We start from the raw sequence: 55,238 nt of genomic DNA, 5'->3' as shown, positions 1-55,238 counted from the left end.
ATGTTTGAGAATCAGTTCTTGGGATTGATTTGAAATGTTCAAATTAACACAGACGAAATTCAATTATTATATGATATAATTGGTGTGATGTATGAGATACATCAAGTGGAGGATTAATGTAAATATGATTTACATAAATACCATAAAATGGAAAAAATTAACTATGGTTTGTATGTTTCATGAGATGAAATATTAAAACTATAGGTTATAAATATAATGTGTAAGTTGGTTATCATATTTACTTATAAAATATTAACTATCTCCTCTCGAATCCATTAAGCTACTAAGGGGACCTTATGGACTTGTAGCTTGAAGCTCAAACGGTACGTGAATAACTGACTAAACTCTTTAGCCACGAGATCCACCATCCGTTAACTGCCAGACACTCCACTAAAGACCGATAGCTGCACTCTCCCCACTACAAATATATTTTTGTGTCCATATCAATAAATCAACAGTGCGATAACCCTTCACAGATCGCTCGTAAGTACAGTAGGGCCAATTTACCGTTTTGCCCCTGTAGTTACATCTAACACCTTAAGTACCACTGATTTCTCTAGTGAACATAAACCATAATCCTATTATGACTGAGTCCTCTCTTCCAAAGAGAGGATGTGGCCACTATGTTCAAGACCCGGAATCAGTCCTTAAGGGAGCAATCTATCTATTTACCCCTGCTTTGGGGAAGGAATGAATTTCATCTTGTGTAACTGAGTTCCCAACTCCCCAATCAGACAAATCCCCAAAAAGGTAGGCTTGTTTAGTTTCCAATATGGTCACTGTCACTCATGCTAATCAAATGACTGCCCTCAAAGGCAGTAGTTCCCAAAACACTAAGGATTAAGGTCATGTCACCTATGGTCATTTAAGTGAGATGTAAGTCTCAAGTATCAACGACGTTATATAAAGAGACGAATCATCTCGTGGTCTGATCTTATACAAACTCTTTGTATAGGACACCCTTGCTCGCATGTCTCCACATGAATGGTTAGAATCAGACCATCTGTAGTTGTTCACAACACTTACAAAGCCGGTCGTATCCCTAGTGTCATCAGGATAAGGTATCCCTCATTTATCGTTATACTATAGACTTTTTTTAGGTTATTACTTAAGGCATGATCCACTTATATATCTCATATACATGCTTAAGTTTACATACAATAACCATAAATATTTGTTTATTGGATACGAGTAAATGCAAAATAAAACAACTCTTATTTTATTCATAACAATGTGTACAAAGTTTACAAACTATAAGACTCCGGGAGAATTAGAACACCAATCCCAACATTGTCAACCTCTTTCCGATACTAATATATCTGATTCAAAGGGGAAGAACTTGCATCAGTATCTCAACTTCAATTCAAACATGGGCTTGATTTACACTCTATGTTCTGAGTAGAGCTTGCAGCCTCCCCATCGTCCCGGAGTGGACGTTATGGCAAAAAACAAGAAGAAAACAAAAGGACAAATTTGTCCAATAGTAACAAATGCTGTCTCCACAGGTTGACATCGATCCCACTAGTAGTAAGCAATCCACCAAAAGCAGCGTTCGACGTCACACTAGACGTCCGACTTGAAATTCCCCAACTTCAGGGGCACCTTCTCACCCCTTACTCACCTCTCCAACATCTATAAAAAAAGCCCACAGCTCATGCCCTTTTTGGTCTGATTCGATAGGGGTCTTCCCGAGTCGGAGCCCCCTTACTTAAAAGCTTAAAAGGGCTTCTGCCCTAACTAATCCACCATCCTCGTGGACGCTATGTTATCCAAACTCCCAACATCAATGATTATCTTTGCTTTGGCCAATTCCGACATAGATTCGGAATACTGCCTTCCGTCTTCTCCTCCTTTTTTAGATAACATCTTCAATACGAGTGGTCACTTCAATCAAAGAGTCATAAGTGATCCGTCTTAAGGCTGAGTGGCGGCCTCGACCCAAGTGGAAGTGCGATGTGTCTGAAAACTTGGGATCACTCCGAAAAAAGTGATTTTTTTGAAGATGTATTGGTAAGCCATCCAGTAGTCATTCGTAGGCCAGCTAGGGAATGGTTTACCACATATATAAAATAAGTCGGGCTTCATCCCCTGGTGTTATAAGGTTATCTGACTCAATCTATCTGGCAATAAAATAAAGAAGGTGCTTCTATGCTTTTGAATATTACTGGTTTCTTTATTATATGCTTCCCTTGAGGACTACTATCATATTCTTTCCCAAAAAGGGAAGATAATGGTAGTTGACTCGACCTTGTTCAAATTTGATTTTTTTCTAGGATGATACTCTAGAAACCACAATTTCCATATACTAGTCTCGGGTTTCGGATGGAAACCCACGAGTTAGATTTTCAATACCCATGTTTCCCGAAGCGACACTTTGTACTCCTATTGTACGGTATGAAGCAATTGAAAAATGTAAGCCCTTGTTTGGTTTGTATAGGTTGGGCTTACATTTTCTTGCTTTTTTTTTTTTTTTTTTTTTTTTTTTTTTTTGTTAAACACGATATACCCTCTTTTGAGATATCCCAATTTTAGCGTTCGTTAGCAAAAATAGAGATAGGATTTATTACAACATTTATGTGAAAAAGAAGCCACTATAAAGGGAAGAAGCATATCCTCACCTTCACTTACGAAAGCGCTACGCTCCTGCTTACGAAAGGATCCGATTTGAACAAGTTTCAAATTCAAACATCAAATTCGATCAAAAGTGTACTACACGAGAATCCATTATTTATATGATTCCTTGATAAAAATAAATCACAAAAAATGGTATGTTGCTGCCATTTTGAAATTATTAAAGATCACCAATATAATTGTTAAAACCCAATGCTTCAATGCAAGGATAAAGGATCCCCGAACAAGTAAAAATCTTTTTCAATTGTCTTGGAGAAGTCCATTTTTGTCATGATCGATCCATGTCCTACCTGAGAGCTTTCTAAGGTGAAGGACTTTTATTGCATGAACCAGCCAATCCAGCCGTTTTCTTGCTTCCATCCGCCTATCTGATGAACAGACCTTCAGCTTCAATCAAATAGGCCATAGATATAGATCGAGATTCACTCATAAGACAAGCGATTACCAACATGGATAAGGTTTGCAGCACTGCAACCAACCTTTATACCAGTCGAAGAGATAGATCCTCTGGACACTGAAGTTCGAGTCACCCCTGATGACTCATAAGAGATAGAGTGGGGGTTGGTAGTCGTCAATAACCCAGATGGAGATAGAGAGATTGAACTTCAAGCGTTACTCTTTCTTCTATGTAATGAGTGGATACTAGTTCGAATTCCTCGATCTTGTTTCAATTATAGTTCTTCGGTTGAGTTCGATCTTTTATTCAAATGCATCCCATTCCAGGGTAGCTATCTGCTTGGCATGCATGGGCTGGGGGCCATTCTTCATTCCCATCATTTATGTTATATATACATACACACATGTATATACATTGAAACTCATCCTAAATATCCTTAAACCTCCTAAAATGGTCATATTTTGGCAATTTCCCATTTCTTGAAGATCCGGACTTCGAATTTTCGGCTATATGTTTTTCAAGTTATATTTTGTCCCAAAAGTGAAAAGCTGAGTGAAGCGGGCGGGAACTTGAGCTTGTACTTCTCTGAACATGGCGGCAACGACGGAAGCAGCCTCCCCAAAGAAGGAGGAGCTCGACGGAATGACAACATACGACGACGACGACGAACACGAATCAAAGGAGAGGGTAATCCAGAAGTACTTCCTTCAAGAATGGAAGCTCGTTAAGTCCATTCTCGATGACATTGTTTCCAATGGATGCGTCTACGATATCTCATCCGTTCACAAGATCCGATCCATTGTAATCATTTTCCGGAACTTTATTTCCATTCTGTGTCAGGGTCGTATATCGCATTTGCGGATTGATAACTTCTAGTGAATTGGTGGTTGTTTAGCTTCTAGCTCTGGTCTATTTAACGTTTAATTTGTCAAGTGAAGCGCGTATTTGATTGAGATGTAACTAATTAGTTCGTGAGCAATTGCTTTTAAGTTCAAGTTTTGACCCGTTTGTGGAGATTATGAGATCCGTTAAAAGGAAAATGAAATCATTGGTTTATTTGGGTTATTTCAAATTTTGGGTAATCTGGACTCAACACCAGCTGCAAGCTAGTCACAGTGAGTTGGATAGGATTTCCTGTAGAGATGTATACTGGGCTTGTGGCAAGTAAACTGTTGAAAATATGAGTGTTTTCTTTTTGAAGTGTTTCCTTCATTACATTTGGAAATTGAAACTAGTCTCAGCTTTTTTGTGTAATGCATATTTCTTGATATCCTGAAAATTATCTTGTTATACAGATGGACAAGTATCAAGAACAGGGCCAGTTGGTAGAGCCCTATTTGGAGATCATAGTCTCTCCTTTGATGTCTCTTGTTTGTTCAAAAGCAACTGCACTTGGTGTAGATTCTGACGAGTTACTTGAAGTAATAAAGCCAATATGCATCATTATCTATACTCTAGTTACGGTCTGTGGATACAAGGCTGTCATCAGGTTCTTCCCACATCAGGTTTCTGATTTGGAACTTGCAGTGTCTCTCTTGGAGAGATGTCAAAATACAAACTCAGTGACCTCATCACGACAAGAGAGTACTGGTGAGATGGAGGCTCAATGTGTGATACTTTTGTGGCTTTCAATACTTGTGTTGGTTCCCTTTGATATTTCCACGGTTGATTCAAGCTTATCCAACACCAACGATTTAGCTAAATTTGAGCCGGCTCCATTAGTGTTAAGAATAATAAGCTTTTGCAAGGATTACCTTTCAAGTGCGGGGCCTATGCGAACAATGGCTGGATTGTTGCTTGCGAGGCTCTTAACACGTCCAGATATGCCTAAGGCCTTTATCAGGTTTAATATATTTCTGAAATTATGATATTTAATTTTGAATGTGAATCATGTTATTCAGTTTGAATAACTTTGTTACAGGTGGATAGTATCACATTCGACATGGAAGTTGCCTTGTACATGTTGAGTTTATTGTCGAATCAAACAAAATTCATTGTTTCTCTTCCTGAAGTTATAGTAGTGCTTATACTACAACTTGTTTATTCATTTTTTAATCTAAGATAACCTGAAAATTGGGTGCCAGTTTTATTTTATTTTTATCTACTTATTGGTTTCTTGTTATTTCAGATATAAATAACGAGTTTAACCAAGATGAACTTTTTAATGTCTTGTATAAGGCCAGGGCTTAGATACATAAATTTGCGTTAGTTTTCATATGAGTGTATTTGCTGAATCGTTTCACATTTGTTTTGTTCAAACTCAAAGCTACAGTGTGCTAACTAAACTTTTTTGCCGACACCAGCTTTACTGAATGGACACACGAGGCCTTATCTGCTACAACAAATGATATCATGAACCACTTTCGGTTGCTTGGCGCTACAGGAGCGCTAGCTTCCATTTTCAAGGTTTTCATTTCTTTTGTTTCAAGTCCATTTACCGAGAATATTCATTTTATTAACAGACAAGGATTATATAATCAAGTAGATAAGATTTTTTTGTTTACTTTTTATGTTTTATTCTTATATTTTATATTTTTTGGTTGAAGAACTAAAATCATAGGGCTGAACTTAACTGATTAGTGATAGTACATGCTAATTTAGCTGCTAATTTTTTTTTGTCCTTCTCGAAGTAGATTTTTAATTTGGACTTAAATTATAATTCTGAGATTTATTTATTTATTATTAATTTTTTTTTTTAAAAAATGTTGTTGAGGTTTATTTTAAGTTTCTCAAATTTTTTTTTATTTATGTTGTTGGGATTTGTTATTTGTTTCGTAATTTCTCTTTGCGTTTTTTTATAAAGAGAGAATACTTGATCCTCCTAGTTCCATTATTCTTTTAATGCAATCCCATGTTTCTTTTTTTATATAAAATGTGCTACTCCCCTATCTATGAACTGACTTCGTATGGTTAGGTCAAGAATTCTTGAGATAGCCTTAACAATCATGCAAAGAGAATCAATGATAATGTAGCTTTGTTTCGCTTGCACTCTGATATGAAAGCTAGCTATTGATCTCATTGTCTAAATTGTTTGGATTGTAAAATATCACAATTATCTTAAATTATATAGCTAAGGATTTAAGTCACTTATGTTTTATTTATCAAAGACAGACTGGTGATAGAAAACTTTTGCTTGATGTCGTACCTCAAGTTTGGAATGACACCTCAATGTTGATAAAGTCCAACACTGCTGTTCGGAGTCCATTACTTCGTAAATATTTGCTGAAATTAACCCAGCGAATTGGGCTTACTTGCTTGCCTCATCGTGCAGCTTCATGGCATTATGTGGTCAGTAATGAAACTCTTTTTACTTCAGTTTCTATTCTGCAAGACAATATAATAAATATTTCTCAGTGGGTGTCACTAACTAGTTCTTTTTGTAATTACGATTTTGTTGGATTACAGTCCTTTTTTGTAGTTAGTTCTCGGACTCTTATTTCTTGTTGGGCTTTCTTTGTTGTATTCCCTTTTTATTCTTTCATTTTTCTTAATCAAAGCTCAGTTTCTTTTTCTCTTTTTCTTTTTATAAAAAAAGAGGCTATATGAAGAAATATCTTTCATATATATATATATATATATATATATATGTATATATACAGTTCTTCCATGTCTGCTATTTTAGAAATGAAATACTTCACACACCTTTTTTTGGAAAATGTGTTATAATTTACGAGCTTCATGTTTTGCCTTTTCCCTTTTTTTGGGGGATGGTGAAATTTTGTTGTGGGGGAAGAATGATAGAATGGATGACAAAGTTCTCTTTTCCTTAGGTTTGATAATTCCTTTTCTAACCTGGGTGAGGGTTTTTGGTCTCTTTTAGTTGCTGGCCTGGTTAATAGGGATAAAAACCAAGTGGTTGGGGTCGATTGTGTTATTTTAAATAAGCAAGTAGGCATCACGGGTAGGTTGTGAGGTTGCTAGGTTAACCTTTATGTATTTAGGTTTACTTCTGGGAGTCAACTCTTGATCTTGTTCTTTTTTAGAGGAATGATAGAAGATATCGGCAACAAGAACCTCCTCTAAATCCCAATAGTTTCTCTCCCACTGAGAAAAAAAGTGAAGAAGAAATGTCTCTTAACCTTGGGAAAAACTTGATCACTACACACTCATCCTTGCAGTCCTGAGAAGTGACACACACTCCTCCCGATAAGTGTTATTCAGGATCACTTTAACTTGGATTATGTTCAGGCCGTTACATGTTTTTCTGTTTTACATTTTACCATCTGATTCTTAACTTCTTTGTAGTCTTGACTTGAGTCACATCGCTTTCTTTGTTTGGAGGTTCTTAAATTGTTTGTTTGATCACTGTTTCTACAATTTGAAGTACTTTAACAAGTTCCTTATGTTATATGACCCAGAGTAGAACCAGCTCCCTTGGTGACAATATTTCTGCTACTATGTCCGTAGGAACACAAAAATGCAGTCCTATTAATGCTGCTGAGCTGTCTTACGTCTGTCAAAGCTCCATCAGCTTGGAAGATGAAGACATGGAAGTTCCTGAAATTATAGAAGAGATTATTGAGATGTTGCTCACTGGATTGAAAGATACGGTATGTCAAAATGCTGAGATCTTGATAGCATGATTTTATTCAAGTAGCTAACTGATGGAAACTTGGATTGCTTGCTAGATCCTCTTGCGTTTCATTTATTCATAACTTATTTAAGTGTACCACATACCTTGGGTCCTTATCTTTGGGAACAATATTAAGTTAGCTTTAAATCTCTTCGTTTTTTCCCACCTTGGGAATTAATTGACTCAAACCATTTCTAATGCAACTCAAAACAATTCATATACGGTTCTGTAAGGTTATTGATTTGTTAGGGCTTTGGTTTGCTTTGATTTTATTGCAGAGTTGGACTTTTATATATATGAATGAACCCCTAAACTTGGAGGTTTGATGATGAGTGATAAAATAAAAGTAGAAAAAGGGAAAAACACCAGACTAATTTACGTGGAAAACCCTAGGCTAGGGAGAAAAAACCACGATCAAACCTTATTATTAAGTTACACTGAAATACAGAAAGACTGCTCAAATAAATAGACAGATAGGAAACCCTAGGCTCATAAGTAAATTACAAATAAACCCCTAGGGAAAACCAACCCTTTTTTCAACACTCCCCCTCAAGTTGGGGCGTAAATATCGATCAGACCCAACTTGTTGACACAGTAATCAAAACTTTGTCTTAACAACCCCTTTGTAAGGACATCTGCAATCTTCTGATTTGAAGGGATGTGGGGAATACATATGCTCCCATTGTCCAGTCTTTCTTTAATGAAATGTCTGTTAATCTCGACGTGTTTGGTCCTATCGTGCTGAACCGGATTGTTGGCAATACTTATTGCTGCTTTATTGTCGCAAAACAACTTCATTGGAAGCTCACTGTCTTGTCGAAGATCTGTTTATACTTTCTTCAACCAGATCTCTTCACATATCCCCAAACACATGGCCCTGTACTCGGCTTCTGCACTACTATTGGCAACCACTCCCTGTTTCTTACTTCTCCAAGTGACCAGATTGCCCCAGACAAACGTACAATATCCAGACATAGACTTTCTATCAACAGCAGATCCAGCCCAATCCGAATCTGTATATGCTTCTATACCACGTTTACTAGACTTCCTGAATAGAAGATCTTTACTAGGAGTGCCCTTTAAATACCGTAAGATGCGTTCAACGGCTGTCATATGTTCTTCATAGGGAGCTTGCATGAACTGACTAACAACACTCACGGCATATGATATATCAGGTCTCGTGTGAGATAAATATATCAACTTCCCGACTAATCGCTGATATCTTTCTTTGCTAATAGGGGTTCCATTATTAACATTATTCAATTTGACATTATACTCTGCAGGGATGCCTACAGATTTACACCCAGTCATTCCTGTTTCTTTGAGGAGATCTAGAGTATACTTTCGTTGTGAGACAAATATACCCTCTTTCGATCGAGCCACCTCCATCGCAAGAAAGTATCGCAATTTTCCCAGATCTTTAATTTCAAATTCTTCAACCATCTTTGTTTTAAGTCTCATAATTTCATCAGTATCATCACCAGTCAGAACAATGTCATCTACATACACAATAAGTACTGAAGTCTTTCCTGAACTCGACCTTTTTGTAAACAACGTGTGGTCTGAGTGCCCTTGATCATACCCCTGAGCTTTAACAAACGTGGTGAATCTGTCAAACCAGGCTCTTGGCGACTGTTTCAACCCATACAGAGACTTCTTCAATCTACAAACCCGATGGTTAAACTGGTGTTCGAAGCTGGGCGGAGGGCTTTATATAGACTTCTTCTTCGAGTTCTCCATTAAGAAACGCATTCTTCACATCCAACTGGTGCAAAGGCCAATCTTTATTAACAGCAACAGATAATAGTACCCGGATCGTATTGAGTTTGGCTACAGGAGAGAATGTCTCAGAGTAATCAATAACAAAGGTTTGGGTAAAGCCTTTGGCTACCAGTCTCGCCTCATATTTGTCAATCGAGCCATCGGATTTGTACTTGACAGTAAATACCCATTTACATCCAACCGTCTTGTGCCCCTCAGGAAGAGCAACCTGTTCCATGTTCCATTTTTCTCTAGGGCTCTTATTTCTTCCATAACTGCAGCCCTCCACTCGGGAGTTTCCATGGCAATTTGTTTATTACTTGGAATCATTACTGTATCTAGACTGGTAGTAAGAGCCTTGAACTCAGGAGATAGGTTACTATATGTCATGTAACTATGCATAGGAAACTTTATACATGACCTAGTCCCTTTTCTCAAGGCAATTGGAAGATCAAGAGATGCATCACGGTTTTCCTCTTCTCCACGTTCCTTACTGCAGCTAGCCATCTGATCTATGGATCTTTTGTCAGAAGGATTTCCCACACAATCACCTTCCCTTCCACTATTCTCGTTTGTTAGAGTTATTTCTTCAGTGTTGTCTTTTCCATCAGTTTCTCCATCCTCCTCAGTTCCCTCTATTTTCTCATTATCTGCATCAATCTTTATATCTCTGTCCATTCTATAATTATTAGTCTCAACACAATCATCAATATCACAAACAGGGATATTCATACCTGGAACTGAGACCGAGTCAGACTCATGAACTGGAGCTGGAGAGGCGAAAGGCGGCACTGTTTCCTTCCTGAGATTCTTCCTGTAGTAAGTTATTCAAGGGACTTGATTAGTGGAAAGAACGGGACTAGGAAGAACAGGGCTAGGATGTTCAGGTTTAGCCGACATCTCTAGGGGAATGGAGTACGTGGACCAGTTAGTCTCTTCACTAGGACACTCCCCCTGAAGAGGACTAACAGGGAAAAACGGTTGATCCTCGAGAAAAGTGACGTCCATAGACACAAAGTACTTCCGAGACGAGGGATGATAACGCTTGTACCCACGTTGATGGAGAGGGTACCCAACAAAGACACATTTCTGGGCACGAGGAGTGAATTTCATACGATTGGGACCATGGGTATGGACCTGTCTCTTATACACATCTAGATGTGTATAAGAGACAGCTGTAAGGATGACATATTAATATTATGAAATAAATGCGGAAAAAGGTACTTCATATATTGAAAACTGGGATGTCCCAGACGGTAATGCCATAACATAAAATCAGTTTCAACAACAGAGAAATTCAAAGAAATAAAACTAGTCCTATAACCATCCTTAAAGGAAGTTTCATCAGTCAGGAAATAGAGCCCCCTATCGTGCCGGGTAATACCAATCGTCGTCCCCGAGCCCAGATCTTGAAACAAAACAATGTCGGGTGAGAAAACAGTCTGACAGTTCAGGTCTCTTGTAATTTTACTGATAGATAATAAGCTGTCTCTTATACACATCTAGATGTGTATAAGAGACAGGTCCCAGACGGTAATGCCATAACATAAAATCAGTTTCAACAACAGAGAAATTCAAAGAAATAAAACTAGTCCTATAACCATCCGTAAAGGAAGTTTCATCAGTCAGGAAATAGAGCCCCCTATCGTGCCGGGCAGTACCAATCGTCGATATCAATTTCTGTCTTTATCATCTTTAAGTTTGACCATATCTTGGAATTTTAGGGGCCTCAAGGATAAATCCTAGCATTCAACACTAAAACACTTTTTAACAAATTCAGCATTAAGATATTCTGACTTACACCTTTTATCGGCCGGAATGAACCTTGTATAAATATGTATGCAAATTATTGAGACGTCCTTCCTCACATTAAAAAGCTTGGTTACAGTGCTGTCCAGATCATGGTTCTACAAGAGTATTCTCTATATGCAAGCTTTGGGTACCATGTCACTAATTTTTGCTCCTAGTGGACGCTATGGATCCCCTAAAGATCTTAAATCGTTGATTGATAGAACTTATGTGCTCGAGTTGCTTGTTCCCATGGTTATTGCTTGTTCATAGTCACACGTCAAGAATGTGTCAGATGGACTAACCATGTCCAGGGCTTGTTCTCGTGGATTTTGTTCTGTTTTGTTGCTGATGATCGATATGTTTCATGGGCTTTATCATGAGGTTGACATAATCGGTGAAGATGTTAGTGGTTTTATTTTGAATTTCTATCCAAGTCAGAGGAATTGGATTTGATTACAGTTTGCACATGGCATTGTTGTTTTATGTTTCAAGTTTCTCATGAAAAGCAATAAAGTTTAGAAATGGGTGATTTTGTTCATAGATACTCTTGCTACCAAAAGAAGGTTAGAGAAGTGCATTACATATGCTGAAAATCATGCAACGTCAGTTATGATAAATGTCGGCATTAAATTGATTTGATTACCTTTCATCACATTTAAAGTATTCAGAAGTCTTGGGGCATTTGTTTGATTATTGGGTTCGTTCTGAGATAATCTGGGGGAATTTTTTTATGGTCAATTGCAGACAAGGCCTTACTTTCAGAGATTTGGTTTGAGTGGAATAAGAGGGTATTTCACAACAATCCTACAGTTTGGTCAGATCGCTTAGATTTAGCCGTCTCTTAGGCTCAACATGGTGTTCCCAATCCAAAATCTTCACAAATTACTCCATATAGGATATTTGCTTAATTGAAATGCTTTCATTTCTTCAATCTATTTAGGATATTTGTCACCTAAGTCATATTTATCGTTTTGTATTTGAAATTTCTAGAAACTTGTATCTCTTCTTCTTAGTAGAATTTCCTTTAGAGATGTGATGAGGGCGTTATGGTTGTGTCAACCTAGTTGAGATATCCTAGTGCGTCTGTTGATCCCCTCGTCCTATGATTCTTTTTACTTTCTATGTTTCGTTGTAATTTGAGCATTAGCCTCTTTTCATTTCATCAATGAAAAGTTTTGTTTCTGTTTCAAAAAAAAAAAAAAAAATCTGGTAATTAGGAAGGCATAAAACTTCAGATGTGAAAGACATAAGGAATGGCGAATGAACATGATCTACATACCACAACTGCTATTCTATTGAGATCTGACTCTCAACTTATTTTTGGAGGCTTTGAGGACTAGCCTTTTAGGTGTTTATCATGTCACTGATGGGTAATTCATATTCATTAGAATTCCTTGCAGTTTTCTCTTTTCTGCCAGTCTGCATCATGGTTTAATATCTAGCTTTTACATTATACCATTAATGTTATTAATGTGGCATGTTATCCCAGGACACTGTTGTTCGATGGTCAGCTGCAAAGGGCTTAGGTCGTGTAACTTCCCGTCTTACATCTACGCTTTCAGAAGAGGTTTTGTCATCCATATTGGAACTATTTTCCCCAGGGGAGGTATTTGTATATGCATTATTTCTTGAAACCGCCTCCCCCTGCCCCATCCCCTCTCACAAAGAAACAAAATTATATTGAGGTTTTGTTAAAATTTCTGGTGCGAAATGTGTTAGTTATGTTCTGACTAATTTATAGATATTGAGTTGGCATGGTTGTGACATGTTGTAATTTCTCAGGGTGATGGTTCATGGCATGGAGGTTGCTTGGCAGTAGCGGAGTTGGCTCGCAGAGGATTGCTCCTACCTTGTAGTCTTCCTCAAGTTGTACCTATTGTTGTGAAGGTTGCATTTATTATTATTCACCAATTTTTGTATTGTTATCATTTTCTTTTGGGTTAAGAAACGAAGATCTTTCACTAAGAGGAAGAGAAGGTACAAAAGAGGCGTGGCAAGGCATTTGATAGGAACCAGAAAACTTGAATTGTATTGAAAAAAAAGTACAATAACTCTTCAAATAATTCTAAGGTCCTCCTTTGTGAGCTCACTCATCCCCTCTATTTATGACCAATTCCTTGGCTAATTTTTAGTATGCCTTTAGACTATCCTAATATTAATCCTATCATATGACTTCATCTTTTTGAGTCAAGGTGGGGGAGATATTTTCCCCTCCAAATCCATCAAATTTGAGGGGTTTTGAAATCTTGATGCTGGAGAGAATGTCGAGTTTGTGACTGAGGTGGAATTTGACAACTGTTCCAAAAATTGTTGATGTGTTCAAGTCGGTATTTGAGGATGAGGTGGTGGTGGTTATGACAGTGGAGGACGATGTGGATATGGAGGTAGAATGGAGGAGAGGTGGTGGTGAAGAGGAAGATACGGTGTTTGAGATGATACGGGTTTATGGCATGTCGGTGGGCTGGTGGCTATGGTGGGGGATGCCATTGGCAGTTATGTTGGCGACAAAGGTGGTTTTGTTTCAGAATCAAGATCTTGGGAGCTGAAGCAATTTTATGAATTATTTCCCTGCGATTTTTTTTTTATTACTGATGAAGATTTAAACTTCTTGACAGGCATTACATTATGATATTCGAAGAGGTCCACATAGTGTTGGTTCTCATGTTCGTGATGCTGCTGCGTATGTTTGTTGGGCATTTGGCCGTGCCTATCATCACACAGACATGAAAGAAATTTTGAAACAACTTGCTCCCCATCTCCTAACAGTTGCTTGTTATGATCGTGAGGTGTTAAGCTCTAAACTTATTTAAATTTTGACCACTACCTAACTATGGAATTATTGTTTCTATTCACAGATATTATTGTTTCTGTTTTATCTTCTAATTGCCGAAGTTTTAAAATGTGATGCGTAGGTTAACTGTAGAAGAGCAGCTGCAGCAGCTTTTCAGGAAAATGTTGGAAGACAAGGGAATTATCCACATGGGATTGATATAGTGAACACTGCTGACTATTTTTCACTTGCGTCTCGAGTAACTTCATATGTAAAAGTTGCTGTGTGTATAGCGCAATACGAGGGGTATCTTCTTCCATTCATTGATGAACTGCTGTGCAACAAAATATGTCATTGGGTATTCCTTAACTTTTCCAACATACTTTTTCTTTTTTCTTTTTAATGAAATTTCAGTCTCTTATCCATCGGGAAAAAAAGAGTTGACATTTTTGTTAATTTTAGGTTGAAGTGGTTTCTGTTGCATCTTTCATTTTAATGTGAATCTACCATCATATTATAGATGTTTCTCTTCGTAAATTTTTTGGGACAGGTCACGTGCCTCATGCAGATTATGTTTTTCGTGGACTTTTGGTACATTATGATCCTTATATTTGTTGTAGCTTTGGCACACGACAATATATTGATTTCTGACTTTCTGTTATGTTATGGTAGTTTGAATCTATGAAGGCCGTGTTTGTTTCATGGAAGTTGTGCTTGAGTTTTGAGATGGATAAATATTATACATGCTTGTTATGTGGGTTTTGAAGTTTGAAAACCTAGGTATTAGTTGTAGGGGGATAAAAATTTTCCTTCGATCTTTTTTGTCCTTCTAAAATCTGGGCTATTTATTTATTTATTTTCTCATAGGATATTTTAGTAGGAGAGTTAAAAAGTGGACATGAGAGAGTAAAAAAATCTAATTTGATGGCCTTGATTTGATATGTGTAGTGAGTGTGTATATATTATTTTATTTGGAGAAAGAAAGTTAAGAAACAAGTATGGGATATTTGGTGGATTTGATATGTTTGTAATCTAATTAAATTAAAAAAATCACATTTTATATGTTTATTTTACCTTCATCCCAAATAAACAATTGTAAATTTTTATTTATAATGGAATGAAAAAAAAAAGTGAGATCGATATGTTGCAACCTCCAAAAAAAAATCTATATGTTGCTTTTAAATTGTTTTAATATAAGTTTAATGTGTATTGATAAAAGCTGAAAAGTAAAGAAACTAGAAAGTATAGATAAAAGAGGACTACAAAATAGATAGAAAATTTGTAGTTAAATCTTTTGTTTCTAAATGTGATTGAAATATAATACTTTTATTTGTATAGAATGCATATATTATAATACTTTTACTTTTTTCGCCAACTTTTCTAGCCATATTTAATTTTGGGCTAGTTTATAATATACGCATATTATCTAAAATCTCCGAACAAAACCTACAAAAACAAACACAAGCATTTAATTTTTAAATAATAATTATCCTGTATATCCAAACAAAAACATTTAAAATCTCGATATTTAATATCCATATCCATGAAACAATATCCACAATCCAAACAAGTTGTAAAAGAACATAACATCAAAAAAGTATTTAATTTTTTTTTAAATGGCATTGTTCAAGAATTGTTCTAGGCATTACACGATTGGTGTTGATTAATATATAATGTGTTTGTGCAAATTTTGAAGATAATCTTCTTTTGGCAGTGGGGAACGAAGATTGAATTAAGACAACAATCACAAGTAGTTCAAAGCTAAGAAGCACATATACAGATACAAGACGACATGGACATGGCGGCACACCATATTTTGAAAATCTAGGACATGACACGACAAGGACACATTTATTAAAATATAAATTTTTAAAAGTTCATTTTTTGTACCAAAAAATAACTTGTGTATTTTTTGAGATGAGTTGATGAGTTGACACGTGTTGGACACATATGTGTCTTTCACACTCAGAAATGAGTTGATGAGTTGACACGTGTTGGACACACATGTACCAAAAGTTCAAAGTAAATGAGTTAATGCATTTATATACTTAAAAGACTTAGCTTGATGTATTTCACACTCAGATGTTATTATCATACATGTGTCTTTTTAATCTACTCAACAAATGTTATATGCATGTTTACACATTTGTCGCACCAACAAATGTTCGAACGTGTCCAACAAGCATCAGAGTGTCCAAGTGTTTGACACGTGTTGGACATGGACATGCTAGCCAAACTAAAGTGTCCGTACTTTTTAGGTTCAAAGTTGATGAATTTAGAAATTTTTTGAGATGATTAACTACATTTTGGCCGTTCTTTCCCTAGTTAAAATACTTCTCATTCTTGATTTTTTTGATGTTTTAAACAGAATATCTTTGTCTTTTCTACAGTCAATGGTTTGAAGTTTGGACTGTATTTGTCTCTACACAATTTATTTTATTGGCAACTCATGGTTAATTTAAATTTTCAGGTTATTGGCACTTATAAGTTTCAGAATTGAGGGATCTTTCCCACCCTGTTCAACCAGTGTGGTTGTTAATCATCAAATATAGAATTTAATTGTCAAATTGTGCTTGAAATTGTTACTCATAAAATGAGAAGTTGAATCTCTTAAGCAGCAAACATTGTGATGTGTTCTCAGTTTTGTTGGGTTGTTTTAATGGCTTATTACTCATGGTTTGCATGTTTCAGGATAAAGGCTTGCGAGAACTTGCTGCAGATGCCCTTTCTGCCCTTGTAAAATATGATCCTGAATATTTTGAAAGCTATGTTGTAGAGAAGTTAATTCCTTGCACCCTCTCATCTGATTTGTGCATGCGACATGGTGCAACCTTGGCAGTGGGTGAAGTTGTTTTATCTTTACATCAATGCAGGCATATTCTTTCCTCTGGTTTGTATAACTCCTTCCAAACCAAATCTTTCACGTTAAAGCTATTTACCTCGACTCAAATGCATAGCTTTATGTTTAGGCCACTCAATCCACTCTTCCCCCTAACTTTTGTTTACAGATATACAAAAACGTGTGGCTGGCATTGTTCCTGCTATTGAAAAGGCACGGCTATATCGTGGAAAGGGTGGAGAGATAATGCGTGCAGCTGTCTCTCGTTTCATCGAGTGTATTTCTTTATCTAATTTGCCATTGCTGGAAAAGACAAAGCGAATGTTGCTTGATGCCCTTAATGAGAATTTGAGACATCCTAATTCTCACATTCAGGTGATTGGTTTATAATCTGTGAAATGCTTGCTTGTTTCTCATTCAAATTTATTTGATAGTTTATTGAATAGTTTGTTTGATTATGGTCTGCAGAATGCTGCTGTTAAAGCTTTGAAACCATTTGTGTCAGCATATCTAGTTGCTGCAGACACAGGCAAATCTGGCAATATAACCACAAAATACTTGGAACAGTTGAATGATCCCAACGTGGCTGTAAGAAGAGGCTCTGCTCTAGCGTTAAGCGTTTTGCCTTATGAATTATTGGCCAACAGGTGGAAAGATGTGCTTCTGAAACTTTCTTGCGCATGTGCAATTGAGGTGCTGTGATAAAAGCTATATTTTCATCTAAAAAATGGGATAGAGAAATATTTCCCCTTTTTTTGGACAAAAAGTAATTTCCTTCTATAAACGTTGTGCATCTTTGCAGGATAACCCTGATGACAGGGATGCTGAAGCACGAGTGAATGCTGTCAGAGGACTTGTTTCAGTATGTGAAACATTAGTTCAGGGAAAAGAATGCTCAAACGAGGATGGCATACCATTGTTATTTCTAATCAAGGATGAAGTAATGACAAGTTTATTTAAAGCTCTTGATGACTACTCTGTTGATAACAGAGGTGATGTTGGTTCTTGGGTTCGTGAGGCTGCTATGAATGGCCTTGAGAAATGTACATATATTCTTTGTGCGAGGGGTCCTAATGGCTTCTCTAAAACATTAAATGGAGTTGGTTTTGAACCAGAGTCTCTACATTGTGAGAAGGCTGCGAAAGACCAAACTACTTCCTTCTTTGATTCAACGATGGCCACTAGTTTAGTGGGAGGGCTTTGTAAACAAGCTGTAGAGAAGCTGGACAAGTTAAGAGAAGTGGCAGCAACCGTTCTTCAACGGATATTATACAACAAGATTATCCATGTTCCACATATACCTTTCCGAGAAATCTTAGAAAAAATTGTTCCTGATGATCCACATATGAAGTGGGGGGTGAGTTCTGATAACATGTTCCAGAAGATCTATGTTCTTTTTTATCATCAAGGGTGAGAAATTGTTGCTTATCTGCACAATCAACTTCCATGTAGGTACCTGCAGTATCATATCCACGTTTTGTACGGCTGCTGCAATTTGATTGTTATAGTAAAACTGTAATGTCTGGGTTGGTTATCTCTATTGGTGGTATGCAAGATTCATTGAGCAAGGCATCAATGTCTTCTTTGATGGAATATCTTGAAGGAGATGCAATTGGAGACCAGGATGAAAGTTCTAGGAAGGGTATGCTATTTACAGATCTTCTTTGGATCCTTCAAAGGTATAAGAGATGTGACAGAGTTATTGTACCAACTTTCAAGGTAATTTACTATGACAATCCTGCTTAAGAACTTCACTAAATTACTGATTTGCCATCATGGAGGTTATTCTGCTTTGTAGTTGAGTTCAGTTAAGTAAATTATTATTATTATTATTATTATTTGTGAAGAATTTAAACTTTCGATAGGAATATGATATAATACAAAAGGTAATGCTAATGGAAGGGAGGATATTTCGTCTTAAACCGAGGGGAAAGAGAATAATGCAATCAATCGTAGCTGCATATGAGATTTCAAGAAAACTGAGTGTCCTTTTAATTTATTATTATTATCATCATCATACTTTTTTTTTTTAATAAAAGATTATAATAAGAGTCGCATCAGAAGAAAAGAATGGTGATGATTAGTTATCCTCCGACCCTTGGTTTTAGATTAATTCAGATAATTACCGAAATAGCACATACAATTCTCTCCTTTTTTCTTCCTCTTGAACGTTCTGTAAACAAGGTCCCTTAATAAGAGGTGACCATGAAAAGATTCTGAATGCAGAACGATTTGTTCCTTGAGAATGAAGCAACTAAAAACGTGGAATAAAAAATGGTGCCTTCACTTGTACTGCAGGGGGTTGCATCTACATACAAGGGGAGAAAAGCATTGAGAGCTTTTTCCACTAGCATCTCACTCGTCTTTGACGAACAATATATGAAACAACAGACTGGATTTGAAAAAAGTTAATTCTTATCGTCTCCAGCCAAATCATCTTATATGGAGAAATGGAGAAATGGAGAAATAAGGTTGGGAGGGATATAATCATCATTCGCCCCTTCAGTTGCATGATTCTTTTTCTTTGCTCTAGTCAAGAAAGTTCTTTCGTTAATTTTAATGGGCTTTTGTATTTTTTTGATGTTATCTCTGGCCCCAAGATTAATAAGGAAAAAGTTCAACCATTGGTAGAAGTATAAATTCTGATTCCTCTAAGCTAAGTTTAACTTCCATGGTGCATTGTCAGGCGAGCCATCTTCCTTCCTCTTACCTTAGGCTTCCTTTGGGCAATAATTCGAAGAGCCTATCTTTTTGGAATGCCGATCTTGGAAAAGGTTCAATAGTGCCTTTCTGCATAGAAAAAAAAAGCATTTTTAAGAGTTAGCATTTTTCTATAGAGAGAAATGCTAACTCTTATTCAGTCCACATTGAGCCGTATCCTGAGTTACTTCCTTGTTTAGACTTTCTATGTTGGTGAGAATGAGTCTTAAGAAAGTTATGATCAATTTTTTCATGGCAGGGTGCTAATGAGGGAAGAGGATTTCATTTGGTTAGATGGTTGATGGTCTCGAAGCCTTCAAGTCTAGAGAGTTTGAGCATTTGAGATTACACAAGGAGATCTTGTTGGCAAAGTGTTTGTGGTTTTCCTTTGAAACCAAATGCCTTGTGACATGGGGTTATTGTGAGTAGATATGTTTTGCTCCTTTGAGGGACTGTTTGGGACGCTGAGATGATATAGGATATAGGGAGTTCTGATGTTTATGTTTGGGTGTGCAAAGTTGTTATGTCTGAGTTGACATGTCTGTGTTTGGTTGTGCAGAGTTGTTATGTTTGAGTTAATGTGTCTGTGTTTAGGTGTGCAGAGTTATTATGTCAGTGCTATCTGGTTTAGTTTTTGTACTCTATAATAATTTTTCTATATGAACACTATTTTTTTTAAAAATCTTATAATCCAATTATTGTATCCATCCTATTTGGAATAAGACATTGATTGCATTTTTTTTATTCTTTCCAATCTCAAGATATGGTATACAGTTCGATCTTATATTAAAATAATTAAAAATGATTACATTGATAATTTATATTAAAATAATTAAAAATGATTATATTAATTACTGAAATTTATTAAATCTAAGTAATATATTTATATTTATTAATTAATTAAGCTATATTTTTATTGTTCAATCTTTCAAAAATAAAAATCTCATAATCTTGTAAGGTAACTTAGGTAACTTCAATATTAAGAAGCATGTAAACGTTAAAAATAAATGAAAACAATGCAAATACTCATAAAAAAATTTAAAAATTAATAACACAAAAAAAATGTCAATCAGTCCGTGTAATATATCCATTGTATAAGTAACAAATCAAAATTAATAACACCAAACAATACAACTGAAATGGAATATAGGGGAATGCAAAAAAAAAGTAACACACCAACCTCAAACTAATTGTATATTTATTAGTTTGGGCTGCATAACAAAACAATAAAAAGAAGTTAGAAAAAATCTAGAAATACTTATAATATAGGAAGAGAACTAGTTCGAATAGAAAAGTACCTATGTTACTAATGAAGTATGATATGGATAGAGTCCCTTGGTTTCCGGATCAAAACACAATGAGGCACCGTACCACCCACCAAACAACCAAAAGTTAAAAACTTAATAATATGAAAATGACAGAACCAAACATTAGAAAGTAGAGAAGGAGAAACCGAAGTTAAACGACTCACCAGATTGACAAAATAAATCTTGGACAGTGGAGGCTCTCAGCAAATAGAGAAGGACCAATGTTGTTTTATAGGAAAAGTGAGGGAGAGGGGTGGTTGTTGAACATTAATAACAACCCCAACAAATATTAAAAAAAAAAAGTGTGACCAGCCTCAGAATATTAACTTTATATCATGAATGAACTCAAATCCAATTAATAAATTGGTTAAATCATTAATGAAGAGGTTGAATGGGTAGTGGAAATACGCAAGTGGAATAAAATCAGCAAACAATCAGAACATTCATTAATAAAATTAACAAACAATCAGAACAGTTATTACTAAAGTTGGTGGACAGTTTAATAAATGAGGTAACTAATAATGCATGATATTGAAAAGAGAAGAGAAGAAACAAACACAGATTTACGTGGAAACCCTAGATCAGGGAGAAAAACCACGATAAGAGAATTTTTATTCTTTTAATTTTTCTGATACCCAGTACTCAACACAAGATAGGTATAAATAACCAAACTGAGAGAAACTTTAGACAATAGACACTAAGAAAAAGACTAAAACGCCCTTAGGGCTAAAACACCATTTCAACACTCCCCCCTCAAGTTGGGGCATAAATATCAATGAGACCCAACTTGCTAATACGAGTGTCAAAAGTCTGTCTAGGTAACCCCTTAGTCAGGACATCCGCAATCTGTTGACTGGATGGGACATAGGGAACACAAATGCTACCGTTGTCTAGTTTCTCTTTGATAAAATGTTGGTCAATCTCAACATGTTTGGTTCTGTCATGCTGAATAGGATTATTAGCAATATTAATGGCAGTCTTGTCGTCACAGTAGAGTCTCATCGGGTCATGACTCTCTTGATGAAGATCTACTAATACCTTCTTCAACCAAATTTCCTCACAGATACCCAAGCTCATAGCTTTGTATTCAGCTTCGGCACTACTTCTAGCCACGGCACCCTGTTTCTTACTCCTCCATGTAACAAGATTTCCCCATACGAATGTACAATACCCCGAGGTTGACTTCCTGTCAGTAGCGGAACCGGTTCAGTCTGAGTCAGTGTAGGCTTCGATGCATCTTCTATCATTTTTCCTGAACATCAAACCCTTCCCAGGTGTTGACTTTAGATATCTCAAAATCCGGGTAACAGCTTCCATGTGTCTCTCACACGGGACTTGCATAAACTGGCTTACCAAACTCACAACATATGAAATATCAGGTCTGGTGTGTGAGAGATATATCAGCTTCCCTACAAGTCATTGATATCTCTCCTTGTTCACTGGGACGTCGTCTACTGAGTTTACCAAATTACTGTTAACCTCAACCGGAGTATCTGTAGGTTTACATCCAGTCATCCCAGTCTCTTGTAAAAGGTCTAACGTATATTTTCTCTGAGACACTAAGATCCCTTCCTTTGATCTTGCTACCTCCATGCCTAGGAAATAATCTCAAACTCTTCTGCCATCTTCTGTTTCAACTTGTCAATTTCTATAGAATCATTCCCTGACAGAATAATATCGTTAATATATACAATTAACACTGCTACTTTTCCTGGTGCTGATTTCTTAGTGAACAGGGTGTGATCAAAGTGACCCTGAATGTACCCTTGGGTTTTGACAAAGGTAGTGAAGCAATCGAACCAGGCTCTAGGGGACAGACCATACAAAGACTTCTTTAACTTGCACACCTGACTCCCAAATTGTGCTTCAAACCCTGGAGGAGGGGTCATATAAACCTCTTCTTCCAACTCACCATTTAGAAATGCATTTTTTACATCCAACTGATATAGAGGCCAGTCTAGGTTCATAGCAACAGAGAGAAGAACCCGAATAGTGTTGAGTTTTGCCACCGGCGAGAAAGTTTCTGAGTAATCCACCCCATATGTTTGAGTGAATCCTTTCGCAACCAATCTAGCCTTATATCTGTCGAGAGTCCCATCGGACTTGTACTTGACTATGAACACCCATTTGCACCCGACTGTTTTGTGATCTCTAGGAAGAGCAACTAGATCCCATGTTTTGTTGGTCTTGAGAGCCTGCATTTCTTCCATAACTGCAGTTCGCCATTCAGGAATTTCCAGAGCCTTGTACACATTTCCCGGAATTGTCACGATGTCCAGACTAATGGTGAAGGCCTTGAATCTTGTTGACAAGCTACTGTAAGATAAGAAGCTTTTCATAGAGTACTTGGTGCAGGACCTTGTTCCCTTTCGTAGAGCCATTGGTAAGTCTAGGGTAGCATTAATTTCACTGGTCTTATTACCCTTTTCCTCTGTATTCATCTGCTGCACATGTTCAGTCTCCTGAAAATCATCAGGGGAAAATTCATTACTCTCATCCTCCCTAATTTTGCCAAGATTCGCTGCATCGTCAGTGTTCACAGCATTACTTTCAACAGAGTTATTATTATCAAGAGTATGGTTACCTTGAGCTGGCTCTGGTTCTGACTCTTAAACACTTTCCGGTGGAGCAGCAGGGGGAACTATTTCCTTTCGTAGATTCTTCCGATAGTAGGTTATCCAAGGAACTTGTTTTGTAGGAAGGATAGGGTTGTCAGGAATGGTTGGGCCAGGATTAGTGTCAGAAATTGGTTCAAGAAACAAGTCTACAGGAATGGAATAAGTGGATGATGTGTTAGCCTCTTCACTCGAAGTCTCCCCCTGAAGAGGACTAACAGGAAAGAAAGGTTTATCTTCTTGAAAGGTGGTATCCATGGTGATAAAGTACTTTCGAGAAGATGACTGATAACATTTGTAGCCCCGTTGATGGAGCGGATACCCAACAAAGACACATTTTTGAGCCCTAGGAGCGAATTTACTGTGGGTACCATGATTATGGACAAACACCGTACACCCAAACACCCGAAGAGGAACATCTGGGAAAAGACAGGTAGAAGAGAAGGACTCTTTGAAATGGGCTAAGGGAGTCTGGAACTTGAGAACTCGGGAAGACATTCGATTAATGAGATGGGCTGCAGTGAGTACATCTCCCCATAGGTACGAGGGTAGGGATGCAGGAATCATGAGTGCCTGAGCTACCTTAATAAGGTGACGGTTTTTTCGTTCGGCCACCCCATTCTGGTGGATGATACCTTTAGAGTTTAAAAACTCACGGAGGGATTGATTAACGAACTCACGGCCATTGTCACTCTGAAGGATAGCAATTTTGGCATTGAACTGGGTTTCGACCGTGGTGTAAAATTGTTGAAAGACTGTAGTCACTTCAGACTTATCCGTAAGAAGGAACACCCATGTAAGACGAGTGTGATCATCTATGAAGGCTGTCTCTTATACACATCTAGATGTGTATAAGAGACAGATATATATCTGGTGGAAAGGTTGGGAAGGTTTGTAAGGCTGGGAAGTAAAAGACACCCGAGGTTTTGCACGAATACACACATCGCAAGATAAAGATGAAATATTAACATTACGAAACAAATGTGGAAATAAATACTTCATATAATGAAAATTTGGATGTCCAAGACGAAAATGCCATCATAGGAAATCAGTTTCAGAAATAGTAAGGGAAGACAGTAAACAAGTGCTAGATAAACTCCTAGAGGAAGTAGAGCCTCCTACTGTGTCGGGCAGTGCTAGTCGTCTTCCCCGAACTCAGGTCCTGAAACAAAACATTGTTCGATGAGAAAACGACACTGCAATTCAGATCTCTGGTTATTTTACTGACAGATAGTAGATTATAAGATGTCTTTGGCACATTCAAGACATTCTGTAAAATTAACCCTTGAATAGGAGATAAGTGACCTTTCCCAGCAACGGAAGCAAAGGACCCATCTGCAATTCGTATTCTCTCGTTTCCCGCACTTGGATAATAAGAGAGGAATTGATCAGATGATCCAGTTAGGTGGTCCGTTGCTCCTGAGTCAAGAATCCACGATTCATCCCTTTCAATCAAGAAGCTAAAGGACTGAAAAGTACCTGATCGCACGACATTGTCGGTTCCAACCATGCTTGACTCTACCTGACTGGTGGCTGATGACATACCATCCCCTGTTTCACTGACAAGGGCCCGACTGGTTTTAGATTTATCATTCGTAGGCCGTCGCTTGCCATTTGGTGGGCGATCGTGTAACTTCCAGCATTAATTTTTGGTGTGCCACGGTTTCTTACAGTGCTCACAGATTGGTGGGGACTTTTCGTTCTGTTTGTCGCTTTCTGGTCCCGAAGACTTGGCCCCAAACGTAGCAGAATCTAAGTGGTTAATGCTAGTGCCACTCATAGCACTGGTTCTCTCCTCTTCTAACCTGACCTCTGAGCATACTTCCATCAGAGATGGTATTGGTCTCTGTCCCAAAATCCGACTTCGGACACCATCAAATTTAAGGTTTAAGCTAGCCAGAAAATCATACACCCGGTCCGCCTCCTCAATCTTCGAGTACTGAACTCCGTCAACAGAACAATTCCACACGACTTCGCGGCACAAATCCATTTCTTGCCACAACAAGAACAATTTATTGAAATAAGACGTTACGTCAAGAGTCCCTTGTTTGCACTCATGAACATGTTTCCTCAAGGTATAAAGACGTGAGACATTTTGCCTCTTCGAATAGAGCTTCTGGACAGCTTCCCAAATATCCCGAGCGGAGGCTGAGTACAGAAGTGGCTTCCCAATCTAGGGTTCCATGCTGTTTATCAGAATTGAGCGAAAAAGAGAGTCCTCTCCTTTCCATATACATTCCTGGGGATCACTGGGGTTTGGTCTTGGTATTTCTCCAGTTAAATACCCGAACTTGTGACGTCCCTCAAAGACCATTCTTACCGATTGTGACCAAGAAAAGTAATTTTGGCCATTAAGTTTCTCACAAATAGAAATCCCTGCAGAGTTTCCCACAGAACCAGACATAATATTTGCTACAGGTAAAGTAGAGTAAGCATTTACCGGTGTTTCTGAGCATAAAGAGAAGTCTGAATGTGGATGAAAACTAGTTGCAGGATTTGTTGTGGATCTAAGAGCCAATATTTGCTGCTGTAAGTTTGCCAACTGTTGTTCAAAGCCAACGGTTCCACCAGAATTTGCCATAGGTTGGTTTTGCCCATAAATCCTTGAAAAAGTAGCTTCATTTTGGCTAGAGGAAGGGCCAAAAGAAGGGCTGGGAATTGACTGACCATACTGGTTCGGCTGGACCGGGTTCGGTTGAACCGGCTAGATCGGCTGAGAAGAGTGGGTCATCCACGCAGTAGACGAGCGATCTGGTATGTGTGCTAGGGCCGGTGGCTGACTCGCAAACAGAGGCTGAAGTTCGGCTGAAGATCGGCTGTGCAAAAACTTCCGGGGCTGGTGGCTTTCCTTGCATCGACGGGATCTGAGGAAGAACATGGTGGAAACCAGATGGGTCGCGCTGAAGAACATGGGAAAGGTTGGGTCGCGGACAGTGAGACTTTGATCGATCGCTGGCCGGGTCGAGTCTGTGAGTTTCGTTGGTCCGTGCGTCGTGGAGGAGCCCGGATCCGTGTGTCGATCGGGTCTGTGAGCTCCGTTGGTCGGGTCTATTGAGGAAGTCCACCGACTGGAGTTCGGATCTGACACGGATCTGAGGAGTTGAGGCAGCGCAACGTGAAAATAATGCTCAACGGCTTCTCTTATGGCTGCAGCAACTTTAGCGTTCATGGATCCCCCCGTTCCAACGGAGATTGCTGTTGGAGTCTCTGGTTTGTTCTCATCAATGACGGCCAGGGCTTCGTCGCCATGCTCTGATACCAGGGAGAAAAACAAACACAGATTTACGTGGAAACCTTATATCAGTGAGAAAAACCACGATAAGAGAATTTTTATTCTTTTAATTTTTTTGATACCCAGTACTCAACACAGGACAGGTATAAATAACCAAATTGAGAGAAACCCTAGACAGTAGACACTAAGAAAAAGACTAAAACGCCCTTAGGGCTAAAACACCATTTCAACACATAATATTGAAAACATGCAAAATACGTGAGTATGATCCATGTTCAAATATGATCGAGTATGATCGGGTATGTTCAAACATGATCAAGTATGAACGATCGAGTATGATCGAGTATGATCAAGTATGATCGAGTATGTTTAAGCATGATCGAGTATGAACGATCGAGTTTGATCGAGTATGTTCAAGCATGATCGAGTATGAAAGATCGAGTATGGTTGAGAGAAACGGTGACATACGGTACACGGAAGGAAAATGACGATGAGATACGAAACACGTTTCGAAAATGGGCCCATAAACAATTAAAATCGGTGAGATATGATAATGAACCTCCAAACACTGAGATGATATATCAACCTATGGTATACCATGGTATACCATCCCATGTTGGGTCCCCAAACAACCTCTTAGATTTTAATCCCTCTTTATGGGTGTCATTCTCTTAGGCTTTCTAATTATCAGGGAGGTCTTATTCTTCTGGAAAGTTTATTTTTGCTTGCTTAGGATTTGGACTCCGTTTGTGGAGCTGATTTATTTATTTTTATATGTCCTAGTATTTATTTTCGTTTTTTCCAATAAAAATTTGCTTTCTAACTAAAAAAAAAATCTTAAATAGAGAAAAATTATGACTTTTAGGAATAGAAGTAACATTAATGACACCTTTATTTTTCTAATTTTGGAGAAGAAAAAGCAACTTGTGTGAAAGAAGTTTGGTGATTAGTATACTCATTCTTCAAAATTATTTCTTGAACTCGACCGGTGATGAGTTGAGATTATTAAATCGTATGAAAATTCTTGAAGCCTTCATTTCATTTATTGTTTTATTTTATCTTTTTGTTGGATTTGCTTAATTCAGAATTCAGATCATGGCACATTGCTTTTATATGCATTCCTGGCAGTTGCCGCACTCTTCCATAAGATATCCATCAAAGTTTGGTTTGTTTTTCTTGCTATTGTTAGACTTCCTAATTTTGATGTTCTATTCTCTATTTCAGACTATTGAGATTCTTTTCAGCAAAAGGATATTATTGAACATGGAGGTCCGTAATCTTAATTTCCCTCTCGTAATCTGCATGCTGGTGTCCTAATCGTTCTTCTTTCTTATTGATTATCAAAATTTTTGTTTAATATATTGCCATTACCATCATCTTCAGTGACTAACTGGTGCTAGTTGCCACATTCTGGTGGGTACAACAGCATTTCTGGTTTACCACGTTTTTAGAAATTAGGATAACGTATTTGGGTCACAAAAAGTGGCATATTCTCAGGCAATTCGCTTGTTAGAGTAAAAACTAATTGGTAATTCGCTTGTTATATTCCAGGTTCACATATCGAGCTTTTGTAATGGCATTTTGGTTTCCTTGGAGATTGAATTGAAGGGCTCAAAAGACTTCTCCAAGTTATATGCTGGGATTGCTATACTTGGTTATATTGCTTCACTCTCAGAACCTGTTAATTCCCGAGCTTTCTCTTATCTTCTCACTTTCCTTAGCCATCGATACCCGAAGGTTTGAATCCCATACTTTTATGGTAGAGCTGAGCTTAAATATATAATTTTTCTTTCCTTTATTAAGCTAGAGTAGCATATAGCTTCTATTTACTCTGGAATTATGCTTGACTTGAACGAATTCCATTAACAGCTGATTTGGAATGTGACCGACTTAAACTGATTTCCTCAACCCTTTGTGTCTTCTCTTTTGTTGTTTTGAATATATGGTTTATTGTTTCTAATTAAAAAATGAAAAATGAACTCAGATTCGGAAAGCTTCTGCCGAACAAGTTTACCTTGTTCTCCTACAAAATGGGGATTTTGTGCCGGAAAATAAGATTGAGGAAGCACTTGAAATAGTCTCCAACACTTGCTGGGAAGGAGACTTGGAAAATGCAAAACTTCAAAGGCGGGAACTGTCTTACATTGCTGGAACAGAAACTGATATACAACCCAAGACTAACACAATGCCGCCTCCTGAGAAGCAAGTCAAGAATCGGTTTTCAGGCGCAGATGAAAACGCTTCCTATTTGTCATTGGTTGAGTCAACCGGATTCTGAAAGCTCAACCCGTCCTCTGGTTTCTCAGGCTCTTCCTCCTTTCCTACAGGCTCTGGTATGCCCTTGACCATTGGCTTCTTATGCAGCATTGTGAATCCATGGAAATGAGGTAAACGAGTGTTAGCAAAAGTTTAAAATTGCTTCGGGAAGGAGCGGTTCTGGCGGGGTTCAATCAAAATAGTCTTGCTTGGGAGACAGTTTGTGCTTGATGAGTTTATTTGTTCAAAATCCATTTAGAGGTTGCTGTGGTCTCTGTATGTTGACTATTTTATCCAATATAAATTTAAAATTTTATCTTTTAAATGTAACCAATGTATAGTGGAGATCAAACTATCAAGTTTTTGAGATGATAATTTGTGTTGTATATCTTTCTCGATAATGTGGGACATGACACAAGAGGTTATGTCATATCATTTTATATAAAATGAATCAAGATTGCATATAACATGGGACACACTTAGTAAAAGTATTACAATGTTAAACCCAATTTATTACAATTCCAATAGCTTTGGGTACTTTATTTAGAGATTTTCATTAAAATCTTATAGTTGCTCTTCAATTTTAACACCTTCAGATTGATAATACAATTAGAGGATTTGGACAACTTCAAATGTTGTGGCAGCTTGAGCAAGAAGACAATGCATTGAAATTAATTTGTTTCTAACTGAAACTAGTCATATTTTGACTCAATGTTTCATTTATACACTTTTTATAAAAAAAAAAAAATCTAAAACAGTTTGGTAACTAATGGAGGGTTAAGTATACATTTTGTGTATAGAATTTTAAACTATTAATTTTGTATCCAATAGATATTTAAACTTTCAATTTTGGGTATAATGTCTTACAAATTCAACATTTTTTTAATTTGTATTTAGTAGGGTCAATCTTTCAATTTAGTATTTAAATAAAGTGAAAATTTTAAGAACTCATTAAATAACAAAATAAAAAATTTAAAGACTTATTATATATAAAATTTGAAAGTTCAATAACTTTTTACTCTTTTTAATGTTCATGAATCTATCCACTACAAATTTAAAAGTTTAATTTAACCTTAATGTAGCTATTGGATTTCTAAGATATTTATGTGTGTGTATATATATTAATGAAAATTTAATTGAAAAATAACTCGGACATAGAATGAAGTTGGTAGGATGATTCCAGAATCAAGCAGAGCTAAAAAGATTAAAAAACAAATTAATTAAATTTTTATCAATTAATAAACAAAGAAGCGCCTGTAGCTCAGTGGATAGAGCGTCTGTTTCCTAAGCAGAAAGTCGTAGGTTCGACCCCTACCTGGCGCGGTTTACTTTTGGTTTTATCCTTTTAATTAATTTTTTTCTTTCTAAAAATATTTTCCTCCTACATTTCTCTATAAATCTAACATCACCATTACTTTTTTTTTTCCCCTTTTTCCAAATTAAAAAAATTTAGTGGTATTTTTGAAATGAAGATTAAGGATATTAATGAAAATCTTGAAAGTTTATGGATTATTTTGTAAAAGTACCAACGATTCTTTTATGAAGAAAAAGATACTAACAATAACTCATAAATCTCGAGTATTATATTATTCAACTTTTTTTTTTTTAGTTATAGTTTCTATAATTATTAGAAAAGGAAAAATGAAACTATACTTTTTGGGTTCTTCTATCTTAATTTTAATAATACAAATTTGTTAAACAGTATACTTAGTCTATTATAGTTATCGATGTCATCGAGCAGTTTTTATACACTGATATTAACTTTGTTCATTGAAAAAGGTTATGACATGAAATATATTCACATCTTGCTTGCAATGTCCAACATACTACTTAGACCAATTGAGCTACGATCCGTGTTTATACTACAATCTTTAAACCACAAAACATTTCGAAGAAAAATACTTTTTGATCTTAGGTTTCGGGTCTAGTTTCTACTTGATTCCTAAGTTTTAAAATGTTACATATTTAGCCCTTAGATTTTGATTTTGGTTTCAATTTAATCTTTAAATTTTTGTTTTAGTTTTAATTTAATCACTAAATTTCAAAATATTACAATCTTACCTTTGAGATTTGAGTTTTGTTTCAATTTGATTCCTCAATTTCAAGATTTTACATTTTAATCTCAATTTTTCATTAAATACTCACTTTCAATCATTGACGACAAAGTGAAATTTTTAATTTTTTTTTAAATGATGAAAAGTAGTGATATTTAATTCATTAAAGTTCATTTAATTATTTTAAACTTATTAACATATATTAACACTAAAGATGAAAAATGAATATTTAGTGAAAAATTAAGATTAAAAATGTAAATCTTGAAATCTAAGGATCAAATTGAAACAAAAATAAAATTACAACATTTCAAAACTTAAGGATTAATTAAATTGAAACTAAACTCAGAATTTAATGGCTAAATGTGTAACATTTTAAAACCTCATGACCAAATAGAAATTAGACTCAAAATCTAGAGACTAAAAATATATTTTTTTTCCAACATTTTGGCATCTACCATTAATAACCACCTACTTTATATTGGGTTTGGATTAATAACTTTTTAAGGAATGTTTTTTGAACGAAATTAATTTTTCTATAAGAACATATATATGAAAAAAAAATTATTAATTTAAAGTGTGTATAATAAAGATTTTTTAATAACTTAAGATGATCCTAACATTTTTTTAAGATCATTAAGAAAATCATGAGAAATAGATGTTCCAAAAATGATTTTAAAGGAGGCGTTTGGAGCAAAGAATTGATTATTATACTCCTAGGTTATTATAGTTGAGTTTTAATATTTTGCGTTATATGTGTTTGAGGTGTAAATTATTTTAATTTGGGAAGGAAATAGTAATCACTGTAGCGAATAATAAAAAAAATGTTGAATGCAAAATAGTAAAAACTGTTGCAAATAGTAAATATGTAACAAATTAGGGTTTTGAAATAATGTTTATCGTAGCTAATTGAGGATTTTGAATAGTATTTCCTGTCAAAAGATATGGTTATTATAATCTTACGATAATATTGCCCAAAAGACCTCTAAAGTGATTAACACAAATTATTCTCAATATGTATAAGGGAAAAAAATATTTGTGACATACAAAATCATTCTTTTATATATTATAAAAATGGTTATTCAAAACACTTAAAATTATAAAATATAGATCATTATTCTTAAAGAATTGCACATGTACTCTTTTTTTTAAGAAAGGTTCACATTTTTATGTTCAACTAAATTTTTGTGTTTTATCATCATTTAAATAAAAATGAAAACATATATTTTTTTAATGACACTTTTTAAAGTTTGAGGCCAACCATAAATAGATAAATACAAAAGGTTTATGGATTAAAATATGTAATTTAACTAAACTATTATAGAATGAATGACATAATTGTATTATATGTTCAACAAATCAATGTACACCTAAATGGATTCAATAGCCTTCCCAATAAATAAATAAATAAGATTCCGTTTGATAATCATTTAGTTTTTTCACTTTTATTTTTTAAAATTATTTTAAAATTTTATTTTTATCTTTAGAATTTAACTAAGGATTCAACCATCGTACTTAAAAAGATGTAAATCATTGTAAGAAATGGGAAGTAAATAGACTTAGTTTTTAGAAATCAAAAACAAAAAAACGAAATAGTTAACCTTAAACAAATGGGTGGATAGAATTTTTATTGGCCACTAGGGGTGTTCAAATAACCCGATAACCTGAACAACCCGGACTACCCAACACAAATAAGGGTTGAGTTGGGTTAGTTTTGTTCTTGAGTTGGGTTGGGTTGAATTTTTCTATTTTTATTGGGTTGGGTTGGATTGTGGGTTAGCTAAAAAAAATTTGAGTTAACCTAACTCAACCCAAATTATATATATATATATATTCCTTTTTGTTTAAAATTTTGATTATTTTGTATTGATTAATTTATGAATTTTTAATATTTTTCTTTTAAATTTATTATGATATTTGTTTTTGTTTAAAGTTTGCAATAAATATCATAGTTATTTGGTATTTAGCATTCAAATTTTATGAGATTTTAGTTATTAGTCATATGTTATATAATAAATTTACATATTTTTCGTTAAAAATAAAAAATAAGTTATAACCCGACAACCTAACCCAATCCAATCCGGGTTGGAAACTTTATTGGGGTCATTTGGTTTGCCAATCTAATCAACTCGAATTTTCGGATTGGTTAAAAAAAACACCATCAACTCAATCTGTGTACGGTTATTGGCATACGAAGAGATCATGGGGAATTAAATCAGCAGCCCTTTTCAAGTTGATGGTATTTGGAGAGTGGCACTTTACACTAGAAAATAACACCCCACTTGCAATATTTTTGTTTGAATAATCATAGAATGTGAAATATTTTAAAAATTGAGGCCCCAAAAAGGGGAAAAACAAAAAAGAAAACAAAACCAGGCCCAAAAAAGGATGTGTTGAAGATAAGAGATCAGTGTCATCACAAGAATATTTTTTAACAAACATTTTTGTGGGAAACTTTCATCATCTCACCATCATATATTCTCCATTATGTTAAAGCAAAAAGAGCACAAATCTCTCTCTCTCTCTCTCTCTTTCTTTTCCTCTCAGCTTGCTGCATTTCACAAAGAATATATAATTATAACTTGTGAAAAAAAAAGGGACTTATTTGCAAACTTGGCACATGAACTAGTTAGAGAGAAAAGTTTTGAACATTTTATTTACCCATGGCTCTTCTGCAAACTGAGAGGAGAACAACAAGGATGGCGAGAGCCGCAACGACACCGATTATGATCGCGACCGTCTTACCTGCTTGGTCGTCGCTCGGAGATACTGAATTCGAAAAAAAAAATTACCCCAACAAATGAATGAGAATTTATACTTCTTGAAGAGAAGTTGTTTAGAGGCTGCAACTTTTATTTATATATATATATATAAATAAAGCAATGATTAAGTGCAACCTAAGTTAACGGAAAATTTTGTTTTTGTTTTTTAGTTTGTAAGAGACGTAGGTTTTTGGATAATAAATTATATCCATTTAAAAGTCATTTAGTTTTTAAAAAATAGTTTTATAAGCATTATTTTCAACCATGATTTTTTTTTTTTTAATTTTTGGGATGTTTTCAATATTTAAGCCTAGTTTTAAAAGGAAAAATTTGCAAAAACCATAGTAAATAAATCGAGAGAAAACAAATATAATTTTCAAAAGCCAAAAATTAAAAATCAAGGTTTAATTTCATAACAATTTTGTTTTAATTTTTAGAATTTATGTTTATATTCTTTTAAATTTCATACTGTAGACCATAAATTTCTTGAAGTAAAACTTAAATTCTTAAAAATAAAAAAAAATTGAAAACTATGTTTAGTTTTTGAAAATATTAATTAAAATGAATAACAAATCAAAGAAACATATAGGTGAAACTAGTGTAAAAATAAAATGGTTACTAAATTAGACTTAAATAAATATCAAATATGGTCTTTAACTATTTATTTTTCATTTGGAAGAATGTTCACAAAATTGTATACAAATTTAAAGGAAAACAGAACTAAGTATATCTACTTCTGAGAAATTAAATTGTAAGAAGAATTTTTTAATCAGATTTGAAAATTGAAAAAGAACAAGAATCAAGAAATGTTTAGAAAGAGCATATCAACCAAAATAAATATTCTTTTTTTCCTCTTACAAAAATGTGGGCCCAAAATTTCACTTCAAATGAGTATCGGGGATTGTTCTGCAATCCAAACTTTGCTTTTTATTTTATTTTATTTTATTTTTCCCCCACTTATTTTGTTATTTTGTATTTTTTTTGGGGGGGTAAGTGGGAGCTTTTTGGAGCCAAAATATGGGGTAAATCATTGGAACAAAAAATTGGCTGAATGATTAAGAAGCATTGCTAAAGTGGCATATTATTGACCCAATGATTTATAATTCCAATAGTAGCAAAAGACACTTTTTTTTCGGTATAGTTTAGGCTATACCTAAATTCATACCCTCTAAAAGAAAATTTTTTAGGTAAAAAAAAATCAAAGTGCCACGTGACACATTGATGGGACTGCACCTAAGTTTATTTCTTACTATGTCAAATTAAAAATAATTTAATTAAGATTTGGAAGAGGAACATAGAAAAATACAAATTGGTAATAGTTTTGTAGTGAAAGTAACCTAAAGAAGAAGAAAAAGAAAAGTAGAAGTAGCAGGAATAATTAGGGGAATAGCAACAATGGAAAATGCCTAAAAAGAAAGCAAAGTAAATAAAGTAGAAAAGAATGCCCTAAATGCTTTACTTTTTATTAAAAGAATTACTTGTTGACCCATTATTACTTGTATGTTTTGAAGTCCTCTAAAATCTCTCTCTAGAAAATACTGTCATCTTCATGGACACCATGAAAATTAAAGTGAATAAATGTGTTGGTTGGTGGAACACTAAAAACTTAAAAATTCTTCAAGATTAATAATTATTTTGGAGTATAAACTTGAGTTTGTGTTAACTTGTATTTGATATGATATGGTATGTTAAATTATGATTAGTAAAATGGTAGTAATAAGCCAAAGTGAATTTAGCTCGACTAACATAAAATATGTGCAAAGGACAACTACGAAGTTTATGATTTGAAACCTACACCCTATATAGTATTAAAAAAATAATAGTAATAACGTTTCAAAAATCTAATTTTTTTTTATTCTTTTAGATTTTAGATAATTAGATTTACATACTAGCGTTTAGGGTACGCCAACCTAACCAATGAAACATCCTTGAAAAAAAAATTCTTATGCACCACTAGCTTTTTTTTTTCTCTTTTGGGTGTGAGGATTCGAACTACAGACGACATTTTTGTTGTTAATACTTAATTGAGCTAATAAGCACCCTATTGCATCCAAAAAAAAAAAAAAAAAAAAAAAGATTAATCACTTTTGGAAGTAGAAAACTAGGGTTTTGGGTTTTTTGAAAGCAAAGGAGAGAATTAAAAAAATGAAGAAGAAAAAGAAGAAGAAGAAGAATTAGGGTATTTTTAGGGTTTTACTTACCATAAGAATTAGGGTAGAAGCCAGAAGCCCAATAGCGAGCATAACACTGTCCCAAGAACACATCAGCAGCTGAAGCTGATCCACACAAGCTTTTCAATTTCCCAACACCATCAGCAAGACAAGATGAACAATCTTGTGAACTCAAATCTCCTAAACATTGAGCAAAACCTTGAACCAACCCCGAACTACTAACTCTAAATCCATTCCCGGCCCCGGCCCCAGCTTGCATATCGGCGAGCACATCGTCCCGTCTTCGAAAGAACTCGACGTCGTTGCTCGAGCTTGAACTACACTTCTTGAACTTCACACTTGTGTCCAACTTCCCCAAGAAATCAAAGTGCTCATATCTCACATAACAACCCTCCAATTGTAGAGTTGCCCCATAAGAATAAGGGCAAGCCAAATGAATTTGATTCACACCATTTTGTATGCATTTTGAGCAATCAGTTGTGGCTAAGTCTCCTCTACATTGATAGAGGCCAAAAACTGCTCCTTCAAGTTGAATATTTGAGGAGTCATTTCCAATGGCAAAGGAATTATAGGTGATTTGGGAAGATGAAGAAACAATTGATGAGAGTAAAGAATTGAAATTTGATTCAAATTGGGAATTGGGTTGGTATTTTTCATTGGAACAACCAGCATAAATGAAGACATGGGATCTAATGGGAAAGCCATAAGAAAAGGAAAATAATTCCAAAGAAGAAGAGAAAAAGAGAAGCAAGAGAGAGGAATACACTTTGTTTGAGGAGTAAAATTCAAGATTTCTTCTCATCATCATCATCATCACAATCAATAATTTTTAGTGTTTTTTTTTTTTCTTTTTTTTTTTCTGTGGGGGTGTTTTTTTGAGGGTCTCACAAAGTCTCTCACACACACAACTCTAATTCTTCTCTTGTTTCTTTTGGGGGCTTTTGATTTGTGGTTGTGTGTTTTTTTAGAGTAGTGGACTTTATTTTTATTTTTATTTTTTAATTTTCCTTTTGTTCTTGTCTTTTTTTTAATGGGTTCCCTTTGAATTCTCATTTTGGAGCCTTTACTATTAAGAAAAGAGCACACCATTCTCTTGTTATATTTGTGGCCCCTACTTTTTTTGTTATGCATTTTCTAGTCATAGCATTCTCTTTCAAATTCTGATCACTTTCAATTGAGAGAGAGGTATAGCTTTTCATTTTAATTTACCCAAATTTCAAAGCATTTTCTTCAAGTGTTTTTCAAAATTGGAGAGAATAATGAGGGTTTAGTTTAAAAAAAACAAAAAAATGAACATTTTCTTTATTATTATAATTTTTCAGAATTTGATTTAGGCTTTTTGATGGTCATTGGGTCAGTGTAGTAGCAGAAAAAGGTTAAAAAAGAGGGGGGATTTTAGGGTAAGCATGTGTATAGTGTATTAAAAGATTCACAATTAATATATATATAGAGAGAGAGAGAGAGAGAAAGTATGGTTATGATTTCAAAAACGTTTTAAATTGTGCATAATTTAAAATGATTTCACATACAATTGAATGAGATTTTATTTATGAATAATAACCAACTTATTAATTAAATTATCAATTTCACATGACAAAAACCAAAGACTTTTAATTACCCATATAATAAAAATGATGATATTTAATAAGTTTTATTTTTTTTTATTGCGGCTACGTTTGGTATTGCGTTATTTGTATCAAAAAGTGGGAAAAAAATATTAACCATTTTTTCATTTGGTAAAACATCTTTAACTAAAATCGGTTAAAATCACTTTTGAAAAAAAAAATTAATTTCACATCTACTTTAAAAACAATATCGTACCAATTTTTAGATTCTCCTAAAATGAGTAGAATTTTTAATTAATATTTAATTTTCAATTTTATATTTAAAAAAAGAAGATTTATTTTATATATTTATCTATTTCTCACATAATCAAATATGTTTTCTATTTTTTATGGGTTAAATGCATCAATTTTTTTAAAAAATATACCACGTTGATTTTTTTTAAAATAAAGCTATTTTCCTTAATATTTAAAAATTAATCTAAAACGAACAAAATTTATCATATTAAACAAATATTAAAATTTTAAATTACAAAAAATATTAAAAAAAATTATATGTAAGTCTATTTTGGTTATTATATCTAAAATAAGATACTTTTATATTTATTTACCAAATACTCTACCCTACTTTTTCAAGTTTAAGCTGAAATTTATCAAATACTATTTTATTTCTTTTCAAAATAGCCATCAATTATTGTAAACGATACAACAATCTCAAACGAAACTATATATGTGATAGAGGAATTAAATATCTGACTTTGAGATTAATAATACCAGCATTAGGCTCATTTTGGCATCTTTAATAAGCTTTTTCATCATAGTTTTTTTTGTTTTTTTTTTCCCTTTTTTATTTGTGGAAAAAACTTTTTCTAAATCATAGTATATAATATGAATAATACTTTGTTTCCTGACAAATTTATTTTTAGTTTTCAATTTTTAGACTCATATCTATTTATGCACAATTATCTCCATCTTATAATCTATCTAAAGAAAGTGTTTTTAAAATCATAATTAAGTTTTAAAAGAGAATTCTAAAAAGAAAATAGCACATTTTAAAAGTTGGGAACATTTTGAAGTATATAAGAACAAAAGCTCAAAAGAGCTAAAATTGGCATTTGGAAAGTATAATGATCCAATTGAACACAAAATGAAGAAAATTGAGGAGACAAAATATGATTTAAACTAATAATTTGAACAAATCTAAAACTTCTATATATTATAGTTTTTTTTTTTTTTCCTCACTCGTAACATCGAAAAAGTTGTCTGAAATTTGGAAATTAAAAAAAATGCTGTGGAAAATTAACTGTATTTGAACTAACCGAAGATTTTTAAATTGGGCCTAGCCCATTACCCGGGCCCTGTTAAAGATTAGGCCTCAAACTATTTAATTTTGATGGGCTAGGCCCATTTAAATTAGTAAGGATTTTTTTTTTTTTTTTGGTTGAACTCGACATCTCTAACTATCAAGTAATAACTGATGCATTTATCATGAATTCAAATAATAACGATGGGTTCATAAACTTTTGTGTAAAAAGTCTTTGAACGGTAAAAAGTATCTAATAAATATCTTTGATATTTCAATTTTGTATCTATAATTGATAAGTCTCTTAATTTTAAAATTGTCAAGTTGATTCCTCAGCTTTTATTTCTAATATTCAAAATCTTTTAAATTTGCGTGAATTAAAAAGAAGAATAGATCAATGATATTGCAATAAAAATTGAAAACTTTAACATCTATCGGACACAAATTAAAAGTAAATCAATTTATTGGTCAACTTTTAGAATAATGATATTAATATTAATAATTAAAAAAAAAAGAAGGAAAATACATTTTTGCTCCTTAGATTTTGGGTCTAATTTCTATTTAGTTTCTAGATTTCGTTCTTAAGTTTTAAGTTTGGTTTTAATTTAGTCTATAAATTTCAAAATACTAGAATTTCACCTTTGATATTTAAATTTTGCTTCATTTGGTCCCTATGTATCGCTTTTTAATTTTTTTTTATTAAATACCTACTTTCCGTCTTTTAGAGTTAATTTATGTTAATAAATTAAAAATTATTAAAAGAATTATAATTAATTAAATTTCACTATTTTTATTACTTTTAAAATTTCACTTTAATTATTTTTAATTAATAAATAGGAATTGACGTCAATGATTGAAAGTAAGTATTTAACGAGAAATTGAGGTTAAAATGTAAAATCTTGAAATTCATGGACCAAATTGAAACAAAACTAAAAACTTAAGGACTAAATGTATAACATTTTAAAACTTATGGATCAAATAAAAACTAGACCCAAAACTCAGAAACCAAAAAGTATTATTTCTAAAAAAATAATAATAATAATAATGTACTTATTATATTTGAAAATTCAAAATTGAAAGATATTAACCAAAGTTAAATTTTATTAGGTAGGTTTAATCTTAAACCTTTGACATTATCCAAAAAAAAAAAAAAAAAAACCTTCGAACCTTTGACCTTTCTTGCTTTAAATAATTCTCTTACTTCTATGTATCAGATAGATGAACAAAAGAGTTAACTTTTCTCCTTCTTTTACATTGTAACTTCTAAAAAAATATTTTAAAGTTTAAATATATATAAATTAAATACTATTTTGGTCCAATATTTTTTATTTTTGTTCATTTTGGTACTGATATTTTTTAAAGTTCATTTTGGTTCCTATACTTTAAACTTTAATTCATTTTTGTCTCTAAACTTTCAAAATGTTCATTTGGTCTTTGAACTTTAAGAATGTGACTATTTTGTTGACCAAAATGGTCACTTTTTAAAATTACAAGAATCAAAATAAATATTTTGAAAATATAGGGACGAAAATAGTATTTAAATAAAAAAAATTATATATTAACTAAAATTGGTAATATGTTTTTGTTAATTATAATTAAATAATAAAAACTGTTTGTAGTTTTAGAATTGAATCAACTAATTGAAATCTAAAAAAGGCACTATGGTGTTTTATTATCAAAAGGTATAGGAAGGCCACCTAAAGCAATTATTTTGCTTGCAACTTGCATCCTAGTGGTTTAAATATCCATTTTCTTTTCTTTTTTTTCCCCCCCTCTCCTTTTTAGTTTGCTTTTTTGCTTTTTTGCTTTTTCCTGTTTTGTCTATTTTTCAGCTATTTTTCAACCACTCATGTTAGCTACCCTCTCTAGAATTTCATTTTTCATTTGGTTTAAATATAATTTCACTCTATTTTAGTCATAATTTCAAGGGTCTAAATTCAGTTCTTCAACTTTCATTTTAAATTTAGAGATATTAAATTTAGCAATTCAAAATTAATTTTTAAAATTAATTAAATTTCAAAACATTTTTTAAAATTAAATTTCAAATTTTATTTTTTAAAATTAATTAAATGATAATAACAACAATAAATTTAATGAAAAAAAAGGCACCATAGGATTATATTTTTAGAATTTACAAAGTTAGTGCTATTTTTTTTTTTTGAAAAATAATAATAAATTAACGTCTAAATTATATAATGTATATGGAAAATATAAGGATTAAATTTAGATGCTTGAAAGTATAGAGATTGTAATAGAATAAAACTCAAGGTATTAGACTAAAATGATATATTAACCTTTTTTTATTTGGAAATATCAAGAATAGCACGTTCAAGTTTTTATCTTACAAAATTAGCACATTTTTTTAAAACTCGTAAAAATAGTTTTTTTCGATTCATCTCGAGCGAGATCGACCACGAGATTTTAGTTAAAAAATCAACTTTTTTTCAACTTATCGATTGTTTGAGGCTTTCTCGATACATCTCATCGTATTATACACTGAGAGTATGTGCATCTCGATGCTAATCTCGAGTAAAATAACACCGAGATTTTATATATTTGAACTTTCTCGATGAAATTTCGGGCATAATTAACATCGAAGTTCATATATTTGAGCTTTCTCGGTGGAATCCTGGGCATGATTAACATCGATATTCTATATATATCCCAAATCTTAGTCAATTTTTCGAAAAATTCGATCTTTCCCAAAATTTAAAAATGTTGAATCAATTTGGAAAATTTAATTTGATAATTGGAAAATACATTTGGAATTTTGGGTATTCATAAAATTGTGAAAACATAAATTAGAAAAATTATCCAATAATTTGATATAATATTTAGTAAACATAACCGAATTTGGAGAAAATTTGAAAATAGTATAAGATTTGAAAAGTTTTAAAATAAAAATAAAAAAAGCAAATCTCGGTGTATAATCATGTACCAAAGTTCAAAAAAATTGATTGTTTAACTACTTCTCAGTGGTCGATCTTATCTGAGAAGAAAAAAAACTATTTTTACAAATTTTCAAAAAACATACTAATTTTATAAGTGCTATTTTTCATAATTCCCTTTTTATTTTAGTCTGTGCTTTAAAACTTGGACACTTGAAAGTCTAAAATAATTTTTTTACCTCCACTTTTATTCACATTTATTGATATCCTTTAAACATTTTGTTAGTGCATCCTTTTAACATTTTTACAATTATAATACAAATATAAACNGAAATGATTTATTTATTAGGTTTTTTTTTAATTTTTAATTTTGTTTGTTTTTTGTGTTATGAGATTTTGCATTCACTTTCAACATGTGAGTTATCTTGACCAGGTCATTAATACATGGAATAAATATTATTATCTTTGTTAAGAAAAAAAAAAAAGCACAAGATAATATTATAATACCTCTTTTAGATCAATGATGGGTGCTTTCACATCAACCTAATTCCAACTTTTGATTCATAATTCTTTGTCCCTCTTTTGGAATCATATGTGAAACTTTAGAATAAGGATGATAATATATGGTATTATTTGAGATATTCAAATCATTTCAGCAATATATTTCATTTTTTCTTTTTGAAGTAATAGAGGTTCCTTGGAAGTGTTAAATAGGGAAGAATCATATGTGAATTATATTTTATAGGTTTAAAAACACTTTTAATCTTTAAAATTTCATGAAAGTAACGATTTACTCTTTGATTTTTAATATACTACAATTTATTCTCTGTACTTTAAAATTTATGATGATTTAGTACTAAAAATCAAAAAATCTTACACATATAGATCAATAGAATAATTAGGGGGTGTTTGAAGCAAGAAGTTTGTTACTATAATCCTATGTTATTATAGTTGGGTTATAATAATTTATGTTTGAGGTATAGATTATTTTAGTTTTGATTATAATAGTATGTGTCGATGTGTAAATCGCTTTAGTTTGAGAAGAAAATAGTAAACACTGTAACAATGAATAAAAAAATGATGAATGTAAAATAATGGAAACTGTAGCAAATAGTAAATACTGTAGTAAATTAGAGTTTTGAAATAATGTTGACGTTAGCTAATTGAGGAATACAAAATAGTATTTACTGTAGTAAGAGGTGATTATTATAGTCTTAAAATAATTTTCGCTCCAAACACACCCTTAGAGATCAAATATGTCTGTTAAAGGTAATTTTGAACTTAAAAAGAAAACCCAAAAGAGGAAATAACACGAAAGATAAAAATGAAACATCTTAAGAATTCTACCAAAAATAATTGTTAACCTATTTTATAATTAGTATCCAACTAGTTATTTTAAGATGATATTTTTATTTCCTTATTTATTTGATTTTTAATTGAGTAAATATTTAATTATCAGCTTGAATAGTCAACATTGAGGAAGAATGTAATTTTATGTTGCATTTCATTTGTCAAATGCGTAGTAATAACTCAACAAGATATATGCACCATCAATTGAGAGGTCGTGTTTGGAGTCTCTGCTCTCACTTGTTGAATTATAATCAATTTTTCTCTTTTTTCCTCTAAAAAATTATGTATATATATTTTCATATTGTAGTTACCTTACATCTCATAACTTATAACAATGGCGGACTCATAAATTTTATATAAAGTATTATATGTATAAGTGTGGCAAAAAAAATCTATAAATGAATGTAAAATGAAATATCCATAACTTCGTAAATTAACTAATTTAATACATAACAATTGTCTTCTGTGAGTTTTCATGCTTTGAAATCGATCCATGATAACTTCAGTATCTAACTTATCAAATAACCCCCTTTCAATATAGGCTATAAGATCGATTAGAATCTAAAACATTTTTCTTCTCTGAAGATGATGCCTCTACGGTCTCTATTGTTGTTTTGTTTTATAATATCTCTCCATATTAATTTTGAATTAACTATACAAGAGTATTAATAATAAGAATATTACATTCTATTACATACATTTAAAAGCATAAAAGTTTAGTTTTAGAATGTGACTTAATTACTTTTTTTGCATTTATAAATACATCTGGTAATTTATTTGCTATATTTTACAATTGAATTATTTTTTTAACTTCAAGTTTACATTGATCTGTAGGGGATCTAAATGACACAATAATGATGCATTCCATGTAATTTCCTTTTCCAACTTCTTAATTCCTCCCCCAAATGTTGGAAAATTTATCTCATTAAAATGAAAATCAGCAAATCGTGCAGTAAATACATCACCCGTTGAAGACTCAAGATATTTAATAATTGACAAGGAATCGTATCCTACATATATTCCTAACCTCATTTGAGGAACCATCTTAGTGCATTGTGGTGGAGCAATTGGAACATATACTGCACATCAAAAAATTATCAGGTGGGAAATATTTGGCTCATGACTATAAGCTAAGTGTAATGGTGAGTACTTATGATAAGCTACTAGTCTAATGCGTACAAGTGATGCTGCATGCAAAATAGCATGTCCCTATACAGATGAATGAATCTTAGCTCTTATAAGTAATGGTCTTACAATTAATTGCAAACGTTTTATAAATGATTCTGCTAAATCATTTTGTGTATGAACATGAGCTACAAGATGTTCAACACTTATCCCAATTGACATACAATAATTATCAAAAGCTTGGGATGTAAATTCATCAACATTATTAAGACAAATAGTCTTAATTGTATAATCAGGAAATTGTGCTCTTAACTTAATTATTTGAGCAAGTAATCTTGCAAATGCAAGATTTCGACTTAATAATTAGCACACGTGTGACCATCTACTGGATGCATCTATTAATACTATAAATATCTAAATGGTCCACTTGGTGAATTAATGGGTTCACATATATCACCATGAATTCATTCTAAAAATGCAGGTGATCCAGTCCCTATTTTAGCTGGTGATGGTCTAATTATCAATTTTCCTTGAGGGCAAGCATCACATGATAATTCATTAGATTGAAGAATCTTTTGGTTCTTCAATAGATGCCCAATTGGTCATGCCAAATTGTAAATATGTCTGGATTCATGAATTTCAAGTTCATTGTTGCATATGTTTCAATTACTCATATAAGTATAATACAATTCATGAGAAAGCAAGCAACTCTTCCAGTATACATTTTTCATTTGAGACAGTGGATATGATATATTGATATTCCACAGTATTCTTATTAACAGTCTAAATATGATAACCATTGCAACGTATATCTTTAAAACTTAGAAGATTTCTCTTTGATTGACTAGAGAACAGTGCATTGTCAATTGTAAATTTTGTTCCTCTAGGCAAAATAATATTTGTTTTTCCAAAACTTTTGATCAAGTTTGCAGAACCAGATATTGTATTTACTTTTGCTTTCAGCATTGTCAATTTGGAAAACTATTTTTTATTTGTAAGTATTGTGTGTGGTTGCATTGTTTGCCAAACATAGATCTTCATTGCTCATTTTTTAAACACCCAACATATGAAAATGATCCTTATTTCTTCATTAGAAGAAAATAATTACAATAAGAAAAACAACACTTAAAATATACAAAAGTTACTAAAAAAATGAAAATAGATAAAAGAGAACAATAACATTAAGCTTAGATATTTTTTTTTTTTTTAAAAAAAACACTTGATGTTCAGCATTAATATTCTCTTTTATTTATTTATTTATTTTGATATGGGATTTGAGATGGTCCATTTTGGAAGGCCAAAATGAAACTTAACCAAATTTTTGAGAAGTAATCTTCTTTTTTTTTTCTTTTTTCTTTTTTTACCTTTTACTTGCATCATCACGATCAATGTGAATTAGCCTTGACTCTGTCTACTTTTTTGCTATGGCAATTAATTTATGTCTGTTTATTTTGTGATGTCACTCACCCAACCAATTACACAAAATTACTTTGCCCAGAAGAAATCTCAATTTCTAAACTTGTTGCAATTGGATTTTCTTTCTAAAAATCTAATGTTTTCCAATATAAATATCTTTATAGAAAATTGTTAATGATATTTATAGATAATAATATTTTTCTATATTTGAAAATATTTCTAACATTTTTTTTGGTTAAAATAATTACTATTCTATTCTCAATTAATTTATATTATTGTCAAACGGAGAAAAAATTATTTTAATGATATTATTGAGTAATATTAGGGTGAAGAATTTTTTTTTTGAAAGAAAGTTGTTTATCTTTAATTACAAATGTAGTCGGAGAACTTTTATGTTTATATTTATTATTAAGGTCTTGTTTGGTAACCCTTTTGTTTTTGAAAATCATGACACTACTTCTACCTTCAAATTTCTTCATTTGTTATCTACTTTTCACTCGTGGTTTAAAAAATGAAGCCAAATTTTGAGAACTAAAAAAAATAACTTTTAAAAAGTTGCTTTTGTTTTGGAATTTGGTTTAGAATTCAACCATTGTACTTAAGAAATATGCAAATTAGTGTAAGAGATATGGATAAAATAGACTTAATTTTAAAAAAATCAAATGGTTATCAAACAAAGCCTAAATGTTTCTAAAATTTCAGTTTTGTTTTTAATAAGTTCCATCACAAGAATTCTGGACTTTAATGTCGGTTTAAACCGACATTAAAAATAGTGTTAACTGTTATTAAAGCCCATTAATGTCGGTTGTCTTTAATGTTGGTTTTAAACCGACATTGAAGAGTGTGTACAATGTCGGTTTAAAACTGACACTAAAGAGCTTTAATAACACTATCTTTAATGTCAGTTGATAACCGACATTAAAGCGCAAAATTATTATCCATTTTTTCAATTATTATCCTTTTTTGTAAATACCATATCCGTTTTTTTCAATTATTGTCTGTGTATTCAATATAATTATTGTCCGATCCATTTTTAATGTCGGTCAAAAAGTTAAAAACGACATGTCCCTAAAACCAAGGTAATCAACCTGTCCATGCACAAAATAAATTCTTAATTGCTATCACAAATCCATAATAATAAGTCACAAAAGAGGAATTGGATAATAATTTAACTCTAAAATCAAGGTAATCAACAAATTACCAAAACTCATAAGGTTATATAGCAAAATTAAAATTTTATTAGATCCAAACAACTTTTATTGGTGTATCAAAAAAGAGCGACAACTTACTTTTAAACTATAAAATACAAACTAAAACTTATAAATATTCTTCCCTGTCCCATACTAATAAGTCACAAAAGAGGAATTGGAAGACAATTTAACTCTAAAACCAAGGTAATCAACAAATTACCAAAACTCATAAGGGTTACATAGCAAAATTAAAAAAAATAAAAAAAACAAAAACAAAAAACAAAACAAAACAAAAGTGCACAAACACTTGTTGCCATTATAGTGTTTTCCAAATAGTCTTTCAATTGCTCCTTCATTATGTTCTTTCCACCATCCACCACAGATTTGATCCAAACTGAAAGCATGACTTCCTGCAAGCAGAGAAAAATAGGTAAACAACGTATAATAAGAATTCAATTACCCCACACAAAGAATTTATGAAATTCAAGCTAGGGAGCTATGGAAAGACAACATGGGAATTTATGATTTTGAGTCTTCATGGGAATTTGCAAAGAAGGCCAAGCTATCATGTTCTCTTATAAACAATCACACAGAAGTTCGAATCACATAATAAAAATCCAAAATATGCCAAAACATAAGCATAAGCATACAAAAGAGGAAGGAGGAAATTAACATCTCCAACTAAAAAGATTTACATTATCCATATAACTAGAAAGTAAAAAGCCCCTAAAGCAACACCAAAATTTCAAGCAACTAAAAACACACCAAACGGATACAAGACTTCAATCAAATGAAACCACAAAAAACATCTCCAACTAAAAGATGCTATCGAGGGTCAATCCTAGATTATCCAAACAAAATTCTAAGGACGAATTAGATTCAAATTGACGAAGAAGCATAATAAAGGTTAAACAAGAGATAACAAAAGATTCAACGATGATAATGAAGAATTAACCTAACCCACAATGCATGAATAACCCACAAACTACCATAGTGCAACTGGATTCATTTAGACAAATAATGCATAAATATAAACTACCAAAGGATGACTAAGAAGTTCCACTACCATAACCCACTCAATGGAAGTCATAAATAACTAAGCTATGACTACCATAACTGCAGGATAGTCATATCATTCCAACACTAAATCTAATCCAAAGTTTAGAACAAATAGACTTTTAAGATAAGCATCTTATAAATATTACCTTGTACTTGTTATTAATGTTATTATGAAGTCCTTTTTGTGTTGGGTGCACCTTCTCCACTTGTCAACCTTCTTAAAACATGTCTAATGCAATCTTCCTATCTTCCTTCCAAATCCTCAAGAATCAAAATTTAGCCTTACACATCAAACTTGAACCTAACAAAATGAAAAAACTTCACTCAAAATCATTTCATTATTGTTCAAATGAGTTAGTTCAAAAATTCTAATTCAGCTAGTTTCCAAAAGAACCTTACTCTAAAATAGTTTAATTCTTATCTCAATTTAAATATGCAAACGATGAATCAATAATGCTAAATTGAAAGTCTAAAAATTTAGAGTGATTCACATATGAAAGTTAAAGAACTTAATTCAAACCGTAATTATTTTGAAATTTTAGTTGACAACTCCTAAATTGAGTTTTGAAATTGGGATAACAACCTAGTATCATTCTTACAACCAAATAGGCATGTATGAGGGAACAAGTTTCATGCACCTACTAATAAACAACTATTTGTAAAACTTACTTAAAGTAAGTCCAACTTAACAACTCCTTTGAGCTTAAATTGGACGTTATTTGACAGTAGAAGATCCCAGTTAAGTTCAATGTATATGTAGCAACCCTTCCAAGCTGCATCAAAATGTTGGAAGCTTTGCTACAGAAAAGAGTTCGAAAAAAAAATCATAATCACATTCACATGAAATTAAAAAATTTCAATAGAATATCGCTACTACCAAGTACATAATGACTATAATACCTTTTCGCATGTTTGTTCAAATCCCAGTGGAGAAATCTTAAACGATTTTCTACAGATAAAATTTTATTTATATATCTTATAGCATTTACAAACTCAGCACAGAGGACACTTTCTCATGGCTTTTTCTCGCGCGTCTATTTCACGAATGATTTCAGAGATAGTATAAGGAGAATTGAGTAAGACAATTGAAAAAAAAAAAAAAGAAGATTAAAGATTGAATAACAGAGGTCACAGAAACACGAACAAGGAGTGCAACTTAAAGTTGGAACATAAAACAAAATCATTAATAAGGAAATACCTTAATCAAATTCAATATAATTATTGGATTCCCATATCTCAAACAAGATTCTTAAACTGTAGTCTCGTGGCTTCGCAATTCTGATCCTTCTTTGACATTGGTTCAATGCCGTAAAAAGTTTCTGAACAAGTTGATCAAATAGGTTCAATATTGTAAAAAGTTTATGAACAAGTTGATCAAATAGGTTCAATGCTGTAAAAAGTTTCTGAACAAGTTGATCAAATAGGTTCAATGCCGTCTCAAGCTTCTGAACAACAAAAAGAGTGTAGTTACAAAGTAATTGAGAGAAGATATTGTGCAACTTCTTTAAAATAGCTACCATCAAACTGCCTTCAATAGGGTATAATTTCATCAATTGGGTTTTCATTATTGTTACAAATTAAGAACAACCCCTATTCGATTTCTTTTAAAAAAAATCTTGTTCAGGTTGAGCAGACGTGAAAGATGAAACCAGAATGGCAGCTTATGAGATCTTGGACATTTTTTGTGAATTTATACTCTTAAATCTCTTCTAAATATGCAAACACAAGTACGATTAATTTTCTTCTACACATTCATTTTCTTTCTCAGTGAAATCATAAGAAATTTTAGACTACCATAAATGTAGGATAGTCATAGCAATCCAACACTGAATCTAATCCAAAATTTTAGAACAAATAGTCTTTTAAGATAAGTGTTTTATAAATATTACATTGTACTTGTCATTAATGTTGTTATAAAGTCCCTTTTGTGTTAGATGCACCTTTTCCACTTGTCAACCTTCTTAAAACATGTCCAATGCAATCTTCCTATCTTCCTTCCAAATCCTTAAGAATCAAAATTTAGCCTTACACATAAAACTTGAACCTAACAAAATGAAAACTTCACTCAAAGTCATTTCATTATTGCTCAAATGAGTTAGCTCCCAAATTCTAATTCGACTAGTTTCCAAAAGAACCTTACTCTGAAATAGTTTCGTATCCACTCGCAAAGGCTAAGAAGAGACTATTTTGAAAAGAAAAAAAAAAGAATTGCCTTGTCAAGAGAGCAGAAAAGAATAAAAAAAATAAGAAAACAAGTAACCTATCTTCTATATGGTTCAATCACTACAATATTGCTCCTTTCTCTTGTATATTCTGTTCAATTGAAAAAAATGTAACAATGCTTAGTAACCTATCTACTATCGAGATAATTTTGATCATAAATAGAATTGATCCTCATAGATTTAGCTAGTTTATCTAGTTGCAGTTTAACACTTAAAGCATAATAATATTATATTTTTCACAAAGGGACTTGAGTAAACAACAAAGTACTTTCTTGAGTTGGTTTTAGTAACTCACTTCTTTCTCAATCCCAGAAGAATAACAATAGTAAGCATAATAAAATACCTTCTTGAACTAAGACGTATGCATCCACAAGAATTTTTACCTGTTTCGATATTTTTTTTGCCGATGCATTCATTTTCGTTGGCATAGGCGTATTTATCTCGACGAAAATTTTAATGCGTCGACCAAAATAGAATAATGTACACATTTTTTAGAAAAATTTATGCCAACAAAAATTGAAACTTTTTTCTGACAAAAATGTGTGGGAAAAAGTCTTAAAAAACCTCATATTCTCTTTTCCCCCCACTTTTCCTTTCCCCCCCAATTTTTTCTTTTCTTTTTCTTTTTCCTTTCTCTTTCTATTTTTCCACTTCTCTTTTCTTTTTTCTTTTAATTTTTTGGCCGACCCACACTCATCTTTTCTTTTCTTCTTTTCCGTTTTTCTTCTCTTTTCTCCCCTCCGACCGATGACCCACTCTCTTTCTTCTTTCTCTTCTCCTTTTCCGGCCGACCCCAGTCCTTTTTATTTTTTTTCCGTTTTCCTTCTCTTTTTCCCTCCGACGACCCCCACCGATTCTTTCTCCCCTTCGCTCTGTCCCTCCCTTTCTTTCCCTCAAGCTCGAGCCCCATCCCTCTCCGTTCGGCCTCCCCTTCCCGTCCCCCACCCCTAGCACCTTCCCTCTAGTCCCCACCCCTAGCCCTTCCCCTCCCTTTCTCCCCTAATCGAACCCCTCTCCTCTCCCATCCCATAGGTTTTTTTTTTTTTTTAATTTTTCTTCGATTTTCAGTCGCTTACCCTCCCGAACACCCACGCATGTTTTCGCACACTACTATCGCCACCGCATGCACTAGTTGGTTCTTTTTCTCTTTGCTTTTTTCTAATAAATATTATCCGTAGGTTGTGTCTATATTATTATTCTGATAAATAGTTTTGTTTCATATTCGAATTAGGATATAGATTTGCTTATGAATGAAATTGTTATTTTATCTTTGATTTTTATATGGATGGATATAATGAAGGATGAATTATTTGTATATTTTGGTTTTAATTTTGCACATGAGATTCATTTGTCAAGATTGAAGTTTAATCTTTCCCTTTTATGGATATAATATGCTTTAAGTTTTATGAAATTTATGAGGATGTTTAAAGAAAATTGACTAAATTTCACACTTTTTACTTGCTAGTGTTAAATCATCGATTGACCAAAAAAATTTGAGTTGATAGGTAAATGTAAATTGATATCATATCATTTAAAAAAAAAAACTCTAGTAAATAGTTGTTTTAAAAAAACTCTAGTAAAATTAGAAATTGGAAATATTTGACCATTTTTCCTTACTAATGTTCTCGTCACATGCTTGATGCAGACCGACCCTTTTGTGAAGTAAGGAGGAACACTAGAAATGTAGTGATTTCTCTCTTGTTCTCATCATAAAGGCCTAAACTTAGAGATGATAGAAAATCTCCTTCATATTGCCAAAACTTAGACATGCCTTATTCATTGGGTTCAACAACGAATAAAGATTGGATTAAGCTTAAAGATAGATTCTCAAGATAGTACATTGACGGAGTTACAAAATTCATGGAAGTGGCAAAGTGTCATGTAAATAGAGAGGGGAAAACGAGATGCCCGTGCATAAATTGTTAGAATTCAATGTCTCAAACATTAGATGGAGTAGAACGATATTTATTTGCTAATGGAATATCTCCTTCATATAGTCAATGGATTTATCATGGAGAACCGGTAAATTTAGCTGAGTTTTAAAGAGTCACGACTCCTTTAGCTCCTTTAGTGGATGATGAATTAAGGGAAGAACCTACTACACACAATGATGATGATGAGTTGTTCAATTTTTTAAATGATTTGCAAGGACCGATGGGAGAAAGGGCATATGATGAAGATGAAGAAGACTTTGGAGATGAAATGCCTGAGAACATCGAACAAAAGGATACTTCAAATATTTTTGAGGAGTTGATGGATGAAGCACGTAACCCGTTGTACCCTAGTTGTACAAAATTTTCCTCATTGAACTTCTTGGTGTGATTGATGCATATTAAGGTTCTCAATAATTGGAGTAACAAATCCTTTGATATGTTACTATATTTGTTGAAAAATGTCTTTCCAACTGTTGCATGCATACCTAGTTCTTTTTATGAAGTCAAGAGGAAATTACGTGACCTAGGACTAGAATATGATTTTATTCATGCTTGCAAGTACGACTATGTTTTATTTTAGAAAAGATATTCTAATTGTCAAAGTTGTTCAGTGTGTGGTGAGTCTCGATACAAAATAAAGGATGGTAAGAATAAGAAGATCCCAAACAAATTTTTATGTCATTTTCCATTAATACCGAGGTTGAAGCGATTATTTTCATAAAAAAAAATTTCTTCTGAGATGCGATGACATAAGGATAAACGAGTTGAAACCGATGGTGTGTTGCTGAAGGATCTCTTAACGAAGAGCATCCATGAGCGTGTACGGATCTTTTCGATTTCATTGTGACTAAAATACAACACATACATTCTAACAGATAGTTATACAAATTAACACTAATTAACGGCATGCTTTGATAAATAAAATACAAGGGAATGAGTTCTCATACCAGTTGAAGACTCTTTTCAAACTTGAACGCAAATGCAGCAGAAGAACCTCTATACGAACTCTATCGCCCAACAAATCAGTCGGCTATGGCAGTGTGAACCCCGAATCCTAATTTCTCTACTTAAGTATGTCCCTATTGAAATTTTTGTGATAAGTAGGTTGATGTGAAATCTAGTATGGAATGGTAGAGAAAAATTAGAAGAAAAGAGGAAAATTTGGCTAAGTATGGCAATTAGTGTGATGATATGTTGGAAGGGTGGTATTAATGCGTTGGGAGGATTGTTAGTGAAGGCATGCGATGATGCGTTGGAAGGCATACGGGTAGGCCAGGCCATGCATTGAGCAGCTTCGGCCAACGCCCAGGCCATGCGTCGAGTGGATGCGTCCGTGCGTTGCGCACACTGCCAAGCGGCTACACCCCACGCGTTGAGCGCCTCTGTCGAGCAGTTGTGTCGTGTGTCGAAGTGCCCTACCGTGTAGCCAAGCGCGCAGCCCATGCCTTGTGCCCATGCAGCCGAGCGAGTGAGCGAGCTATGGCCAATAAGCGTCGTACGCCCATGCGTCGAAGCGGCATGCCCATGCGCCTAAGCACCCAGCCAAGCATCCAGGCATCGCACGCAGCCATATGGCCAAGCACGCCCATGCGTCGAGCGGTCAAGCATACCCATGCGTCAAACAACCAACCTATGCAGCACGCCTATGCGTTGGTGGCCAGCACCATGCGCCCATGCCAAGCAAGCCGTGCGAGTGAGCCATACGTCGAGGATGGACGGTCACCCTATGCGTTGGTGATGGTTAGTTCCTAGATGTGTATAAGAGACAGGCTATGCGTTGCTTATGGACTAGGCGTTGAGCAACCAAGAGTTGGACGCATACAAGGATGAAATCATCAGGATAACATCATCAAAACCATGTGTCTTCTTGGGAGGAAAGCCTTAAGCATTAAGAATTTGAGGTGGTGGCATCAGATTAGAAGCCCATGCGTTGGCAAGGTGGGAAGAAGACACTTAGCTTGCGATGACCACAACATTACGTTGATGAGGAGGAGAAGACACTTGGCCATGTAGCCAAGTAAGTGGTGTCAACTCCGGAGAAGGTCTAGATACCTATAAATAGAGCCAAAAGACTTCATTTCTAGATCACAACTCAAAAATACCATAAAAAGAGTGAGAGAGTAGAGCAAACCTTGCGTTGGAGCCAAATCCATGCATTAGTCATAGTGGACGCAATGGACAGTGAAGACTGAAGAGGACACATCAAATTGGGACGAGAAGTTCTCCCAATTTACTCGTGCATTTGGATTGATTTCATAGCCACCTAAAATCTCTGAAAGTCTAGTTTTCAGGGTAGGGCTTCCGAAAGAAAAGCTCAAAGGGATCGGACTGGAAACTGAGAAGAAGACAGAAGGGTCAGGCTGTCGAATCATCCCGGGCCATTCTTGAAGATTCTGTGATTCCGGCTAAACCACGAAGATTTTTTAGATCATATTTTAGGGTAAGCTTCCTGAGACATTTTAGAATATGTTTGTAGAATGAAGCATCTTAAAATAAGATTTATAACTATGAGTAATCTAAGCTGTAAATTGAATATAGATTCTAGGGGTGAAAAGGGAGCCCGAGGTAGAAAAGGGAGCTACTAGAGTGAAAAGCTCCTAAGTAATCAAGGTAAGTGGCTAAAACGTTTTGACTAAAATAGTTGCTTAAATGTTTGATAACAATGTGTTATAGAAAGCATGTTTTAAAGAAGAATATTCTCATGCCAACTAGTTTTACAAAGTGATTTCCAAGCAAGCTATGAATTATGTTTTAAACGCATGCATATGTGAGAAGTTGTTAAAAAGCTATTTATATGTGCAGCATGCATTAGTACCTTGTGTTATACTTTACATGCTTTAAAGAGAAAGTCATTTATGACTAGTTTTACTAAAAACGCGATACCAAAGGACATTTGAGAAGGTATCCGCCCAACTAGATACTGAAGGACATTTGAGAAGGTATCTATTGGTACTGAAGGACGTTTGAGAAGGTACCAAACCAACCAGATACTGAAGGACGTTTGAGAAAGTATCTGAACAGAAGTACCTAAGGTATGACGGTATTTAGTGTGGCCACGTGTACGTAGGTAGTTGGAGTCAGAGATTGAGCAAAAGGATTCTCTCTTGACTAGCAGTTGATGTTGGGATTGTTTTACCCACAGTAGGGTTACTTTGAACTGAGAAATAGTTTTACTGTTTTATGATTAAAACAACTTTATATGTTTTATGCTTGGAAAATGTTTATGCTGCAGTACAAGTACTGTAGAAGCTTATATTTCAGTTAAACTCTTTATTGAGATTTTGCATGAGAATCAATTATCTTTCTTAGGTCACTAACTGGGTGAAAGCTCAC

At 33.6% G+C, this 55,238-nt stretch overlaps 2 protein-coding genes and 1 non-coding gene across 3 annotated transcripts; 2 read left to right on the top strand and 1 right to left on the bottom strand.

Annotated features, from left to right (window-relative positions):
* Positions 1-3,451: 3,451 nt before the first annotated feature.
* On the top strand, positions 3,452-29,319 carry LOC120092686 (tubulin-folding cofactor D). The gene is made up of 17 exons (XM_039050835.1): positions 3,452-3,829; positions 4,324-4,871; positions 5,332-5,434; positions 6,140-6,316; positions 7,387-7,578; positions 12,643-12,759; positions 12,936-13,040; positions 13,769-13,939; positions 14,066-14,281; positions 16,615-16,813; positions 16,932-17,137; positions 17,231-17,455; positions 17,565-18,119; positions 18,215-18,481; positions 27,841-27,885; positions 28,168-28,353; positions 28,601-29,319. The coding sequence occupies exons 1-17, from the start codon at positions 3,620-3,622 to the stop codon at positions 28,892-28,894; spliced, it is 3,816 nt and encodes a 1,271-aa protein (XP_038906763.1). The 5' UTR covers positions 3,452-3,619; the 3' UTR covers positions 28,895-29,319.
* Positions 29,320-30,122: 803 nt separating this feature from the next.
* Positions 30,123-30,195, top strand: TRNAR-CCU. The gene has a single exon. It is a non-coding gene; the product is annotated as a tRNA-Arg (tRNA).
* Positions 30,196-33,314: 3,119 nt separating this feature from the next.
* LOC120092567 (plasmodesmata-located protein 8) lies at positions 33,315-36,889 on the bottom strand. Its single transcript, XM_039050689.1, has 3 exons — positions 35,887-36,889; positions 33,585-33,692; positions 33,315-33,474 (listed from the first exon to the last, which is right to left on the bottom strand). Exons 1-3 carry the CDS (start codon positions 36,668-36,670, stop codon positions 33,467-33,469), a joined length of 900 nt encoding a protein of 299 aa, XP_038906617.1. The 5' UTR covers positions 36,671-36,889; the 3' UTR covers positions 33,315-33,466.
* Positions 36,890-55,238: the final 18,349 nt, after the last annotated feature.

The sequence above is a fragment of the Benincasa hispida genome, chromosome 12 (genome assembly GCF_009727055.1).
Source record: "Benincasa hispida cultivar B227 chromosome 12, ASM972705v1, whole genome shotgun sequence".
NCBI classification, from domain to species: Eukaryota; Viridiplantae; Streptophyta; class Magnoliopsida; order Cucurbitales; family Cucurbitaceae; genus Benincasa; species Benincasa hispida.
The sequence above is the reverse complement of the archived record's forward strand: the minus strand, read 5'-3'. Positions and strand labels throughout refer to the sequence as shown.

What these genes read in the sequence shown, in the direction of transcription:
- LOC120092686 (XM_039050835.1), top strand. Translation starts at nt 3,620, where the DNA reads ATGGCGGCAACGACGGAAGCAGCCTCCCCAAAGAAGGAGGAGCTCGAC. An exon ending in CAGCTTCATGGCATTATGTG is followed by an intron (nt 6,317 to 7,386) that starts GTCAGTAATGAA and finishes TATATGACCCAG; the next exon opens with AGTAGAACCAGCTCCCTTGG. An exon ending in CAGGCATATTCTTTCCTCTG is followed by an intron (nt 16,814 to 16,931) that starts GTTTGTATAACT and finishes TTTTGTTTACAG; the next exon opens with ATATACAAAAACGTGTGGCT.
- LOC120092567 (XM_039050689.1), bottom strand. Translation starts at nt 36,670, where the DNA reads ATGATGATGATGATGAGAAGAAATCTTGAATTTTACTCCTCAAACAAA. An exon ending in CTTCTACCCTAATTCTTATG is followed by an intron (nt 33,693 to 35,886) that starts GTAAGTAAAACC and finishes TTTCGAATTCAG; the next exon opens with TATCTCCGAGCGACGACCAA.